This window comes from Benincasa hispida, chromosome 6 (assembly GCF_027475165.1).
Source record: "Benincasa hispida cultivar pf3 chromosome 6, pf3_genome.v1.1, whole genome shotgun sequence".
Lineage (NCBI taxonomy): Eukaryota > Viridiplantae > Streptophyta > Magnoliopsida > Cucurbitales > Cucurbitaceae > Benincasa > Benincasa hispida.
Window position 1 is genome coordinate 57429479 of NC_143483.1, and position 72089 is coordinate 57501567.

The following is a 72089-nucleotide window of genomic DNA, read 5'->3' on the forward strand; positions in this document are numbered from 1 at the left end:
ATTGGAAGTTTTATGGTAACCGTGAGATAAAAGGGAAATTGTTTTCCAAATTTAGTAGTTAATTCATTTGAGAAATTCGAAAAAGGCTATCAAGTAAAAATAATTTTTACTAAGCGATAGCTGTCGAAAGCATACATTCAACATTGAATTTGTGTGAGGAAGAAGATGAATGAAGCAGAAACTCTTTTCAGCTAATTCTCCTCTATCTTCTTCCATTTCAGAGTGTTTTATCACTCTCTAGCATGCAACCAACATCTGAAGCTTCAAAAGCCAGCAACTGCTTGGTAAAATATGGTGGAATTTGTGTGTAATGCATGGGATGCACCTCATGCTAAGGAAAAGTGGGGAAACCCACTTTTCTCATTTTCTCAAATTTTCAATTTGTTTTTCATTTAATTAATTCTATAATTAATCAAGTTTTGATTCAATTAATCAAAAATAAAAATTCAATTTCAAATATTAGATTAATCACACACCAAATTTTCACCGTGAATCTAATTCTTGTAATTGATATTTAAATCAATATTTAAATATTATACACTCTCCAATTTTATTTAATTTCAACAATTAAACTTTAGTAATATCAAATAAAATTATGCAAACCTTAATTTTAATTTGAACTAACTCAAACTCAAAAAACCTAATTTCAAATTGATATCATTCCAAATTCACTCAATTTAATAATTCAAAGTGTTCATGTTTTACGAGCTAATAGAAAGACCTTATTGAAGGATCTCATATCTAAGAGTTCCATGAGCTCGTTCAGATCACTTCGATCTCATCGTAACCGAAATATAACATTATCATTGAACACATACAGTTATGCAAATAAACTCTAATTAACGACATGCCAAGAACAAGATAAACAATAAGGGAGAGAGTTCCATACCAGTTGAAGACGTTCTTCACACTTCGAAACTCCAAGCAGCGGAACCCTCCTCACGATCTACCAACGCCCAGCAGCAACGTCAACAAAAGCAGCACGAACAACTGCACGAACACGACCGCAACGGGGACGACACCACCATTAAAGAGCCCCGGGTATTCTCGGAGTGAAAATCCAAAGGGTTGGCTTTGGTAAATTTGGTAGAGGGAAGAGGAATAAAAAATTGTGTAGGCGATAAGCAAGTGGAAGGGAAAACAACGCTATCGCATAGCAGAAGTACTTATCGTTTAGGAGGAGCTACACGATCGTGTAAGATTTATTGAACGATTGTTTAGGAAAAGGTATACGATTGTTTAGTTAAATTGGCACACTATACGATTGTTTAGAGAAGCTATCTGATCGTGTAGGCGAGAGTGTGCGATCGTTTAGTGCAAGGTGGGCGATCGTTTAGGCGGAGAAGAGCTATTGTATAGTCTCTCGATTTTCTTAAGCGATCGCTTACAATTCTCCAACACGCGCTTCACGAAAACTTTTTAGGCGAATGACGGACGATGCAAAAATGAAAACAATTTTCATTTTAATTCATCGGTTACAATAATCGACGCTGTTCACTAACCCACGTACGAACGTGAAATTTTGGCATAATTACCTTATAATTAACCAACTAATTAATTAATAAATATAATCATATTATATTTATATCCTATAGTTTGATATCACATATCTACTATAGTATTTTCTCCTCTACTTGATATAAATCATATTTATATCTAATTTTCTCCAAAATAATGTATCTCATACATTTAGTCAATTATATCACATATAATTAACTAGTCCAATTATATCACAAATAATCGAACCTCATTTTGTCAATTTTATATTTCAAATTAACCCAAATACTAGTTCTCGACTTTATCCAAGTTACCTAAGGGACCTAATGGACCTGTGGCTCGAAGCTCCAACGGTACGTGAATAGCTGACTAAACTCTTTAGCCACGAGATCCACCATCCGTTAACTGTCAGGCATTCCACTAAAGACCAACAGCTGAACTCTTCTTACCCCAAATATATTTTTGTGTCCATCGGATATAACCAATCATGAGTACAATGACCCTTCACAAATGCTCATAAGTATAGTTGGGCCAAATTATTGTTATGCCCCTATAGTTACATTTCACTCCTTAAGTACCACTAATTCCTTTAATGAACAATACAACATAGTCCTATTATGTGCGAACACCTCTCGAGCAAAAAGAAGGTGTGTGGTGCCACATTGTTCAAGCCTCGGAATCAGCCTTTAAGGGAGCTATCTATCTACTTACACCTGCCTCGGGGAAAGAGTGAACTCCATCTTGTGTAGTTGAGTTCCCAGCTCCCAAATTAGACGAATCCTCAAAATGGTAGGTTTGAATCGGCGACATGGCCACTCGCACCCATACAAATCAAAGAACCGCTCTGAATGGCAGGAGTTCCCAACTCACTCAGGATTGAGGTCATGTTACATATGGTCATCCTAGTGAAGTGAAGACTCTGTCATGAACGGTGTTATATAACGAGATGTTAACACTTCGTGGTCAGGTCTTATAAAAACTCTTTGTATAGGACGCCCCCGCTCGCATGTCCCCAACACGAATGATCAGGATCAAATCATCTGTGAAAAGTCACAACACTTGTGACCATTCCACAAAGTGGGCCGCATCGGTAGCGTTACCAGGATAAGGTTTTCCTTCTATATCCATATACTACAAACCATTTTGGTTATCACTCAAGACATGATCCACTAGTATGTCACCACATACATGCTTGAGTCACATACAGATAACCAGGGATTTTATGTTTATTGGTTTGTGGTAAAACAAATAAAACAAGTAACGGAGCAAAAATACAAGATGTGAAGTAAATATCATATATTAACAACACAAACGTTCGTACAAACTGTTTACAAACTACAGGACACGAGACTTTAGGGCATCAACCCCAACAATCTCCCACTTGTCCTAAAAAGAAGTGGGGTGTACAAAAACTTAGTACAAAACAATAAACTAGGGCATAAAAGCAGTACAAGAAAATCTCCCACTTGCCCTAGTCCAACCGCGGTCGATCCTGTAGACCCATGCTTCGTAGGTGACCCTCAAACACTGTAGCCGTGAGAGCCTTCGTAAACGGATTAGCAACATTGTGCTTCGAAGCAATCTGGTGACGATCAGGTTTCCTTGATGCACTATTTCGCAGATCAGATGATACTTCCACTCTATGTGTTTGCCGCGCCTATGACTCCTTGGCTCCTTGAAGTTCGCCACTAGCCCACTATTATCACAATAAAGGGTAATGGGTTTAGACATATCTGGAACAACTTCCAGGTCTGTCAAGAACATTCTAAGCCAGACGACCTCTTTTGCAACTTCGCAAGCCGCAACGTACTTCGCCTCCATAGTGGAGTCGGCGATGCACCCCTGCTTAGTGCTTCGCCACACTACAGCTCCTCCGTTAAGAGTAAAGACTGACCTTGATGTGGACATGCGAGAGTCCTTATCAGTCTGAAAGTCAGAATCCGTGTATCCTGTAAGGATCAAATCCCTCGAACCATACACGAGCATGTAGTCCCTCATTCTCCAAAGATACTTGAGGATATTCTTCACTGTGGTCTAGTGATCCTGGCCTAGGTTAGACTGATACCTACTGATTATACCCACAGCGTAGCAGATGTCTAGACAAGTATAGAGTATCGCGTACATCAAACTGCCATTGCCAGACGCATATGAGACCCGTCTCATCTCATCAACCTCTTGAGGCGTCTTAGGACACATGTCCTTAAACAAAGTGACTCCATGCCTAAATGACAGTAGGCCCCTCTTTGAGTCCTGCATCAAGTACTTGAGCAACATCTTGTCAATGTACGATTCATGAGACAGTGCTAGCACTTTGTTCTTACGATCCCGAAAGATCTATATACCTAGAACAAACTGAGCCTCTCCCAAATCTTTCATTTGGAATTGGGTCACTAGCCAGTTCTTAATTGCAGTCAGTAGACCTACATCATTCCCAATGAATAGGATATCGTCTACATACAACACTAATTAGACTACTAAATTGTTGATGATCTTATTGTAGACACAAGGTTCATCAACGTTTTGGTCAAAGCCATACGACTTGATCGCAGTATCAAACTGTATGTTCCTATTTCAGTCCATAAATGGACCAATTTGGTTTGCAAACCTTTTGCTCTTGTTAACTTGGGTTACGAATCCCTCGGGCTGCACCGTATAAATGGTCTCCTCAAGATTGCCATTCAGAAAGGTCGTCTTAACATCCATTTTCCAGATCTCATAATTATAATAAGCTGCAATGGACAGAAGGATGCAGATGGACTTTAACATGGCAACAGACGAGAAATTCTCCTGATAGTCGACTCCCTTTACCTGGATAGAACCTTTTGCCACAAGTTGAACCTTGAAGGTCTGTACCTTTCCATCAGCACCCCGTTTGTGTTTGTAGATCCATTTACAACCTATAGGACGAACCCCATTAGGCTGATCTACAAGATATCATACTGAGTTGAAGTACATCGACTCCATCTCCAGATACATGGCCTTGACCCATTCATCCCGGTCAATATCCTCCATTGCCTTCTTATAAGATAACGGATCCTCAACGTCGTCATCTGCTACCATAGCAAGGATTTTCGTGAAATCCAGATAGTGAACGGGTGGTGGGTTTTTTGCATTTGTGTTTGATTGTTAAATTCTTTTGTGTATGGCATTGATGGATATTTACGAGTTTAGTTGCCTCTGTTTAAGCTTTCTTTACATTACAAAGTTTTAATTTGTAAGGGCCCATGTGTTTTTGGGCATAATTAACATGCAATCGAGTCTGTAATTCAAAGAGTTTGAGTTAGTCAAGTCGTTCGTGATGAAGTTTCGAAGCATGGAGATGCGGTTCTCAGCGAAGAAGAAGACAAGAGTTGGTCGTGTCGTGTAGCCTCGGGTAAACGATCGTGTAGATTTTTCCATACAAACGTGTAGTATTTACTAGGGTAAATCGTTTACTCTACGTTGGTTGCCCGATCGCGTCGATGTCGAAGGTTGACGAACGTAGTGGAAGCATTTGATTCTTATCGTTTAGAAAAAGGCGCACGCTAGACGATCGTGTAGTTAGCATGCTTCATCGTATAGTAAAAGGTACACGATCATTGCTAACGGTCATTTAGCTATAGGAGCGTTGGTAAACAATAAAGCAAAGCATTTGTTCTTTCATGTAGACGATCGCAGGGTGTTTGGTGAACGATCAGTTGGAGACATGTTGCTTCGCCCAGATGGTTCAAGACCTGGTTCGTTTGTTTAAACCGGAGACTTCTTGTTTTGTAATAGTTAGCTTGTAGTTTTGAGGATTTGACTCAATTTTACCTGGTTCATCAACTTTTGTTTATTATACATGTGATGTATGGTGTTTATATGGCAAAGTGTTTGACATATAGTTTGAAACCCACCTTAGGTTGTGCAATCATTCATGCATCATGTATTATAAGTGTTATAATATTGCATGAAAAAATTACATGAAAGCATGTGCATGCATCATGAAATATAAGAATTATATTTTACATGCAGTGAGCATTATCATGCATCATCTTTTTATTATAAACATTATGGTATAAGGGTGAATGGAAGCATGTTGTGTTTGTTTCGTTGCTGTTTTGTATAAGCGTTATATAAAAAGGTAGTAATGAATGAACAATGCATTGAGCATGACACTTAGGCTGTTTATAATCGTTATGAATTCCTTGCATGTGTTTAGCTTTGCGTTGTGGTTTTGGTTATTTTTGTTTATAAGCATTTTAAAGGAAATTATAACTAAAATCAATAAGAAAGAGTTGCATGCGGACTTAGGGTGAACTCATATTTTTTTAAAAGGGTTTTAAAATTGCATTGAGATAGACCTAAGTTCACTGGTTCTAATGAGATTAGTAACCTAGATTAATCTTTTAAAATCGGTTTAATAGGATTAAATTGATTGGCATAAAAGATTAAATTTGGTTTAAATCTATCTATAAGGGACATTTTGTCTAAAGCGGGTTCTGTCTAGGATGGGGTTCTTAAGCTAACGGAAACGAAATACCCTTACCTGGGACCTACCTAGAAAAGAGAATTAGATAGAGTTTCTACAAACATGCGACAATTGGTCAAAGACTTCATTAAAGAGTTCAATGGATGATGATTAAAAGTTGTTTAACTATCCAAGTTAAACGTTGTTGGGTTTTATGTCCAAAAACTCGTGGTTTGTAGAATTAGAACTTATTTTGAGAATTCAATAAAGTTGTTGTTGAATATATTGTTTTTTACGAATCCAATAAACCTAAGTCCCTTGCCTATTATATGATCACTTGAACTTTATGTGGAGATATACAAGTGGATCAGGTTCGAGTAAATAGTCAAAATGATCTATAGTATATGAATAAGGTTGGGTACCTTATTCTGGTAACACTATTGGATGCGGCCTACTCTGTAGTTGTTACAAAGTGTTGTAAAGTGCTACATATAAAGTGATCCTAATTCATGCATGTTGAGACATAAGGAGTGGGGGTGTCCTATGCAAATGAGTTTTGTACAAGATCGGACCACAAAACCTGTCACTTTTATTTTATAACACTGTTTACTATTTAAGACTGATTATTTCGAAGCGATGACCTAGGTAACTTAACCTTAATCCTGAGCTAACTATGAACTCCTGTTTGTTCAGAATTATCCTTTGATCTGCAAACGGTGAGAGTAGACCAATTACCTCTACTCAATAAGCTTACCATTTTGGGGATAAAACTAGATGAATAGCTGAGAATATAAGGTGCAAGAGGGAATTCACTCCTACTCGATTAGGGTTAGTAGAGAGGTTGTTTTCTTCAAGTGTTGATTCTGGGTCTTGAACAAGAGGCCTCACTCTCTCAGGCCAATAGGGATTCGATTTGTTGATTGGATCACAAATCAATTGTTAATTAAGGGATCAATGAAACTTAAGGAACAAGAGGTAATTACGAGAGTAAAACAGAGATTCAACCCAGCCGTTATTACGAGTAACCTGTGAAGGGTTAACTTACTAATCATGGTTATATCGAGTGGACATAATATATCTACAGTGAGGGGAGTTCAGCTATGGACTTTAGTGGAATCACTCATTAGTTAACGAATGAGGGTTAGATCGGTCTAATGAGTTGAGTCGATTAATCTTGGATCGTTGGAGCCTATGATCTGTAGGTCCGCGAGGTCCCTCTACTAGCTCGTAAATGGGTAAGCTTGAGGGTAGTTTGAGAAATTAATTTGAAACGTTCAAATTAAACAGAATAAGAGAATAAATATTTAAATATGATTTAAATATATAAAGATTATTGGGTAAAAATTAATTGTTTTTTAAAATTAATTTAAGAAAATCAATTTTAAATTAAAATGATTTAAAGTCATTTTGTGTTTTAAAAAAATGAAAAAACGTTTTGCATGGATTGCACAAAGTGGAAAAGGAGTTTTCTCCATTATCATCATCTTTATGCTCACACACAAAGCATTTTCTTCTCTACTTTTATTCTCCAAGCATGAGTTGCAAGCCATGCACTCCATCTCTTTGCATGTTCATCTAAAGCATTTTCTTCTCTACTTTTATTCTCCAAGCATGTTCACAAAGATTAAAGTTGTTGGAGAAGAAAGAGGAATACAGAATTTTGAGAGAAATTTCGGTGAAGAAGAATCTGTCTTCTTCAATTTGCTGTTGTGATCTTTCCCCGTTTCTTCACATCTTCAAGCTGTTCTTGAGGCCCACAACTCTACCTAAAACTCCAAGAGCATAGTAGGGAAGGCTTTGAGATAGTTCACATTGATATCAAGTGAAAACAGCAGTTGAACAGACATTTTCTTGGAGAGTTCATCAGAGGTATGTTCTGAAATCCTATTTTTATGAACAACATGCTTTAGTTTTTGCCAAAATTAGTGAATTAAAATGCTTATAGATCCTCGATACTTTCAATGCATGTTGTTTAACTCTTACAAACGTTACTCTTGGGCAAACCTAAAAAGTCACTTAGTTAAAATCCTTAGCCGTATTTTTTCTAAGTAAACTAAACCCTACGTTATAAAACACTCAGTGGGAGGAAGAGATGTATCTGATATGTTAATGATTCCACTCACATTCTTCCCTAAATGTTCACATCGTGAGATTCATGTTTGGCCTCGTGGTACTCTGGCAGCATCCTCCTTCTGATAGTGTTTGCATGAGTCAATATCAAGGTGAACGGAGAGAGTGTTTATAGTAAGTGGGTGTAGGATGTGTGTCAACACGTCCTACGGTCTCTGTCATTGGTTCACACCGTGAGATCATTCTGTACTCCCTCGTGGTGCCCTGGGAGCGTCCCCCTTCGGATGGGTTTTGTGCAGTTGGTCAAGATCAAAGTGAACTCCAGAAATGGATAGGGTTGCTTTAGGTTTTGCCCCAATCGGATTTTTCCCTTCGGATTGGCTGCTTGGGGCGGATCTTTAGGACCTAAAATGGTGGGTCGCACTTACAAGAGGTTTTTAAGTAAGTTAGTAATCTCTTGACTAAATCAATAATGGCTAGTCATTATAGGAACAAGAGTTGTTCTAGTATTAATGACTGGTTGAGAACTTCTCAATTCAGAGGAGGGATAATTGACCTCCCTTTGGCAACTTTTGTCCTAAACCTTTGAAGCGTCATTGCAAAACTAGATGTCACACGGAGTTTATATTAGTTTTGCTAAAATCTTATTAGATGTTGTTTGTTTTATAACGGGTATTTGCTTAAAACATAACGTAGGTCAATTTGTTTTTCTTTTCAGCAACTCGTTAGTATTTTTGTTTAGTACCGTTAATAGGACTGATTACATACAGTGAAAAGAATCGTGTAAAATGTATTTTGTGGTAAACAACCTCGAATTTTTCATGGTTGAGGAATGTCCTCAAGTCCCGACCCTTGATGCACCGCGAAATGTTCGCAATGCATATGAGTTGTAGATGAAGGCTAATTCATTGGCTCGACTTCACTTATTGGCTAGCATACCTGATGTTTTAGTCAAAAGGATTGAGAACATGGTCATTGCACGCGAGATCATGGACTCGTTGCAAGATTTGTTTGAACGTTAGTTCTTACTTTTCGAGCACAAAAGGATGGATGACAAAACCAGTAGTGTCAGTTGTTCTGACACTGATCCCACTACTCTCCAAAAGAGGAGGAAAGACAGTAAATATGACTTATTGGACTTAGAGACGTGTTTGGTAGAGAATGATGATTCTACCTAGATCATTTGGGTGCTACCAACCATATCAGTTTATTTTACCAAGGATTCAGTTCCCGGTAAACGTTGCCACAGGGAGAGATGACTCTTAGAGTTAGTATTGGTGAGGTTGTTTCAGCTGTTGCTGTAGGCAGATTGGAGTTATTTGTTAACAAGAAACGTTATCTATTACTGGATAAAGTTTTCATAGTTCCTTATATTAAGAGGAGCTTAATCTCGATTTTTTGTGTCATTGAACAAGGGTATACCATCTCTTTTTCTGAGAATAAAGTGTTTATTTTCAAGAATAGAATGGAGATTGGTTTTGGTTCAATGGAAAGTAACTTATATGTACTAAGATCGTTAGTCATAAAAGCTTATTTTAACACTGAAATGTTCAGTACGACAACAACAGCTAGAAGATCAAAGGTTTCTCCTAAAGAAAACGCCCATCATTGGCATCTAAGGTTAGGTCACATCAACCTCAATAGGATTGAGCAGTTGGTGAAAAGTGGACTTCTAAAGAGTTCAGAAGAAAACTCATTGACAGTGTGTGAATCATGCCTCGAAGGCAAAACGACCAAATGACATTTTACTGGAAAAGGTTATAGAGCGAAGGAAGCCTTGGAGCTTGTACATTCTGACCTCTATGGTCCGATGAATGTTAGGGCTCAGGGTGGGTATGAATATTTCATCTCTTTCATAGATGATTATTCAAGGTACGGGTATCTCTACCTAATGCAACATAAGTTTGAAGCCCTTGACAAGTTCAAGGAGTATAAGGGAGAAGATAAATCCTATCACAAAGTCACAGACACCCAAAACTCCACGAATAGCCTCCACGGAACCTTGGCTGTGTCGAGTTGAGTATGACACCACCAAAAAAGTTACCGCGGTATTTTCGGTGTGAGAATCAAGAGTGTGGGCTCTGTGTGGACTTGTTAGAGGTAGAAACCGGAAGAAGAATAATCGTGTAAAAAATTGAGCAAGTGGGAGAATATAAAGCCTATCATATAGGTCAATACCCAATCGTTTAACAAAAGCTATGCAATCATTTTTCTCATCATCCAGCTGAGTGTCTATTGTGTAGGAACACTCTACGATCGTCTAGTCTTTCCAAGCTGTCGTTTGGTAAATCTGATTTACTTGACAACTATACCGTGAGCAATTTTCGGGAGTGGAAATCTCAAATTAACATTACCTTTAAATCTTACTAAAATTAGGAAGACATTTTTTCTTTTATTTCACGGTTACCATGAAACCACCAATAACCTCCCACTCAATTGGTTATTAGAGGAAAAAAAGATAATTATCCAATAATTAATATTATTATAAATATAAATGATAACCAACTTACTATACTATATTTATAACCTATAGTTTTAATATTTCATCTCATGAAACATACAAACCATAGCTCTTTTTCTATTTCATGGCACTTAATGTAAATCTCATTTACATTAACCCTTCACTTGATGTATCTCATACACCAGATCATATAATATATAATTGAATTACCTCTTGTTAATTTGAACATTTCAAATCAATACTAAGAATTGATCCTCAACTTAAATCTATTGAACTACTAATGGGACCTTATGAACCTATAGTTCGAAGCTCCAATGGTACGTGAATAACTAACTAAACTCTTTAGTTACGAAATCCACCATCCGTTAACTGCCAGGTACTCCACTAAAGACCGAAAGTTGAACTCTTCTTACCACAGATATATTATGTGTTCATTTTAACCAATCAACAATACGACAACCCTTCACAGATTGCTCGTAAGTACAACTCGACCAATAACCGTTATGCCCCTGTAGTTACATCTAACTTCTTAAGTACCACTAATCCCTCTAATGAATATAAGTCATAGTCCTACTATGACTGAGTCCTCTCTTCCAAAGAGAATTTGTGGCCACTATGTTCAAACTCTGAAATCGGCCCTTAAGGGAGCAATCTATCTACTTATCCCTGCTTCGGGGAATGAGTGAATTCTATCTTGTGTAATTGAGTTCCCAGCTCCCAAATCAGACAAGTCTCTAAAAAGGTAGGCATGTTGATTTGACAATCTGGCCACTCTCACCCTTACTAATCAAAGGACCGCCTTCAAAGGCAGGAGTTCCCAAAACACTCAGGATTGAGGTCATGTCACCTATGGTCGTTTAGTTGAGATGTAAGTCTCCAGTATCAACGACGTTATATACAAAGGCGAATCATCTCGTGGTCTGATTTTATACAAGCTCTTTGTATAGGACACCTCCACTCGCATATCTCCACATGAATGGTCAGGATCTACCATCTATAGTAGTTTACAACACTTGCATACCCTATAAAGTGGGTCGTATCCGTAGTGTCACCAGGATCAAGAATCCATCTTTAATCCTTATACTATAGATCTATTTAGGTTATCACTTAAGACATGATCCATTTGTATATCTCATATACATGCTTATGTTTACATAAAATAACCATGGAACTTTGTTTATTGGATATGAGTAAATTTCAGAATGAAATAACAATTATTTTATTCATAAACAATGTGTATAATTACAAACAACGAGACTCCGAGAGAATTATGATACCAATCCCAACATTTTCTCCTATCCCTAAATCTGATAGGCGTGAATTCCGTCTTGCACCCTATGTTCTCAGCTATCTACCCGATTTTACCCTTGAAAATAGAGGCTTATTGAGTCGACAATGTTGAGCCAACCCTCACCTATGCAAATCTAAGGATAGTCCCAAATAAATAGTAGTTCATAGTTAGCTCAGGATTAAGATCGAGTTACCTAGGTCATCTAAGTGAAATAGTTAGTCTTAAACAGTAAACAACGTTAAAAAGTAAGAGTGACTTATTTCTTAGTCCGATCTTATGCAAACTTATTGCATAGGACGCTTTCACTCTTTATGTCAATATATGAACGAATCTGGATCACTTCGTTTGTAGTATCTTTACAACAACTTATATCAGCTATAGAGTAGTCCGCATCCAATAGTGTTACCAGCAACCTTAATCATGTACTATAGACCGTTTTGACTATTTACTTGAACTCGATCCATCTTTATGTCTCTACATAAAGTTCAAGTATTCATGTAATAGCCATAGATCTTAGTTTATTGGATTTAGACTCCATAAATGCAATTAATAAATTCAACACCTTTATTGAAGAAATGTTGAATAACATCTTTTTATTAATAATAGAATATGTTTAACTTTTGCAAACTACGAGTTATAGGACATAAAACCCAACATTGTTGTGTTTTGATATCAATTTTTTATGGAACATTTGCAGCTGGTATATGTGATTTAGTCACTTTCTTTGCATCTATAAATGCATCTGGTAGCCGATTTGCTATATTTTGCAAATGTATTATCTTTCTAAATTCAAGTTCACATTGATCTGTATGGGGATCTAACGAGACAATAACAATACATTCCATGTAATTTCTTTTTCCAACTGTTTAATTCCTCCCTCTAAAGTTGGAAAATTTATCTTATTAAAATGACAATAAAAAAATCGTGTAGTAAATACATCACTTGCTAGGGGTTCAAGATTTTTAATATTGATGGGGAATCATATCCAACATATATTCCTAACCTTCTTTGAGGACCCATCTTAGTACGTTGTGATGAAGTAATTGGAACATCTACTGTACATCCAAAAATTCTCAGATGAGAAATATTTGGCTCATGGCCATAAGCTAATTGTAATGGCGAGTACTTATGATAAGATACTGGCCTAATGCGTACAAGTGACGCTGCATGCAAAATAGTATATCCCCATACAGATGTAGTAAGCTTAGCTCTCATAAGCGATGGTCTAGCAATTAACTACAAACGTGTTATGAATTATTCTACTAAACCATTTTGTGTATGAATATGAGCTACAAAATGTTCAACACTTATCTCAATTAACAACAATAATTATCAAAAACTTGAGATGTAAATTCTCCAGCATTTAGATGAATGGTCTTAATTATATAATTAGGAAATTATGCTCTTAACTTAATTATTTGAACAAGTAATCTTGCAAATACAAGATTTCGACTTGATAATAAGTACACATGTGACCATTTGTTGGATGTGTCTATGAATACCATAGAATATCTAAATGGTCCACTTGGTGGGTTAATAGGTCTACATATATCACCATAAATTTGTTCTACAATATAGAGGATTCAATTCCCACTTTAGCTAGTGATGGTCTAATTATCAATTTTTCTTGAGAGCAAACATCACATAATAATTCATTAGATTAAAGAATCTTCTAGCTCTTCAACGAGTGTCCATTTGAATTCTCAATAATTCTTATCATCATTCTAGATCCTGGATGACCTAATCTGTCATGCCAAATTGTAGATATGTTTGGATTCATGAACTTCAGATTCATTGTTGCATATGTTTCAATTACTCGCATATGAGTATAATATAATCTAAAAGATAAAGCAGACAACTCTTCCGGTATACGTTTTCCATATGAGACAATAGATATGATATAAAGATACTCTATATTATTCTTTCTATCAGTCTCAATATGATAACCATTACAACATATATCTTCAAAACTAAGTAAATTTCTCTTTTATTGACTAGAGAACAATGCATTATCAATTGTAAATTTCGGTCCTATAGGCAAAATAATATTTGTTTTTCCAAAGAACCATAATTCCATGTATCAACATAATATAAGCAAGTGAATCGATCAAGTAGTCCAACTCTAAAGAAAAATTATTATTGATAGTCTAAGACCAAACCTATTGATAGATATAACTACTATTTATTTGATCAATAGACAGATAAACTGAAAAAATAGCCTTCAATCAGGTTTGCAGAACCTGATATCGTATTAACTTTTGCTTCTAGCATTGTTAATTTGGAAAAATATTTTCTATTTGTAAGTATTGTATGTGTAGTTGCACTATCTGCTAAACATAAATCTTCTTTACTCATTTCTTAGTCACCTTACATATAAAAATGATCCAGATTTTTTCATTAAAAGAAAATAATTATAATAATAGAAACCACACTTGAAATATACAAAATTTAATATTAACCAAGAGAACAAAACATGAAAATTAAAAAAAAAAAAAAGGACAACATTAATACTAAATATTCTCAAAATAAAAAGAAACGCTTGTTATGCCATCAATTGTGCCAATTTTTTCTTCAGAAGATTTGAAAAAATATGCCACATTCAAATCTGTTATATTTGATGGGTAAAATATCTCATTATCATGGTATGCAAAATTTGCTTCCACATTTTTTTCTTTTTTCTTCAGGGATGCTTGATAGAGATCAACTAAGTGTTTTGACGTACAACAGGTACGTGACCCAGTCATTCCGCATCAAAAGAATTTATTTTCAACACTTTTTGAATTCTTATCTTATGGAATTTTTCCTTTGTGATCATCATTTTGTGTGGTTCTTTTGAAATGTGGATGATTAAAACCACGACCACGAAAATAATAATTATTTCTTCCTCTGCCATAGTCACGACCTCGACCATGATTATTAACATTCATAGCATTCACTTCAAGGAATGGTATTGTTCTAATTGGTTGAGATTCATGATTTTTCATCAATAACTCGTTATTTGTTTAACCACAAAAAGACCTTAAATTAATTCAGAATGTTGTTTAAAACCTTTCCCTCAAGATTGCTACTGTAGAAGCATATCCGAAATGTAGAAAATGTCTTCTTTAGCATATTGATTTAAAATTTTGGAGCTTCAAGTGCATCAATTTACGACGAGCTTTAGAAAGAAAAATTATTTTTCGATGATCACATTTTTATGGCATTCATGACATTAAACACCAATGACAAATAATTATTACCATTAATATCAAATGTTACAAAGTCTAATTTTGTAATATTCATCATAATAACACTATTACAAAATATTATATTTATAAAGAAATTTAATATATATCAAATATGTAAAACAATATTTATTTATTAATTATAATGAAGGGAGAGAAAAATCAACATACCTTTAGAACCTACCTGGAAAAATGATTGGAGCTCGTGCTTATAACGTGTTGTGAACTTGAGGAGTACAATAGAAACATTGATACCAATAAAACATAATATTAAAATAAATAAATATTAGAATAAAATGAACATAATATATAAATATACGAAATAAATAAATCACAAAAGTAAATAAAATAAAAATGATGGATTTCTCCACTTTCTCGAATCTTTTTAGATTTTACCGAATGTATGTATTCCAAAACCCACCAACTGCCACTATTTATAGGTAATTTGGCAGGTAGGAAGTTGATTACATAGATATTAATAATGTGTAATGTTAAGACACATGAACAATACTTTGAGAAATAAGGACATGACATATGATACATTAAACATGCATATCTAATAAACATCTATCATCATAATATTTATAATACATATAATAATTAAATTGTTACTAATTGAATTTAAGAACCTAGAACTAAACCCACCATTTTTCAATGGCTAAATTTTTTTAAAAATATCTTCAAAATTCATATTTTGTGTAAAAAAATCCATTTATTTATTTTTAAAATCCAATCTTAAGGTGATTGTTTTAAATAGTAAAATTATCGAAAATATTTTCAATTATAGTAAAATGTCATAGTAATAGATTGTGATAGGCATCTATCTCTGATACTGATAGATATCGATAAACGTCTATAGATATCTATCACAATTTATCACTATAATATTTTGCTGTATTTTATTTTTCTTTATTTGAAAACTGTTTGTTATTTTAAAAATATCCTTAAATTTTTATGGCACGAAGTTTCAATTGAATAGCTTCAAGTGAGAGAAACCGAGGGGGATCGTGGATGAAAGGAAACTAATTACCGCTTTCCATTCCCGCGGGCTGAAGCTGAAGTTGTTTTTCCAAAAGCCGCCGCCTACCATCTCATCGACAGCCGCCGGTTTCCACCTCCGCCATGGCCGCCCCCTTCGATCCCAGTTCTCGGTCAGTCTTTGAATTACTCTTCTCTCTTTCTTCATAGATATGCTCGATTCATTTTCATTCCCGTTAATGTCGATTTTCTGAATCTCCCTATGTGAAATTCTCTCTTTCTTTGGTACTAAAAAGGGAGGCTGTTCCGAGGAAGCAATCAGCCCCATTCAAATTCTTGGTTCCTCTCGTTTATGCTCCTGTTCTTCCTCTTAGTAAGTTCAGTTTTCTGGGGTTCTCTTTTTTTTCGGGCCTTTGTGATTATTTTCCATCTGGGTATTGTTCGAACGAGATTCTAAAGTTTTGGGATTGGTCTTTTTTTGTTTGTTTTTTCAGTCAGAATTGCGCTGCGGAAAAACCCTGTTGTGAGGGATCGGCTGTTCACGGCGGTTTTGGCTGGTGCTTTTGCCCATGGCTTTTACCTAGTGTATCCTCTTAACCTTTATATTTGATTTAATCATTGCTCATATCATATTGAATGCACATTCTTGAATCTTGCGATTTCCATGTTCTCTGTTCATTTGTTGATGATCTGCATCCGCTATTCTTTATATTTATCGTATTATCTAAGAACTGTTATGTTTGCCCCACCATTTGTGTTCTCTAGAATGGTATTTTCATTGCTATATATTGCATCATTGTAGAACCGAATTGATAAAAGGAAAAGGGGATGTAGCTACATTTTTGTGGGGTATTTAGATTAATGTGGGATTGGAAATTAAATCGGTCTATGTTCATAAGTTTTCGGAGTTGTTGACTTGATGTTGATTGATCCGAGTCTAACTACAAAAGTATTAGAGAATCGTTGATTTTGATTGATCTGAAAAATGTGCTTTCTTATCGTCCTTAGAGTATGTGAGGATGTAAATTAATACTGGATTAGCATCTAGCCAAGTAGTCATACAAGTGCAAGTCTGCATAAATCAGACATGCTGGGTTTGGAGGTCGGATGAAACCACTGTGAAGGGTCAGAAAGAACCATATAAATAATAAAGGAGTTAGAGTGAATGAGTTCAAGTCACGTTAGCAACCAAATGTAATAGGGTGAAGTAGTTGTTCTATGAGAATAGTCAAAGTATGTGCAAGCTAGGTTGGACTCTCACGGATATCCATATATATATAGAGAGAGAGAGAGAGAGTTTAATTATGGAGAATTTTGTGCTACTTCATGAGTGATATTCATGGGTTTTCTTGCCAATCTGTTGGGTTCCTGAATGTTGTTGAGCAAGTGACCAGGGGATCAAGACCTGGACGTAAGTGATGGTTCTTGAGGTGTGTCTGCTGGTTTTAAAGATAAGCTAGTGATTTCTGTGATAGACTCTTTTCATTTCATGAATGAAAAGCTTTTTTTTCTTTTTTTCTTTCTTTCTTTTTTAAAGCTAGCGATTTCCATGGTCATTGCTTATTGTCAAAGAGTAACATCGTCTGCTAGTCTGCTCAAGTTAGAAGTTCTCTCAATCAAAGAACATTGAGTTATGTTCTTAGCCAAAGCTCGTCCACATCCATATTTCACGACCAGTTCCTGCCTGCGACTTAGAAATCCCTCACACTTGAGCTCCAGAAAAGGATTATTTGGAGCCTTGTGCATTTGGTTCTTACAAAATCATTGGCTGACAAGTTCAGTGGGAATGCTTGTAAATTTTTCAAGCATTCGTCCTGGCTTGCAGTGAAACTTTTCTCAATGACATAAATGTAATATGTACTGTGTGATTGATGTCGTCCTCATTGCTATTGCTTGATTGAATTCCTCTTCCACTCTATTTATGTTTGAGCTTGTAAAAGGTGATTTTAGGAGGAGGATCCCTGTTTTTCCAAACATGGTTGTATTACTTGATCACATAGAATTAATTCCATCTCCACTTTATAACTGCATAGAATTTGCAAAGCCAAACTCATCTGCATTTAGGCTTAATGACCTTTAGATGCATTTCCAATGAACTCAAGTGAAAATAGGAAGAATCTAAATTGATTTAGAGAAAGTTTAAAGTTCAAATCGATACAATTATTTAGGATTTTAATTGATATGACTTAAAAAAAAAGGAAAGTATTAAAATGTTCAGTTACAAATAGTTCATATATATATATATATATGTGAGTTGTGTTCCTTGATGAGTATAATCAGAACTGATATCTACGATGCTGAGAGCAAGTGAAGCTCAATTTCCCACCTTCACCTGATGTTTGCTGAGAGATCATTTTTACCCCCCCTTTTTTTACTTTACCCAATAATTCTTCTTACCATTTTTTTTACTTATTATTACTACTGGAACAATGAATTGTATTTTACATGGGGATTTTTTTACTGCTGGTTAAGACTTTAGAGTTGTGATGGAAATTATGAATAATAAGTAATTTCTAGTCTTCTTGAACCACACTTTAAGTTTTGGAGTCGCGTTGCTAGTTGTTAATTTTGACTACATTTTCTTATTACTTTTGGATCTTATCATATCAAATTCTTGAGCACCTTACACAGATTTGGAAGCGTCAATTTTCAAACTTTACATAATACATGCATACTGTGAATTAATTATAGAATCAATTTGTTATTATTAGAAAAATGATTTTTTTTTTTTTTTTTTGGTTATTTACATTGATTCCTTCACCCCCAAATTGACAGATCTTGACCAAATGATATGAAAAATCCCCTCCCCCTAATTCCACACTTCATTTGCAGATACAGATTCAATCCAAAATTTAATCGATCAAGAAACAAGCTAAATGATTATAAGATGTGTATCGGATAAATAAATCATCACCACCGGAATCTCATTTTCAAAATCGAGGACGTATTCGATTTCATATTTATTGTATATGGACTTGGAAGGCTAATTGTTAATGTTTGAGAAATCAGAAGCGAGGCGAGATGCAATGGCCGAATGGTACATTCCGTTTTGAAATGAATTAGCCTTTGTCGTCATAAGTCGGAGTTGCCTCGCCTTCTCCTCTGTGAAGCAACCGGCAGAGAATCGTGATTCTGCCACCTTCTCTGTTGAAACCAAATCTTGCTCCGTGTAGTCCGGTAGGCTAGGTCTCCATTGAGGCCTCCTGTGGCGGTGGGGTTTAGGTTTTTGGTGACCGGAGCTGGAGTCGGAGGCAGCAGATGGTTGGATTCCGATTGGGCGGAAGATGAGTAGATTGGTGATCATCTTATTTTGGGAAGGGCCGAAGGGGAACAAGGGAAAGAGCGAATTGGAAGAGGAAAAAATAGTTGGTTGGTTCTTTAAATTTCTAATTAAAATTTGTGCCCAGAAAAGAAATCATAATAATAGTCCATTTCCATTGTAGTTTATTGTTAATCAAAATAGATTTTAAATATCATTTTGGTCCACATATTATACGACTTGTTCAAATTCTGTTTATCTATTTTTAAATTTTCAATTTTAGTCCTTAATTTTTTTTTTTTATATAAATCTTAAATTTAACCCTTAACTAATTCTAGGTTATTATTGATTTCCTAAACAAATTTTCCTTGTCCACTATAAATATAAAATTTTTAACTATATTCGTAGTACTCTCTTCCATAAAAATTATTATTATTATTTGACTATTTCAATAAAAGAAAATAATAACTTTGAACAATTAAATTTAAGATTTATTGAAAGTATATGGACTAAATTTAATTTTTTTAAAAAATATCAAGTATTTTAACCAATTTTGTTTAAAAATAATTAGAAAAATTAAATTAAATTGATAGTTTAGTAACTTTAAAAATTGTCTAATATTTCTCTAAATTTTCAATTTGTTGTAAGATAATCTTTTAATTTTTATTCTTTTTTTTTAGATATCTAATAGATTCTTAAACTCTAATAGGTACCTAAATTTTCAATTTTGTGCTTAATAAGTTGTTGATCTATTTAACCTTTTTTTTTATATAAAAAAACTCATAAATCTACTCGATAGGAATGAAAGTTTAGTATTACATTAGACATAAAATTCAATTTTCAAGTATATTAGGGATAAACTTTAGAATTTAGATTAAAAAATCAAAGATTTATTAAACATTTTTTAAAAATTTAAAAACTATATAAACACAAACTTAAAAGTTCAAAACCAAACTAGTAATTTAGCCTTAAAAAAATCTCATTGATCAATCTAATTCAAACACAAAGAATTGCAACTTAAAATTAAATGGAGACCGAAGTTTTTTTTTTTTTGGAATACCAAAGACAATATTTAAACGATAATTTTGTTTAGCTCAACAAAACATAAGGTGGGAATTTAACCTCCAATCTTTCAGTTGAGGATATTGAGCTATACATCCTACACTAAACAATAACAATTAGAAATCTACTATTCTTGAAAATTAATTCTAACCTAATGGATTGTTTTTATTTAGATTTCTAAATTTTGAGTAAATTAGGTCTAATTTTATCATGCCTATTCTAAATCGAACCAAATATAGCAAGAAAAAAATAAAGCAGAACGATAGAAATTAAATCGTTTCGATTTGATTTACACTCTACTTAACACTTTAGACTATATTGCATAAGATCAATGCCCAAAAAAGAATGATATTATTATTGTTGTGGGGGTTGACTATATAAATATTTACTGTTTCAATTTAAAATACAAGAATTATTTGCAATAATTTCACTCACAATTAAGTCAAGGAAAACCCATTTCTTCAAACCTGTACACATCATACCCTGCAATACCAACATTCTCATTATTAGGGAGAGTATGTATCAAAAGTGTAATAATAATAATAAGTAATTTAAGCACTTAGAAGTTGTTTATTTAGGGTTTAAGAATTTTACCATCCAATCAGAAAACTTATTTGATATTAATTTTGTATTTAAAGATTGGCAATCTAATTATTTCGTACGGTTTTTAATTAAATAAATATGTGAAAATAGGGTTTTAAGATAAATAAAAAGAGTTTTCAACTTTGGAAAATTATTTCAAATGATAATTTAATTGAAAATATTTACAAGATATAGCAAAAATTTCGAATTATCAATGATAGGCGCTCATAGACACTGATAGTCGATAGTTCTAAAATTTTGCCATATTTTATAAATATTTTGATTTATTTTTCTATATTTAAAAACAACCCTTCAACTTTTACTTTTATCTTTAAAATGAATAGAAAATTGTTATAATCCTAAAAAATATATATGTTAAAATATTAAAAGGTTTTAAATGAAAAAATTGTAAAAAAATATTTTCAAATATAATAAAATGTTATTGTTTATCAAATAATAAACAGTGATAGACTGCTATCATCTATCACATCACTATAGTAGTAATCGATGATAGATGATATATAGTAATAGTCTATTACTATCTATTACTGATAGTTTTATTATGCTTGTAACTAAGTTAATTTATTTTTCTATATTTGAAAATAATACAAAACTTCTATAATTTTTTTTTTCCTAAAAAAAAAGTTGGACTAAAAGCTTGTTGGAAAAAAAAAGATAATAAACTGTTTGGGAAATATTTGTCTATTTTTATTTTTCAAAAATATTTTTGGAAATCATAATTACCAGTCCACCTCTTTTTTTTCTTTCTTTCCTTAAAAAGAAATAAATAAATAAACGAGCCTTCAATCCAACAACTAAAAAGCAAGTTTAGAATTAAATATTCTGACATTGAATTCAAAAAAAAAAAGTGGACATGAATTGAGAAGAAAATCAACAGAGAGAAAAATAAATAAATACATAAATAAAGTAGTATAAAATATCTTCCCTTAAAATGTTACCACTAAACTTTAATGTTTACAAAAGTTTAAAAACTACATTTAAAATAGTATTTTTATAAAAATTAGAACTTAAAATGATGTGGTGATAATTTAAAATAGAAATTCAAATAACCACAACGTTTTTATTTTATTCCTAAATATTAAAAGATTTTTACAAAATGTCGAAGGTAATATCATTGTAAAGAAATAGAGATAATTTTATAATAAAGGACAAAGTAAGAAAAGTAACTTTTTTATAAGGTTAAATGATAAAGAAAAGAAATTCTTATGTCAATTATACCTCAATTTCGAAAAGTTTGATTTTAACTTTTAAAGTTTTTTTTTTTCCCTTCTAAAACAACCTTTGAATATTTTTTAGTTGTTAAATGAAGTTAAAATTTTTTACAAAAGTTTACTATAGATATTTTTATTAAAGTTCAAGGATATAATTAAAATGACCGTAACTAAGAGTATTTTTTAAACAATTCTTTTTAAAAAAATAAATTATAAAAATCGCCTAAAATATGGTAGAAGTAGATACAATTATAATCTCAAACTTTCAATTTGTTAAAATTATATCATCAAACTAACATAATTGTAGAAGTTGTAAGAATGGTATGAGTTTGAAGGTTCAATTTTTATCATTAAGGAGTCCAATTTTTACAATTATAAAAAATTTAAGAGTCCAATTTTAATATTTAAATAAGTTTGAAGCCTCAATTTTTACCATGGAAAGTTTGAGAGTATAATTCCAACTATTATACTTCAAGTGTAATTTTTATCATTTATCCAAAGTAAAAAAAAAAAAAGTGAAAAAAAGAAGAATTACTGAAAAACTTCAATTGTTATCTAAATTTTGAAAAGTTTCATTTAAACTTTTGAAGTCGGAATATTTTTTCAATCTTTTGATTTTTTTTTATTCCGTTATATGCATGCTATTTATTTTTTATTTTTTATTTTTTATTTTTTTTTTTTTTTGAGAAAAGATTATCAGAGTCGTTTCGTAACAAATTTCAAATTTGAAAAGTTTGGGATATAATTCAAACCATATTTTTAAAAAGATAATTTAACAAGAAAAAGAAAAAAGAGAAAAAAGAAGGTGGGAGAAGAGAGAGAAAGTTACTGGAGAAATTCAACGGTGACGAAACGAACAGTAGTGGAGGTATTAACAATAGCATTATACGCCGCCGTGGACAGAGCCATCGTCGTTCCTATAGCCGTCGGCGTCGAAACAATCTCTTCAAGATAATCCACAATCGTAATCTGCACCGTCTGCTCCGCCACACACGCCTCCGCCTCCGACGCACTAAAACACCTTACAAAATACTGTCTCCCACACGCCGCTCCGTTCTCCCAAATCCCATCCGCCGCCGCCGCAAACATGCTATTCGTCGGAAATTGACTCAAATCCCCACCAAAACACGCCGTCGCTGCATCAACCAAATTCAAATTATTAAAAAGCCCCAACTAATTAATTAGGTATTCTTGAAAACTCTTACGGGAATATGGCGGAGGGTATTTGGCTGCAGTGCCAACGTCACCATGGGAGGAATGGAGAAGGTGAGAGATGAAGAAGAGGAAGAAACAGAGCTGCCGCCATTGAAAAAGAGGATTTCTTATCAACATTTCTTCTGAAGGAAATTAGGGATTTGAAAGTCAAAGAATGGTGAGATTTGATTTGAGAAGGTTTTTCAGATCTGGATTGGGTTGCTCTGTTCTTGAGATTTGAATAATCTTATTATTCTATTTGCATTTTTTTTAAACCAATTGGGGACTTTGTTTCTTTTCCTTATTAAAATGTTTTTTTTTTTAAAGAAATTAAAACGTTCTTTCCTTCTTTAATTTCATCATATGGGTTATTGACAATAATATCACATGTTTGAGAATAGTATTTGGGATGTTGGAATTGAAGACTTCAAAGTTGATAGTATGAGTTTTATGTCGAGTAAGATATTTTATTTCGACAACTATAGTTTTCACTCATCGATATTTGAGATATTTAGAAGTGTGTTTTTTTTTTTTTTGTTTCATATATTTCATCATTAGCAACCCCCTCTTTATTGGTTGTCAAAAACATATGTCTAACCTAATCTTGGAGCTCAAGTCGAGTCTTCTCATATCTCACATTAGAAACAATTGGTTGCTTATCTTTTAAATTATTCCCTTACTCATGTACGCCAAACTCGAGTTCTTACACAATTTCATTTCAGTGATTAAAACTGAAGTTTTCTAGAACATGAATCTTGCTTTAACCAATGTTTTAAATGTCGATGTCATCTAACCTCAATAGACTTACATTGTTGAATTTTAAAAAGAATATATAAACAACGGTTTTATAGGAAAATCGATACAATATCAATATTGATGAATTTTTCTAGACAAATTATGAATATTAAAAAAATCATTAAAAACATTTAATTATCAAATAAACATTTTTACTATTTTTAGGTAGGTCTAAGCTCTTTTTTTATTTGGTAAATAAGTCTACGTTTCTTATACTAATAAGTGATTTTTTTAAAACATATTTTTGTTAAATTTTGTTGAACTTTTTATGATACAGTGAAAATGTCGATTTTATTCACTCTCATGTTTAATATTGAATTTAATGACAAAATACAAATGTCGATGAATATAAAAGCATTAAAAAGAGGAAATACCTCAAGCCGATTAAACAAAGACCTAATACAATTACAACAATAATTTTGTTTGTATGTTCATTCATTTGTTCATTTTTTATTTTTGAGTAAAATTGAATAGTTTGATATTGAAATGTGTGATAATAAAATATTTAGGGAACCGAAAAGTCAAATGGATATAAATTCAATCATTTTCATAAAGTCAGATGGGGATGGGATACAACGTGAAGGAATTCCCTTTCATTATTTATTATTCTTTTAACTTTTTAACCAATCATTTACCTATAAAACAACCAATGATAAAGAGGAAATCCCATTAAAAAAAAGAAAAAAACAGTAACCACTTTAAATCCATTTTATTTCCCCCTCACCCTACTTAGAGTTGCCAACTTCCAAAAGTATATATATATTAAAATTTAATCAATTTTGATATTGATATTAAGATTTCCATTTTACAAATGTGCGCGCCAATATTTCTATAAATAAAAAAGTTTATACAAAATTAATTAGATCAATTGTTAGGTTTACTTTCTTATATAGATATTATTATTAGTGATGATTGATGACTTGTAAATTCACAGTACTCATAGGATGAGATTGATTTCCTTCTCTTTGTTTCATTGATTCATTGATGATGAATCAATGAAAGCAAACGGACAATCAACTACCCAAAAGACCCCATTTATGATTGAAAACCAAGTTCATTCTTTGATATATTTTACTCCGCTACACTAGAAGATCGGGCTAAACACATAACATTTCTTTTTTATGTTCTACATGCATGTATGAAAGATATCACTCTTTAGTATTGATATTGTTGAACCCTTTATTAACAATATATTGAATTCATATGAATTATTATTATTTATCCTTTTCGTATCTGGTTTATACCCATTTATTATAGAGGAAATTCCCAAAAAGTAGGTGTAAGAATTCATTTTACTCATCTTTTATCATATTGATTCTAATTTAAAATAAATATTTAATTGAAGAAAAAAAAGTGTCAATTTTCATTACATTAATACTAGTAGTATGGGAAACATAAACTGTTGTGGTTTTCCTTCTGATTTTTAAATACACATTTTGGTCATTCATTATAATAAAAAATAAATCAATCATTTTTTATAATATTAACATTACTAGTTTTTGGGAACCATGAACACTTTGTTGTCGTCATTGTTTCTTATTTCTCAATTTCAAGTATATTTCCAAAATTTTGTACAAATTTTTAAGTTCCTTGTTCTCATTTCATATTTTTACTTATGAAATGTGTGACTAATATTAGAAGATAACTATAATGATTAAAAGAAATCAAACAACTACTTTCAAATATAACAAAATGAAACCAATTATTTACAGATATAGCAAAATGATATTATGATGGACACAATGATAGACATTAATAAATATATATCATTATCTATCATTGATAGACAATAATAGATGATAGAAGTTTATCATTGACATATAGTGACATTTTGCTATATTTTAAAACAATTACCCTATTCTATTTAGAATTTTTCAAAGATGTAGTTTGAATTTTTTTTATTTTCATTTTTTTCAATTTGTAACAAATAGTCAAACATATTCCTATACTATTTTTTCTTTATTAATGAAATGAAAAAACAAATAAACAAAAGCAAAATATAAATCAAACAAATTTAAACCGTTTATTCTATTATACGATTTGTTAAAAAGAAAACCACTCAATAAAAAACTACCATGACATTTTCTCCTGAAAAATCCGAAATAAAATTTAAACATCTTCATTTTTTGTTAGCAAATATATATTGCCAATTTTTCTATATTTTGTACTATATAATATAAAAATGTTTTATTATATTTTATCCTTAAAAAGACAATAGACACTACAAGTTGCTAAACAATGACAAAATCCGTGCTCAAGAAAAAAAAAAAAAAAAGATAAGATAAGATCCATGTTTAAACCCTTTTTTTCTCAAACGCTCCAGCAATTTCCATATAATAATAATAACATATTCACAAAAATACTTCCCCCTCCTGAGTGCATAATTTGACTACGTCAAAGAAAAGCCATTCTCCCACCCTATAACATTAGCAAAACAATTTTGACCGACTAATATTTTTGAAAAAGGGGGAAAATCGTGAAAGAAAAAAAAGGGTTATTCACGGGGAAATGTAAAAATAGCAGTCCTAAACAGAAGAAGTTTGTGTTTATTTTGACCTTAAACTTTTACATTTTTCATAGATCAACTTGACATAAAATTCAAAATTATATCTAATTAATTAATTAATTTTTAAAATTTTGAATTTAACCAAGACTATTAGACACAAAATTAATAGTTCAGTGACCTATTAGACACAAACCTTCAAGACTGAACAAGTTAGTCCGCTTTGTTTTTCATAGACTTGTAAGGATATTCCTCACCCAAGAAAAAAAAAAGATGTTACCTTTTTTCACCCGAAGACCTAGAAAATAAAGTAAAATATCGACAAGAAAGCAAGAATGCCCTACAGAACAAACTGTCCCACAAATAGACGTACAAGACAACTCATGAGGGTCCTCCAGAGTATTTACTTTTCAAAGTGGGAATTAGGCGGACGCGTTTTGAAGTGTAACGTCATAGAGAAGCTTACATTGGAGTGAGGAGTTTTGAATTGGTCTCACGGCCAACAGCGTCATTTAATTCCCAAAAGTGATGGGTTGTGGAAAACTGTGTCGTCAGTAAACTACTTCAATCTACTTCCAAAGCTTTCTCAGCGACATGTTCTTATCCGTATCTTTCTTCATTACCTTTGCAACTGCCATCTCGAAATCTTCCTGTGTCACATGAACCCTCCTTTCCCTTAGAGCGAACATTCCAGCTTCTGTGCAAACGGCCTGAAAAGATAAACGAGAGATCAACATTGAATTTCACCTGAAGCACAAAAAAGGAGTCTTGTGTAGAAATCTGACTGACTTACTGACCTTAAGTTCAGCACCAGAGGCACCATTCATCTTCTCAGCAATCTTTTTTAAATCGATCCCCCGCATTAAATTCATTTTTCTTGAATGTATTTTCAATATATCAAAACGAGACTGCATTGTAGAAAAAATACCACAAGGTCATCATACTAAAAGAAACTTGATATTAAAGTGCTTATGACACACAAAATCGAAAGTTCAACGACTTTGACCTATCAAATACAAAATTAGAAGTAAAAGACCTAATAAACATACTTTAAAGTTTGGAGACCTATTTGAAACAAAGTTTAAATATTACACTTGTAATAATTTAACTTTTCTTCATAGGAACAACCTATATTTCAATTTTGTTCCAGAAGTTTTGAGTTCTAAGCATTTAACTAAAATATATCTTTGAAGGATCTAAAGAAATATATACTATAATTTTAAGTATATGGTTCGCAGGTATATATATAAGATCCATGGACTTTCAGCCGCAGTCACACCATATTTGTAAGGGCAGGCTAACATTCTTTTGCAAGTTTGTGAGTAGGTTCGCGTTTATCTCACTCAGGCTGTCTTTGTCCATTTTGACAGCTATTGAACTACTCATGTTTAGATGTGTATGAACAACATGAAACTGTCCCTGGAAACTCCCTGATGGGCCGAAGGATCTAACAGGAAGCACCCTCAGCTATTAAAGATTTAGACAGAACTACACTTAAGTTCCATTCTTTTTACCCTTAAAATTGTTAATGAACTAACACATTGCATGTTGCTAATAAAATTCCCAAAAAACTGATTATATCACTGACATGAAACACAATGAACACATTCAGAAAGCAAAAAGAAACTGTTGACCCAAGATGGTTAACAATGTCATGTACCTCCTCATTAGGATTTGGGAACTCGATTTTTCTATCAATTCGTCCGGGTCTCAGAAGAGCCTGATCAAGAATATCAATCCGATTTGTGGCCATCAGAACCTGTCAATATGCTGGTAGTTAGCACATCGAGTCAACAAGCATAACATATTTCTGATTATTCCTATAAAATATTGTAAAAAACCCAGCTACACAAACCTTGATCTTGTTTGATGCTTCAAATCCATCCAGTTGGTTAAGAAGTTCCAGCATAGTTCTCTGCACCTCACTATCACTATTTCCAGTCCCAGATTCCATACGAGCCGAGCCAATACTGTCAATTTCATCCATGAATATGATAGATGGAGCATGTTCCCTGCAGAAAGGTATTAAAGATGTGTTTCATTCATAAGTTAACAGTACAAAAATACATATGATTCTGAGAAAGCATGAAGTAGCAAAATCATATTAGTCAAGAAATTACATTTTTCCATTCAATTATTTTTAATGAATACAAAAGCATTCACCATTGACAGCATGGATAACAATCAGATTATACCCTTCTTTATTTATTTACTTATTATTTAGGTGGTTGAGGGATATCTCATCAAGCAATCTAAGCATAGAGCATAAAGGAAACCAATATTAGAGGAAAACCAGAAACTATATCCAACATTCAATTATTGAAAACAAAAACTAAAAGAAATTTGAAATAGACCTGGCCATCACAAAAAGTTCTCTAACCATTCTAGAACCTTCTCCAATATATTTCTGCACCAACTCAGAACCAGAAACCCTAATGAAAGTACAATCAGTGTGATGTGCTACTGCCCGAGCCAATAGTGTTTTCCCAGTACCAGGAGGTCCATATAGCAAGACACCCTACACATGATTTAAGAAAGAAAAATAAGAGTGATCTTAGAGGGAAAATATATCAACAATTAGAAGCAGTTCACCGCACACTAGTATTACCTTTGGTTGAGCTATTCCAAGACTTTCAAATAATTCTGGATGCTTGATTGGAAGTTCAATGACCTAAAGAAGAATCCAATAGCAAAATGTGAAATAACGATTTCAAGTTTCAAATATAAATTCACAATAGAATTGACCAACATCCTACAAGCAATGAAGGTAAATCAGGGAATGACAACTGATGAAAGATACCTCTTTTATCTCCTTAATTTGCTGATCAAGACCACCAATCATGTCATAAGTAGAATCGGGGACCTTCTCAACTTTCATAAGATTTACTAATGGATCTACTTTGCTTGGCAGAACTAAATGAAGAACATAACTGTCGTTTCGAAGAGCAACCCTAGTTGATGGAGTGATTTTTGTGATATCAATGCTTTTATCTATATCTACAACATATTTCCCTTCTGGATGCACCTGTAAAGAAAATGGGAGAAGTTGAAAAATGCAATCTGCACCTGTGACATGTTGCTTCACATTATGCATCCTAGTTCAAAACCAATATATGCTTTGAGCCATAAATTCTAGACACTAGAAAACATTATGCAAGCTTAATTTGAAGCACAATCCTCGGCACAGGGAAAAATGGTATACTGTGGTTATTGAAAAAATTAGAAGCCAAATGTGAAACTAAATTGCTCCTTCCTAATGGATGCAATGAATTTGGAGGATTAAAACTAAAAGTATGTTCAAGACAATGATGTATCTTTTGTGTAAAACAGACATGGTTTTAAAAATTTGAGAACATTTCGTACAAAGTAAATATAAAAACTATACGTTACTACCCACTAAAGGTTGAAATGGAAGTTGCCACATATCCTCTTTACAAAAAATATTATTAATTATTCCAGTCACTTTTGTGGAAAGGGAAAACCCTTCCGAATGATACTTCTTACAATAAAAATCTCCACCTGTATATCCATTTTGTAACTAATATAGATAGCTTGGCACAGATAACATACACGGGAATGTGGATGTAACGGGGGTTACGTCTTCAGGAAAAACATACATTACTTTCCCACGATCACTCACCTTCACTAAAACCTTATTCTTTCCCATGACTTTGACCACCTCGCCAACATAAGATCCAGGTTCCTGAAGCAGCTGAAGTTCTTCACGAAGCAACCTCACTACAAAATTTCAACCAGCACAACTAGTTCTATCAAATGTGAGTCATGTGCTAAAGCATCAATAAAATGCAATCCTAAAACATTCACGACCTAACAACGAACGGAAAAATGATTTGCCAAAACGTACTACTATCTAACACAAAACTCATGTTGCCTAGAAGATTCAGCAACCGATTCTACATTTCAAAGTCGCATAAAAAGGAAAAGAATTATCCATATCCTGCTTTAAAAGAATCAAGAACCCTAGTTTTGAATTGGAGTTAGTTTCTTAATTTAGAGGCCCGAAGATTCCCCGAAACATTGAAAGCGAGCTTAGAAAAACGTTCCAGTCTGCAAGGAAACAAAATTTCACCACACGAAAATTCAAATCATCGTTGATCTAACAAGGCTAAGCTGATCAAGACAGCTCTCCGTCAAAAATCTATAAAACTACCAGGTATTACAATTCCAAGCCCTAGAATTGGAGAAACGGAGATACGGTTAAGTAATCAGTTTACCTCTAGAGTTGAGCTCGTTTCTCTGAGCTTCGAGACGATTGAGATTGTGAGTTTTCAGGCGGAGTTGAAGCTGGAGGTCCTGAATGTGTTGAAGGTAATAGTGCCTAAGACCTTCGCCGTGCTTCGTCGCCGGCTTGGCGGAACACGTCTCTTCAATTGTGGTCTCCGGTAGCTTGGTGTCCAGCTCCATCGTCGCCATCGAAAATTAGAGGTGCTTATTCCTGAAATGTTCTGTTTCTCTTTCGGTGATTCGAATCGGAGGAATTCGTGGGAGCCGGAGATTTATTTATAGATGGGCCACGACTGGACTACATAACGGGCCTCTTTCGGCCCATATGCACACGGCCGTGGCCCATGTAATACATAGGCCGTTCAATTTAAATTTTAGGGATTGGAATAACAACACACAATGTCATCCTATATTTTATTTTTTCCAACTTTTCTGTTATTTAAAAAAAATATTCAAATGGCTTCTAACTTACACAAATATTATGATCCAATTACCTTTTTGCCCTCAACCTATAATTACACGTATTTTAAAAAAGGAAGTTTAAAGGTTTCCTTGATTCACGCATAAAATTAATTTAAACCTTCTCTTTCTTTCACTTAGCAATCTCTCCACTTAGATACTACCAGCTACTGGAAGTTACTCATCGTCATTGTCCAAACTGTCACCCAATTGTTGCGTCGCCTTCGTCCGCTTGGGTTGCCAACGCTATATTTCATATTGTTTACAACATTTTCAAACATCTAATACATTGTTCTAAGGTATATTTAGAAATAAACAAGGAAAACCACTAAGTTCCCGTGAAACCAGTTGTATTTAAGTACATATCAAATATATTTACCAATATATTTCATATATTAGTTAGAATCTTTGCAAGCATTTAATACAATGTTTTAGAATCTTTGCAAACATATAATACAATGTTCTATATTTAAAAATAATCATGATTTTTTGGTGAGTAAAACTAGTTGTTTGATACGTAAAATATGTTAAATAAAAAATAAAATCAGATTAAATGTACTTTCTCTCTCCAATTGAAAATGGGAAAGAAATCTGAATGCATTTCCTCTCTTTAACTAAACAAATGAATAAAATCTTAACAAATAAATGTATTTTTACTTTTCCATTAAACAAAAGAAATAACATCTCAATAAATAAATGCATTTCTCTCTTGGACATTAAGAGTGTTTCATAAATATGAAAAATGGTTTTCCAAATGCCACATTCTCTATCCAGCCGTCCACCACACGCAAGGAGTATTTTAGTTCGAAAAAACCATTAAATCTTATACGTGAAAATATATAAAAAAAAAAAAAATTGAACATTTATGAAAATAAATTTTGAAAAGGGTTGAAATCTTTGAATATCCCTTGAGGATTTCTAGACTTGTTACTCAATTACACAATAGCCTAAATTTTCCTAAATTTTCCTAGTTTTTACACGAATAGCTTAATAAGTTGTTATTATTTTATATAAAAATCTGGCCAAACTTATTTTTTTTTTGCCCTCCTTACTATTCAATTTATTTCTTAAAAAGTATAGACAATAATTATTAATATTAAAATATGCATGTAAGGGAAGTTTATAAGCGAAAACAATAACTAACAAGAATTTTCAAAGGACAAAACAATATATATTTGATACATACAACACAATATATTCAATATGTATTTAGTAAGGAAATTCGAACCACGGACCTCATGGTTTCTCACATATTCGGATGCCAATTGAGATATGCTCGATTTGACATAAACCAATGAATATTTGATTAGTGTATGAACAAAGATAATTTGTACAATATATCGTCTTTTCTATCTAACATTATATGTAAAATATATTAATATTTTTTAGTATATTTGTAAACACACTAAAATATTAAATTATGGTGTATGCGATGTATATTTATATTTTCAATATATTACAAATATATTCAACATACACTTCAGACTTTAATTAAAAGGTGATCACTTTTCAATTAGGAATATGAAAGAAAATAAATGTTATCTCCTAAAATGAAAAAACATTAATTTGGAATATATTGTATTAAATGAACATCAACCGAAATTAACAAATAACAAAAAGAAAATTAAAATTTGAAAATTATGTTTATAAGGAAAGAGTTAAATATTTCAAAAATTTTGAAATAATGATTAAAAAGATCAAAATTGATCCAAAATTAAAACTAAAAGCTGTTAACAAAATAATTAAAAAATCTAGGACATTTAAGAAATATATGGTTCAAAGGATTCTTCGAATACTTCTAAATTTTGTACTTTATTTCAAAAATATCCTTGAACTTTTAAATATATCAATAATATCCTTAAACGATTTTTTTTTTTTTTGAAAATATCCTTGCTTGGATGAAAATTGATAGTATTTTTTTTTTAAAAAAAAAAATCTTTCAAAATTTTCATTAACAACCTTAAACTTTTAGGGATATTTTCCTAAACAAAATACAAAGTTCAAGGGTATTTTATACAATTTAGTCTTTTTTGTAATGTCAATCTTTTTAATTTTTTTAAAAAAATTAATTTACAAAGAGAAGTACAAAGAACCATGATTAATCTCTCGAGGTTGAAAGTATAATTTTATGTCAGTTGAGCTACACTTATTTTACTTACAAAAGAGAGCATTTTCCCACCATTTCATTAAAGTCTTCTGAAGGAGGAATTCGTTCGATATTCAAATTTGATTGAAACCTTTTTAAATACTCCAAGAATTTTCTTTTTATTAGTAGTAATTGAACTAATAAAATCAACGGGTGAAAATTGACTTTTTGGTCTCTAAATTTCTTTTTTCTTTTTTAGTGTTGTTATGGATGAATTTGGAATTCACAAGATAGGCTAATATCAAGAAAAGATATATACTCGATAAAGTGAATTTATCTAATCATATATAATATTAACTTATTAAGATTAGGAAAGATCCATCTTATCCTTATTATAAGAGAAAAATGTAAACTCTATCTCATTCCTCCTTATAAATACCTGGAGATTAGAACTTGATTTGAAATTTAGATCTTAATCTAGAATTTAAACTTCTGACTTCTTCTCTATTTTAGAATTCTCTTATTGACTTAGACATTATTATTTTTTTTTTTTTGCAGGTTCTCTCTTCTCCAAATTACAAATTCAACCATTGATGTCACATGAGGGTCAGATGTCTTTTCACTGTCCCAAAATTTGAATGAACAGGTGCAGATAACAAAAAACATTAAGAGGTGATCAGTCCCTGCAAACAACTTTTATGCACCTAGCGTGAGTGTTCTTCAATTTAAAGTTTTAAACAACTTAAAAGTTCTGGCATGATGAGCAAGTTTGTATGCATCTGAGTTTTGCTTCCTGTTTATGCAAAGGAAATCAATAATCATACCGAAAACTCTGTTTTGCACACATAACATCTCTAAAACGTTGACTCCTTAAAGAAATTATCTTTTTTCATTAATAAGTTCCAAAGAATAAAAAAGAAGGGAAAGGAAAAGAGGATCTTGGTGGAGCGGGCAGAAGAGACTTTAAATAATAATAATAATAATGAGATCGCATTAGTTAGGTTTTTTTTTTTTCAATGCATGATTCTATTCTCTTAAGAGATTGACAAAGTTTAAAGTTTGTGTATGTTGGGATTGGTGTCCTAAATCTTTTATATTCACTTAGTTTGTAAACTTTTGTAAACAAATTGTTATAAGTTAAATAATTTTCATTTTATATGTGCATTAACTCAATCCAATAAACTAAGATTTTAGGTTATTTTATGTAACTTAAATATGTATGTGGAGACATACAGGTGGATCATGTTTAAATAATAACCTGAACGGTCTGTAGTAGATGGATAAGGTTGGGTATCTCATTTTGGTGGCACTATGAATATGACCCACTTTGTAATTGTTACAATTATTGTAAAGTATTACATACATGTGAGGGGAGTATCCTATACAAAGAGTTTGTATAAGATTGGACCACGATTAGTCTCTCTTTATAATGTCTAAGAGACTTACATTTTATTAGGATGACCACAGGTGATTCGACCTTAATTCTGAGTAAGTTGCGAACTTCTGCCTATGAAGGAGGTCCTTTTATTTGCATGGTGAGAGTGGCTAGATTCGTCGACTTAATATGCCTACCATTTTGGGGATTTGTTTGAGTAGGGAGCTGGAAACTTAACTGCACAAGATGGAATTCACTCATTCCCTTTGTTAGAAAAATAAATAAATTTTTCTCTTAAGGGTTAATTCCTGAACTTGAACAATGAGGACCCTCACCCTCTCACTGGCCAGGGGTCTAGTTATAATGGGACCATGACTAATTATTCATTAGAGGGATTAATAGTACTTAAGAAGTTAGATGTAACTACAAAATGGTAAGTTTGACCCAACTGTACTTACGAGCAATTTGTGAAGAGTTAATGCACCTGTTGATTGGTGCAATTGTCAGTCTTTAGTGGAGTGATCGACATTAATGAATGTTGATTAATTTGATTATAAATTAATCTTATATCACTGGAGCTTGAATCAGTAGGTCCATAAAGTCCCCTTATTAGCTCAATAAGGATCAATGAGAATCAAACTAATTTTGATTTAATTTGAATTGTGCAAATTAATTAAATGAGAATTAATTGTATGAGATATAATTAATATAATGTATGTGATACATTATAATATAAAGTTTTATTGAGAGGAGAATCAAATATTTGAATATGATTCAAATATTGATTATATGAATATGATTCATATAAATACTATAGGTTAAAATTAATTTGAATATGATTTACATTAAAAGTATATAGTTGGATGAGAGAGGTTGTTATTTGAATATAATTCAAATATTAAACTATATGAGTACGATTCATATAGAAACTATAGGTTGAAATTAATATGGATATGATTCATAATAATACTATAGATTATATAAGAGAAAATAAACTATAGATTATATTACATTCGATATAAAAAACTATAGGTTGCATGTTATATGAGATATAACATATAGTTTGGATTTAATTATATTAAATTGGTTTATATAGTTTAATTTTGAATTTTGAATTCAAAAGTAATAACTCCCTTCTCTCACATATTAATAACCAACATAGTTGATTATTTGAATAAAATTTATTTTTTGAAAACATAGAAGTTGCATCTTTATGATCATCTTCTTCCTCTCATCTTTTTCCATTGTTCTCTAAAAAGAACAAAAAGTTTCCAACACCAAAATTAACAAGGAATGCCACTTATCTCCTTTGGTTCTCTCTTTGAGAACAAAGAAGACTCATTGTGGTGGCGTTCAAGAGATCAAGGTATTCGTGTATCTGTGTTCATGGTATTTAGGCTCAACAAGGAGAAGTGTTGATCATGATCTCACGAAAAGAGAAAGCGAGAAGATTAGATCTTCAAGGATTAGTCCAATTTCTTCCTTTTTCCTTTATGTATTTGTAGAAGTAGGCTAAAGGTGAATTTTTATTCAATAGTTTTTGTTTCCTATGTTTCTTAAGTTTTGTAAAATCGGTTTCAGAGACACATGTGATCGTTCGGTTCTGTTGTGCGAAAATTCCAAATCCCTTGAGTGTGGAGCAAGAGAAAATAGAATGCAAAACTCTTATTTGTTTGGATGTGGCGACAAGATGGAGTTCTACTTATTTTATGCTTGAGCATTCACTCAAATTTGATAAAGCTTTTCAAATATTAGAGGAAGAAGAGTTGGATTATTAAGACTATTTTGTTGAAGATGATCATGAAAAGAAGAGGGTAAGTCCATAAAGTAATTATGATTTGAAAAATGTTAAAGTATTTGTCATGTTTTTGAAGGTGTTCTATGATACCACTACGAAGATAAGTGGTTCTTTATATGTGACTACTAGTTCTTACTTTCATGAGATGTGGAGTCTTATTGAGCTTTTAACTCATTGGAGCAATGAACATAACTCTATTATACATACTATGGTTGTAAATATGAAGGCAAAGTATGACAAGTATTGGGATTCATTTGATAAAATTAATAAGCTTGTATTTCTAGCTGTGGTGCTTGACTACAAATTGGATTATGTGGGCTTTTGTTTCGAAAGTGTTTATGATGATGCTATGGCTAAAGTTCTTGCTGATGGAATTGAAGCTATTTGATGCGTTTGTATAATCTTATAGATCACAAGTTGATGGCTCTGGTGATGATTTGAGTGTCCAAAGTTGTGTTTCACTATTGAGTTTGGGAATTACTGTTGAAACTGACCAAAGGGTCTTGTATTTTCACGATACAAGAGAAGAAGAGAAGAAGAACATACTTTAGAATTGAGGAATGATGTGGTTGATATTTATCTGACCTTTGTGAAGAGCTAAGTGATCATTTTGATGTTCTGAGTTGATGAAAACTAAATAGCCATAAATATCAAATTTTATAAAAAATCGCTCAAGATGTTTTTGCCATTCTAGTGTCTACTGTGGCTTCTAAATCAACATTTAGTACATGAGGAAGGATTCTTGATTCTCTTAAAAGTTCATTGTCACCTAAAACAATGGAAGGTTTGATTTGTACACAAAATTTGATCCATGGAAAAACATCCTTATTAGATCTTCCTCCACAGCTTAAAGAAATGGAGTTTTGTGAAAAAATTTAGAGTGGTAAATGGTGCCTACAACTTAATTATTATTCATTTGTCGCAATTTACTATGTATTTTTATATGACATTATATACCTTTATCTTGTTTTTCTAGATAATGTCAAGTCCTCCATTGCAACACATAAATGAAACTCGATGGGTTGACAATTTTCATAGAAAGTCGAATACTTAATATATCTTTTTAATTTTTATTGTTGTTTATTTTATTTAAACTACTTAATTGGAATGTTTTTAAATTTTCAGGATTAAGCTGAATCATTGGGATGCCAATAATTATGGTTTTAAAAGTTTGTTTTGTAGCTTAGTCGTTGACCGTTATGTAATTCTATAGGATTAAGAACTATGTTGTTAACATATTGTATTCTACTATCGTTGTACTTTATGTTTGTGACTAACTACGGATTCATGGATATGTGGTTTCACGGATATGGGTATGTTGTACTTTATGTTTTAGAAGTTTGAATCATGGATATGTTTGGGACTATGGATTCATGGATATGCCAATTAATGTTTAAGAAACTATTTTATGTTTGTATTTATCCCAGATCAATATTTTTATAATGATTGAGTTGTTGTAATGTTTCTAAATCTACCAAAAATAGGGAGAGAAAAAACACACACACACAACTCGACAACCCAACCCGACCCAACCCAATTTAGGTCGAATTTTAAGGGTTGGGTTGGATACCCTATTCGAGGAACTCAGATAGCCATTGGGTTGGTCCAAAAAATATCTCCAATCCAACCCGTGTACACCCCTAGATATTAGATTAAATGCGTAGGGTGGAGGAATCGAATTTTTGATATCGAGGTTGATAGTATAAATATTATGTCAATTAAGTTATGCTCATTTTTACTAAATGATAAGATTTTATTCTTTGTTAACACACTTCATTAATGAATTATTTTCTAAAACTTTGAGAAGAAAATATATGTTCTGATTTGTCAAGATCAAACAAAACTTTACAAAAAAATTTAGGTCCCTTTTGATAAACATTTTATTTTTTATTTTTTAGTTTTGAAAATTAAGCATATTTAATCAACATATTTGACAAAAGTTTACATATTTATTAAGTTGAATTCTTAGCTAAATTCTAAAAACAAAAACAAGATTTTAAAAACTATTTTTTTTAGTTTTCAAAAGTTAACCTTGTTTTTTAAATCATGGGTACAAAAGTAGATAACAAAGAAATACATTTAGAAGTTAAAGTATTGTTTATAGACTTAATTTTTAAAAACAAAAATAAAAAATCAAATAGTTACATAACCGAGACTTAATTTTATGTAAATTCAGTTAAGTTTTTTTTTTTTTTTTTTTTTTTTTTAAATATATTACTTTTTTCACCTTTTAAAGCATTATATTTTAAAATTTATAAACTGTATTATAAAATGAAGAAATAAACCGAAAACAATTGTAAAAAAAAAAAAAACGCACACACACAAAACACAACAAAACTAAAAATTAAAAATGAAATTGTTATTAAAAAATAGTTGGACATAATTTTCCATTTGAGCTGATAGAAAATTTCCATTGCACCCACATGCACTTTTGTTTAAAATAAAAATACCCTAAACTACAATCTCAATAAAAAGAAGCATGACTCAAATTCATTGATTTCCTTTTCAAAATAAAAAGCATTAATCCATGACCTTAAACTGATCCACATTTATTGGCTTATTATTTAAGGTAGCATATACCATACAAAATTCTCATATTGACTTCTAAAAATTAAATTAAACGTTGACTTCTAAAATTTTCTTTTTTTTTTTTCAAAATAAAATTATGAATTTAAAATAATTGGTTGTTGAAAAATATAAAAAGTCAACGGCCATCCTCCTCCCTCTCTTTTCAAGGTATAAATACTTCATACGATTCCTCAAATCTTTCCATCTCTCTCAAGTCTCAAAACAATCATTATTTTGTCTCTCAAAATTTCTAAAAGAATGTCTACCATTTTGAAGATTGTTGGTTGTTGGAATATAAAACACTCATACGAAGAAGACGTTGATGATGGTGATTTTAGCATTGCTGATGCTACTTCGATGAACATTGAAGGAGATCACGATAGTATGGATACATATAATTATCTAATGCCATGCTTTGAAGGTGATGACGATGATGAAGACCCAATTTATGATTATGCTCCAGCTGCATGATTTGATGCACACATATGAGTATTATGTGAGAGTTGAGTCATATAACATTATTTGACATTTAAATTATTTTCTGAAATAAAGGAAAGAAAAACGAATGTATGATCTATTTGTTTTTAGTTGTAATTTCCATTAATATATATATATATATAAGTCTAGTCTTTTAATAAATTATTTCAGTAATCTAGGTAAGAAAAAAATTATTATATCACACGTGAAATAATCTTTTAAAAGTGAGGGAACTCTGATTTATTTTAGTAAATGAAATTTATCATGTTCTCAATCATTATTCTTCCATTATCTTTTTCACAAATTTCTTAGGTCAATCGTCACATATAAATTACTTAAACCAAAATTATTTAAAGAAATATGGAAACAAAAATTTGGATTATTATGTAATCTAAGTTTAGTTTTGTGTAAGCCGTAGGAATGTTCATGGGTTAGGTTGGATTGGGGTCAGTTGAAAGGATTTTTAGACCCATCTCAATTGTTTTGGTTGTAAAAATGAACTCAACAATGAAATATTTGAGTTGGGTTGGTTCGGGTTAATTTGGTCATTTATTTAAAATTTTGTTATAAAAGGAAGCAAAATGTAAATAGGTAAAAATCTAATTTAATTATTTTCATATATTGAATTAAGATTGACAACTAAATTTCAATTTATATAATGAAAATTTTCTTTCTAAAGTGCAAATAAACTAGTTTTAAGAGTTGTTGAAAAATAAATTATTAAAAAAATATTAAAATTAAATTAAATTAATATATATATATATATATATATATATAAGTAATTGTGTTATAAGTAATAAAAAAAATTTTAAGTTAATAATAAATTTGGGTTGGTCCGAGTTATATTGGGTGAACCTATGAACCAACCCAATCCATAAAATTTTTATTTATTTGAATCCAACCACCAAAATGAGTTGATAACCCAATCCAAACCACATGAATTAGGTTGGGTTGATCGGTTTTTTGCATTGGATTTTTTGAACACCCCTAAGTCGTGTGATTTGTGATTTGTAATGGTGTGTGATAAATTAGTATTTCAAAATTTTGGATTGATATAGCTCATAAAGTTAAAAAAAAAATAAATTAACTCCTCATTTGGACTTTTTAAGAAAAATAAAGGAAAAAAAATAATCATACCCTAAAAGTCAAAAGATTTCAGATTAAAGCTTCAACTAATCTTTATTTTCATTTTCTAACTTTTTAATTAAAAGTCAAAGAACATAATATTCAATCCCCTTCGAAAAAAAAAAGTCATAATTTTCAATAATTGAAACAGTTTGAGGTATATGGTAAAGATTTGGGATTTTCATTATAAAGAAGCAAAATAGGAACATAATTAATTACATAAATATATTTTTTTGATAAGAATTACATAAAGATTTTAATATTGAAATATTTCAAACAAATTCACATCCTTGATAAGCAAGAGTAGGACAAGGTTAATTTTCATGTGGGTCACTAATTATACTTAAAGTTATAATTAGTGGGTGGTAAATCAGTAGAAATGGAATGTGTAAAAATTACCACATTTTTCTGAGTTTAGAATCTAATTTAATGAAAGTAAAAATTAATTTATAAAACCCCATTTTTTTTCAATACATTGTATAATTAAATTTGGAATATGTTGACTTGTTATAATAGAAATTATAAGGGGAACAACACAACCACCTCGTACGTATGATCATTAAATAATGTTGACTTTAAATTCATTAAAAAAAATTCATTGGCTTTCAGCCTTAATTATCAATTAAGTAAATAAATGGGCTTCTTGCACATTTGACAAATTAAGTTTTAAAAATTAGGTCGATAACCAAGACTTTGTTACTTTTGCAAAAATACTAAAAAAACAAGTCTAGTCCACAAAATATAAAAAAAATACGGATACATTTGATATACACTTGATACCCTTGATGCTTTTGATATACTTGAACTACTAGCATACACCTGATACATTGCTAATACGCATTTAATAAATATTTGATATACTTGATATACTATTGATGCGTGATTGAAAATGATGAGTTATTTTAAATGTTTTAACTTGGAGGACATTTATGTAAATAAAGATTTTGTGACAATTTTGTAATTAAATAGATCTTCTTTAATTAGGATCTTTTATGTTGGAAAGGGGAGGGACTGACGCACAGAGAAGTGAAGAGAGGAGAGAGGGAGAGAAAATCTTAAAGAAATTACCGGCAACGACACCTGATACACTAGAACGTGAGAGTTGGAGACAGGGCTAAGAAGGGAGGGAGTCCGCATGTGAAGGGTGTGGAGGATGATTATGCTATTTCTGAAAAAAAAAAAAAAGTTCAAACTATATTTGCAATTCTCTTAATTAGATCTGCCACCTCCTGCAATTTCTCTAAATAATTATACGGAAAAAAACACTTAATTCTTTAATTGTCGACTCGTTAATCATTTTGTTCTATAATGTTAGAATGTTTGTTTCTGGTCGTTGAGAATTTTCTAATAAATCAGCCTTATTATTATTATTATTATTAGGAAAATAAGTCAGCCCTAACATACATATTAAATTTCTTTTTAAAAATCAAATGCAAGATAAAATTATTTACTTATAAATTCTATCATGGTCCATGTTATATAGTGATCCTAAAATTTTCTGAATATTCTATTTTAATTAGTTAATGACACACCTCATCTATCTTTTCTAATGTTAGATATTTATAATGTAGTAACAAAAAATGAAATGTTCTTGAATACTGAAACATAAGAAATGGATTTAATCATATAGATTAAACTCATGGTTAGAAGTTTCGAATTGGATTAAAACCATCAAATTAAATTAAATGATGTTTTATGTACAAATTTAACATATATGAAAGTTAAATCTGTAGTTTCTTTCATGTGAATGAGCTGTATTTAATTTTGGTCAAGTTACAATTTGATTGAGTTAAATTTGACAAATGTTTTAATTTTTGTTATTTAATTGATTTTATTTTTTATTTGAAGAGTTACTAAGTTGTTAATATGTAAATACCAACTCCTATATCTTCATTTGGAGTTAACCATTCCAATTTGAATAGTTCTTCTCTATCTCTCTCTTATTATTATTCGGATTCGGCCCCTAATGGCCTCGGCATTCTCCTACGTCCCCTGCGACCTAGCTATGTCATCCTCTCTTCTTTCTCTTTTCCTCCCTTGTCTTGAATGCTTTAGAAGTGAAAGTTGCATGCTTAATTTTGGAGTTCTTATGATCGAGCCACCGAAAAGGAAGGTGCACCTTGTTGGTATAGGTAGTAACTTTCAATTCTTTTAAGCCTTTCTTAACCATACTTTCATGTCCTCAGGATTCCTCTCGTTCGGATATGATACCAGTTCATTCATGTACCCCTCCTGAACTCGGATCGTTACATTATTGTTATATACAATGTGTGATCTATAATTATATATATCCAATTGATGTGTAATTAGTTTGCTTTAAGTGTTATTCCATTTTTATAAACGGGTTCCTAATACTAAACGTTTTATAGACACATTATCTCATCATGTAAACATGTCTACATTGAGAAGCTCTAATAAATAAATTATAAAAGAAATTAATAATAAATTACGATTCAAAGGATCGTGAGAATTGTACTTAAGAATAAGATCATGCAAAATTATTAATTTATCTACCATATCATATTGTTAAACTTTCAATATCCTTGCCAACTAACCAATAACGCTTTAAATATTTTCAATTCTCCAACTTGTTTAATACAGTAATTAAACACTTTAATTTCTTAAAATCAAATTTCAAGATTTCAAATTCTCTCAATATACTGTTCTAAGTTTTAGTTTGTTAAGAGCTAACAGAGGAACTAATGGACCTACAGGTCATGAGTTCCAGCGATCTGAGATTAACCGGCTAATCTCATTAACTCAATTGACCAACATTCGTTAACTATCGGGACATTTCACTAAAGCCCAGTAGTTGCACTCTCCTCACTGTAGATATATTTATGCCCTCTTGATTTAACCATGATTAGTAAGTCGATCCTTCATATGTTGTTCGTAATCATAGCTAGATTAAAATTATCGTTTCACCCCTGTAATTACATCTTACTCCTTAAGTCCCATTGATCCTCTAACGAACAAGTTTGTAGTCCAACCAAGAAACTGAGTCCCTCTCAAGCCTTAGAAAGGACGGGGACCCTTGTTCAAAACTTAGATTCAACACTTAAGAGAACAACCTATCTACTGACCTAGAAGCAGGTAGGAGTAGATTTCGTCTTGCAGGTCTATGTCCCCAACTGTCTACTTAGTCTTACCCCTAAAATGGGAGGCTTATTGAGTCAACAATGTTGAGTCACTCTCACCCATGTAGATTAGAGGATAATCCCGAATAAACAGGAGTTTATAGTTAGCTTAGGATTAAGATCGAATTACCTAGGTCATCAAATTAAAATAGTTAGTCTTATTAGTAAAAAGGTGTTATAAAATAAAAGTGACTATTTTGTGATCCGATCTTGTGCAAACTCATTGCATAGGATGCCTCGACTCACATGTCTCCACATGAACGATTTAGGATCACATTGTTTGTAACACTATACAACTATTGTAACAATTACAAAGTAGATCACATCCATAGTATTCCCAAGATAAGGTGCCCAACCTTATCCAAGTATTCATACTATAGTCAGGGTTTCTTAGTTTATCTAATTTAGGTTTAAAAAGGTGCAAATCACATATTCAATAACAACTTTATTGAATAAACCTCAATAACATTTTTATTGTAAAATAAAATATGTTTAATGTTTATAAACCACAAGTTTCAGGATATACAACCCAACATGCTCAAGTATATATGCATCCAGATATTGCATTCATAGTTGAAGTATTAGGTAGATATTTGAGCAACCCGGGGATGGATCATTGGAAAGCAGCCAAAAGGGTTATGAGGTATTTGCAAAGAATAAAAGATTATATGCTCACTTATCAAAGATCAGAAGTTTTGGAGATCATTGGGTATTCTAAATCTGATTATGCTGGGTGCCAAGACACCTTACGATCTACTTCAAGTTATATCTTCATGTTGGCTGGAGGTGTTGCATCCTCGAAAAGAGTTAAACAAACACTTATGGCTTCTTCTACCATACTTGCGGAGTTTATAACATGTTATGAGGCATCTAATTGTGTAATATGGTTGCAAAATTTTGTCACTAGACTGCAGATAGTGGTTGGCATAGGAAGACCACTAAAACTACTTTGTGACAACAAGTCGGTAGTGATGTATTCCAACAACAACAAAATCAATACGAAGTCAAAGCATGTGGATGTGAAGTTTCTAGTTGTTAAAGAAATAGTTTAGAATGGTCAAATTTTAATAGAATACATAGGAACAAACTCTATGGTAGAGGATCCATTGACTAAAGGTTTATCATTTAAAGTTTTTTATGAGCATGTTGCTTACATGGGTGTTGTCACTTTTTTTTATTCTATGGTTTAGTAGAAGTATGTTATTTATTTTCTATATAGAATAAAGTTAATAGTTTATATTTTATTATTTGAACTTGTTTATCATGCATGTAATTTTGCAAGCAATTTAATTAACATAAAATTTTTAAGAATGATCTCACTAAGGAATTTGGACCGGTTGGAAATAAGCATGATCTAGATTACTTTGCATATAGTTTCCATGTTATCCATCCATACTTGATCTATGCCATTGAATGTATTGGAAGTGGTGATTAAGGAAGGTTTAGTTGCAAGGATAGTGACGAAAGCCGCCTTAATTCTATGCTAATACAGGAGATGAACTAGATTGAACTAAAGAAGAATTCTATTATTAAAATAACCTGTTTATGCGTGCTTACAGTTTATGTGATTTAATTACATCAGGTACATAAACATAGCCTAAGTGTGAGATTGTTAGACGTATTTAAATAATAATATGTATAACTAAAGTATGGGCTATATATGTGGATTAATATTTTATCACATTGGTTATTTTATTAGCTTAAGTCCTATTACGTGATTTAATTAATTAAGGCCATAGATTTCTAATTAAGTATGGACTTAATGTGTGGAAGCCAATTCTTAGTTAATTAGGGTTTAATGGGAACCCTAATTGAACTAGTATATAAAGAGACTTTAGGGTTGTGGTCCTCAATATACTAAAACAATAAGCATTTAGTCTTTCTTGAATCCCATCTAGAAAGAGATCCCATTAAGAGCATTTAGAGTTTGGTTGAGGCAGACGTACAATAGCTACTTTAGAGTCATCATCAATCTTTCAATGGAATATGGTATGTATATATTCTTAACAATTTGGCATGAATGATCATAGGGTTTATCTATTCAATATAGATTTAAAATAATTATGCTAACACCATATTCTTGACGTTTTTGACATGTCAAGAACACCCATATTCTTAATATTTTTAACATATCAAATAACATATATCTTGACATTTTTTTTCTTGTCAAGAATGCTCATATTCTTGACATTTCTAACATGTCAGGTGTCACTATTCTTGACTTTTTTTTCCTAATCGAGAACATCCTCATTCTTGATAATGAATTTCTTGACATTTTTCAAAACATTAAGAAAAGCGACACTTGACATTGAAAAAATGTGAAGAAACACTGTTATTGTAGTAATGAAATTCATAATCTCACATTTTAATTTATTCTACTAAAACAATTTTTACATACTCAATTGACTATGAGATCTCAGCTATGAGAGTTATAAATACAGGACCAAAAAAGTGAAGAAAAACAAAGTGAGAATAGAAAAATGTGCGTCATATGATCACCACTACTTTGATAATACAATACAAAAGAAGAAAAACAAAACCCTAAATAGACATAGATATATATTCTCTTATCTTTATATATGGTCCTCACTCTCAAAGATTCTTTCATTTGGAATTTGTTTGGTTGAAAAAATTAAACTTGTCTTCCACGTGTTTGATGACATGTCAACCTAAATCCAACGTGGCTATAGCTACATTGAAAGCCATTCGTGGTTGGATAGGCACTCAAGTGCACCCATCACGAGCCCCTCACTTTGGCTCGTGCCCGCCTTGCTCCACAAACGAGCCCACTCATAAACCAAACCTTTTCTCTCCTAATCTTCCCTATATATATGAAGTACCAAGAAACCACACCAAATTATAACCAAAGTCTCATCAACAATCATTTTCCTCTCCTTCTAGACATCAAAATATCAACAATGGCTCCCTTTTCAAAATTACCATTTGCTTTGTGGTTGAAGAGCCTTGGTGGTGATGGTGGACATGGTTACTGTGGGGGATGTGATTGTGATTATATTGCTCTCGCTTTGATGGTAGAAGGGGATGGTGACGACGATGACGATGGAGGATACGACTTCGCTCCGGCTGCTTGAGTTTTGATGCGAGACTTAAAGTCTCGACCGCGGTGGTCAGTAGGAAGTTGGAAGAAGGAAGTTGTTGGTTTGTCATTATTGTTGAAAGATGTGTGTGGGAACTTGAGGAGAGAATAGAGAGTAATATATGATTGGGTGGTGGGGAAGGATTGACAAAAGAAAATTATGATTAGGGTTACTTATTTACTACTACCCCATCCCCTTCAATTGTAATACCTTTGAAGGAAAATATTTTGTTAAAAGAGTTTTGATTGTTAATTAAGTTTCATTATGGTCGTTTTTTAATTTCTATATTTATTTTATTTCGTCCTATTCACATAGACACACATTAAAAGTTGCATAAGTTGTTGACGTACTGTTCAGTTGGAACAGATATTTTTATGATAAAATAATTATAAAAGAGTGTGAAAAATAAAGTAGTTAGTTTTTGGGACCGTTTGTTTTTATGTCTGAAATTATATATATTAAGAATTATAAAGGTATGATATCTTTAGATTTACCATGTTTGCTCAGTAGGAATATTTTTTGCAGATATCTATTAATACTTTGATAACGATGTTTGTTTAGTAGGATTTCTATTTGGGGAATGTCTTAAATTTACGTAAAGTTCCAAGAATGCTCTTGCAACTATTTATTATTTTACAATTGATTTGATATAATTTGAACAAAAATATATGATATACATGGTTGACAGTATTTATTTTAATTATATAATGCAAATGAAGATTAATATATATATGTAAAATAAAATAAAAATGAAGGACAAAAAAGTAAAATGAGATGCTCTCAACTTGAGAATCTGGAAAACTCATGTTTCAAGAAGACATCCAAAACTCTCCAGATGCTCTTCATCCGGGTATCCTAGGATGTCCGAGAATATTCAGATGTCAGGACATCTCACAAATACGCAAAACAAACACGGTAATCCAAATGTCTATTATATGGAAATTTAAGATACTCGTGAAACAAACGGCCCCTTAAAGGTTAAAAATAATATTTTGGTCTATATATTTTTGGACTTTTATAGTTTTATGTCAAATAATCTTGTGCCTCAATATTTAAAAAAAAAAAAAAAAACTATTAGACACTTTTTTTATTTTAAGTTGTATTAAAATTTTAGACATCTTTTAGAAATTTATTAAATGAAAATTCAATGACTAATATCACATGACCATGAAAATTTTAGAATTCAATTTGCATTTAACAAACCTTCAATAAAATATCAAGAAGCTAGTACAATACTTTCGTAGAATGAGAAGTTGAACTTTCAACTAAAAATTACATGTCAAAAATTTTCGTTGAGCTAAGTTCACACTTTAAAAACATATATATTTTAAGTATCTTGTATTTTAACTTTTTTAAAAAATTATAAGTTAAGTTGTTAGTATTTTCTAATTTTTTGTAGTCTCATTTAATAACCATTTAATCTAAAAAAAAAAAAAACTTGTTTTTCTTTTAATTTTTTGTAGTGGGTAAATTTTTTCTTTTGAAGCCACATTCTTTCCTTCTTCAAACACATTTTTATTGGTATCGCCTCTTTTTGTAAACCATAACTAAGTTTAAAATTTTAATTTGACACAAGACCCATATAGTGCTTGGATCAAAATATAAAAAGTAAAATGAAAATAAAATTTAAATTCAAGCCCAAAATATAATTTGGAATCCTAATTTAAAAAATTGTATGATACATCATGGAAATTAGTTTACTTAAGCATATGCACAATATGAAGAAAGAAGTGCACTCACAATAAATATTAGTGTGTACCATTTATAAAAATAAACATATGCAAATAGGAAAAAATGATAAAAAAAAAAAAGGAAAATATATGTTTAAATACTAATTCGAGTGGTATACTTTTAGGTTTGGTTTATAATGGTTCATATACTTTTAAAATATAATGTCTATTTTGTAATTTACATCTGTACTATTAAAAATGACCATTTTGATTCCTTAAAAAAAGAATGAAAGGAGACTACAATAGACATTTTTTAAAGTACAAAGATTGAATTTAAATCGAAGTAGAAGATTAAAATAGACCAAACTTGAAAGTATTAGAAGTAAACTTTTGTATCATAATTTGGTTCAAATGTATTCCAAGTTGATTTTTCCTTCCAAGAAAAGTACAAAATTGAGATGCCTATATATGGTGTCAGAATGTCACCCTTGTGTAGATTATATTCTCAACAAACAGAGAGAGAGAGAGAGAGAAAAAAGACTCATGGGGTTGAGGAATCATTGCCAAAGCCCAACCAGAGCCACATATTAATTTTTCAGAACAACTATCAATTTGTAAGTATATTTGATTTTGGACATGTTTGCATTAACCAGATAATTTTTTTAAAGAAAAAACTATTTTATTTAAACTTTTTTTTAGACAAAACAGTTAAAAATACGTATTGAAATTATTTCAAAAGCTATTTTGAGTGGTTTGTCAAGTATTTCAATTCTTTTCAAAATGACTTATTTTCAAATTTAAATACATGAAAAGCTAAACCAAACACACTCTTCATTTTTCCATTTCAACTTTGTATTCCATATATGTGCATATATAATGTTGTACTAACTTAATGATTACCAAAATCTTATAATATATAGAGATGTAGATAGATATATGTTCCTGGCCTTTTATAAAAGAATAATTGAAAAAAGAGCCATATTATTTATATATTTGTGTACTGCTTTCAAACAACATGCACAATTGACTAATGTAAAGCTTAAGATAGAAACTGTTTTGATCACACAATTTGGCAAAGAAAGGCATCCATTCAACTTGTTTTGATGAATATTAAACATACCCTTTATATATACTTTTTTTGTTATTTGTAGGTCCCTTAAAAAAATGTGCTACCAACCCCTTTCACTTTCTCTATTTCTCTTTATGAGGCCACTTGTTGAACAAATGTTGGCAATGTATGCTAAACACACAACTTTTGATGACTTGTCTATTTGAAAAGTGACACATTCACATGGGAGTTGGGGTTGGACACTCTTTGTTGCTCATTATCCACATTCTTTCTTGTGTTTTCCTTGTGCCCTAAAAGCTTACCATTTCATTCTTTCCCTCTATTTAAATTCCGTCTTTTTATGCGTTTCCTACTCATTACTCAATCCAAATCTCCTTCTCTCAAACGCATGGTTCTTATCTCAAAGTTCTTTGATTCAACAATGAGGATTAATCATGTGCATGACAATGTTGTGCGAAGAAAATATGATTTTGTTTCTCTAACCGTGTTTGTCGTAGGACGAAAAGGAGGTAGGGGTGTTTATGAGTTGGGTTGGGTCGGGTTGGGTCGAAAGAATTTTTAGACTCAACCCAATTGTTCGGACTATAAATTTTTTCAACACAAATAACCCTTATTAAAAAATGAACCCAATCCAATCCAACCCAACCATGAAATATTTGGGTTGGGTTGGTTCGGGTTAATCGGATCATTTATTTACAATTTTATTTTAAAAGAAGCCAAACATAAATATGTAAAAATATAATTTAATTATTTTAATATATTAAATTAAGATTAACAACTCAATTTCAATTTATATAGTGGAAATTTTCCTTCTAAAGTGCAAAGAAACTCATTTTGAGAATTGTTGAAGTATACATTATTAAAAAAATATTGGAATTAAATAAAATTAAAATCAATATATGTCTAAATAATTGTGGTATAAGTAATAAAAATATATATTTTAAAGTTAATAATAAATTTGGGTTGGTTTGGGTTATATTAGGTGAACCCATGAACCAACCCAACCCATGAAAATTTTATTTATTTGAACCCAACCCAACCCAAACCGCACAGGTTGGGTTGGGTTGATCGATTTTTTTGGATCATCGGATTTTTTGGGCACCCCTAGAAGGAGGCGACGATGATGATGATAGAGATTATGATTATGCTCCAGCCGCATGAAACATAACTATATTGAGTTTATATCACTAACAGAATGATTACTAGGTAGATATTAAGGCTTTACGTAGTTTCTTTGTTTCCTTTTAAAAAAAAATATGAGATACATCGAGAGAAGGAGTTTAAGTTTGAAGGTAACTAAAAAGTGTGTACCCGATATACATATACATTTGGTTTGTACACGTACATGGTACATGTGTACTTTTCCTCTTCGTGTTCCCAAGAGTCACTAGTCCTTGTCAAATGTTTTTTTTTTAATATTAGCAAATTTCATAGGTACTAGCATCTATAATATCTTTCTTTTTATTATGTCCTTGTCAATGCATGAATATTCATACGTCTTTGGGATATATGGAATTTTTTAGGGAATTTGTATTGGTTTATATCTAAAAAATGACATTTCTTACAAAATAATTTTTATTTTCTAAAACATAAATAATAATAAAAATAAAATATTCATGCATATTCATTCTATTTATCTAAAATTTCTTTTCTTGGAATAATGAGAGAAGTTTTGGGAAAAGTATATTTCCATTTAACTTTTATATACACACACATATATATATATTTGGTTTACTTTGAAAATAGAAAAGTTGGATGACCAATTATATACCAAGAAAGATGTTTCAAAAGTGATTTTTAAATGGTGAAAAACACATTTGGATGTTCAAAATCACTTCTAAAGCACACCTTTAAATCATTCAAACCAATTTAATATTGGACTTTCTATATTTTTAAACATAATTTTATACCATCAAAATTTATTTTCAATAATTGATTAAAATATATATTTCGGAATGATTTTGAATATGATAAAGTTGATGTTAGTCGCCATTTTAAGACTACTTTCAAGCATAATGCACTCCCAACTTACAATCAAAGATATTTATCTTAGTTTCTTTTATACATCTATCTTTACACACATAACACTTCCATCTAACTAGTAATATTTGTTTTTCAATTCATAACATTACAAGATTATTTCAATGTCTATATGTCAGATGCTCTCAAGTGAGAAAATTTGAAATGACAATGTTTATTGAGAAATCTATAAGTTTAACGTTATTTGAAGATCCAAAGCATCTTCACTCATATACTTCCAACGAAAATTTTCAAGAGAATATTCAACCTAGAATTACTCTAAGTTAAGAACTCTTTACACTTTAAAGTTTCTATGATTGAGTCACCAAAGTGTACCTTGTTGGTATAGATAATAACTTTTAATTCTTTTCAATTTTTCTTAACCATACATACTTTTATATGCTTAGGATTCCTCTTATTCAGATCCTGAATAATGGATTTTAAGATAGGAGGATTTAGTAATTTTTTTTAGAAGTCATCAAAAGAGACTAGTGTTCATTAATGTCACTGCATGTTAATTGAAACTAGATTAAAAAAAAAATAAATTAGTTTCTTAATATAAAAAGAGAGTTAAATGGCACAAGTTATTGGTCTATAGAATTTTATAGTTCACAGTTAGTTTCGATTAATTATTTAGGTCATGTTTGATAATTATTTTTTTTTTGTTTTTAGTTTTTAAAAATTAAACATATTTATTCTCCTTTTCTTACAATGATTTGCATTTTTCTTGAATCCAGTTTTTGAACCTAACTTAGATGGCCAAACAGAACACAAACAATTAGCAGAAATAAATTGAAAGCAGTAAAGAACACCAAGATATATAATGGTTCGACCAGTTTGGTCTACATCCCCTTTGAGAACCAGCTTGAATTAATTTATTAATGAGCAATAAAGAAATTTTACAAATTACAGATAATCAACGAAATCACCAATATGTAATTTTAGTATCCACTGAAACAGAGAGATCCGCACACAACGTCGCCTCTGATAATTGAAAACAACCCGCTGCAAAACAGCCCAAAACAGTGTGCTACCCGCCTTTGACCGGCGAACCACGCACAGACCCTCCGTATCTCTCGCTAACAACCGCTGCTTAGACCGAACCTCCCCAGACCGGACCGCACTCCTATGCGGACACCCCCTGCCGATCTCGCCAAATGGAAATCAAACCACTCTACCTCACGCTGCCGCACGACTTCACAGACGGCTTCGGCCTATAAGCTTCCAGGCGGCTGATCTTCACCCAAATCTACTTCAGCGGCTGTCCGTTCTTACTTCAGGCGGCTTTGGAAATTTCTGTTTTCTTTTTTGGCTAAACAAACCCATGATTTGCTGCCCTAAATAGAGAAGAAAAGAGTAATTACAAGTTTGTCACTGCTCATTATTTACAACAATGCCATTGAACCTTTAATTTTTTTCAAAAACCCAATAAAACCCACTTAAAATACCTTGTTATTTTCTACAAATCATAACAAGAATATTTAAGTGCCAAGCTGATTCTCCAATTTTTCTATCATCCAGATTTAATATTCAGCCCATCTAATAGATATTTGAACCTATGGGCTGGAAGAACCTTGGTTAACATATCTGATAAATTCTCAATTGTATGAACCTTGACCAGTTCAACATCTTTCTGGGCTACAACTTCTCTGATAAAATGAAATTTGACATTGATATGCTTAGACCGTTCGTGATGAGATAGATTCTTCGCAAGATGAATAGCACTCTGGCTATCACAACGGACAATAGGAATGAACTCCTGCGACAACAACTCACCAACTATTCTTTTCAACCACACTGCCTCTTTCACAGCTTCACCCACTGAAATATACAGTAGACAAGGCAACAGACTGTAGAGCAACCTTCCAATGACCACATTACCAAACAAACAAAAAATTTGACTTGATAAAGACCTTCTTTGTCAAGGTCTGCAGCATAATCTGGTGAAGCCTTCCAACAGTGCTGATTTATCACAATCCCTGCTAAAACACAATGATACACTGGCACTACCTTTCAAATATCGAAGCACCCATTTAATTGGGTTCCAATGCTCCTTCCCAGGATTTGACATAAACCTACTTATCATACTCATAGCATATCCCAAGTCAGGCCTAGTACAAATCATCAAATACATAATACTTCCAACAACATTACAATAGGGAATATTAGCCATCTCTACCCTTTCTTGTTCTAAAATGAGATGCTAAGGGTGTCGAAACTGCCTTACAACCAGATATATTATACTTCTCAAGAAGTTTATGCACATAACTGTCCTGTGAAATGGTTAACAAACCTTTCTCCCTATCTCTTTTCACATCCATGCCTAGGATCCTTTTTAGTTCACCTAAATCTTTCATTTCAAATTCACTACTCAATCGTTTCTTGAGATCACAGATTTCAGAATAATCCTTAGATACTAGAATCATATCATCTACATACAGAAGTAGATAAGTATATGTACCTTTCTGAGATAATTTCCAGTACACGCAGGCATCATATGAGCTCCTGTGAAACGCCTGCTTTAGAATAAAGGTGTCAAACCTGATATATCATTATCTCGGCGATTGCTTCAGTCCATAAATGGACCTGTGAAGACGACAAACCATGTCTTCCTTTCCTTTCACCTCATAGCTCATAGGTTGAGCCATGTAGATCACTTCCTCCAATTCACCATGAAGGAAAGTTGTGGTGACGTCCACTGTTCAACAAACATATCCAAGTGAACAACAATAGATAAAATTAATCGAATGGACGAATGCCTCACCACTAGAGAGAAAATCTCATGAAAGTCAACTCCCTCCTTTTGTGTATAGCCCTTGGCTACCAGTCTAGCCTTATACCTAGGCTTGCTGTCACCTCCTGTACCTGGCTTGATTTTATAAATCCACTTTAACTGAATGAGTTTCTGATTTGGAGGCCTTGAAACCAATGATCATGTCTGATTCTTCTGCAATGAAAACAATTCCGCTTCCATAGCATCCTTCCACTGTTCCTTCGAATCAGATACAATAGCTTTCTCAAAAGTAAGAGGCTCTACTTCAATACTATCAGCTGCACAAGTAAAAGCATAAGCAACTAAATCAGCATAACCATACCTCGTAGAAGCTTGCCTCACCCGCTGAGGTCTGTTACGTGTAAGCTGATAGTTCTGTAGGTCACTGCTACTTGAGCTTTCTTCACCAAAAGCTCCCTCATCAATCAAAGTCCTCTACAGTTGAGGTTGTCTACCATCAAAACTGGATGACTGATCACTGGAATCACCTGAACTAATTGATGGTTGTGCTTTAGAATCAATTCTAACCTCTGCCTCAACCTGATCAATTGTCTGCTGTTTCTGCTACTCTTTGACATGAAATGACATCTCTGTTTCATTAAAGTTCACATCTCTACTGATAATACATTTAATTTTGCCCTCTTCCAAGCACCAAAGTTTATATCCTTTAACACCCTGAGGATAGCCAATAAACATACATTTCAGTGCCCTTTTATTCAGCTTCCCTTCCTTAACATGAGCATAAGCTGAACATCCAAACACTCTGAGATGATCCAAGCTTGGAGCTTTTCTTGTCCATATCTCTTAAGGAGTCTTTAGGCCTAAAGTGGAAGACGGACTTCTATTAATAAGATAACAGGCTGTTTGGGCAGCTTCCCCAAAACTTCAAAGGTAATGAAGCATTTGTCAAGAGACATCTTGTACAATCCATAATTGTTCTGTTGAACCTCTCAGCTAAACCATTTTGTTGTGGAGTGTACGTAACAGTGAAATTCCTCATAATTCCCCCAAATTTGCAAAATTTATCAAATTTGTGATTTACAAATTTCAAACTATTGTCTGTCCTTAGATACTTTATCTTTCTACCTGTCTGGTTCTCAACCTGCTTTTGCCATTCAAGAAATTTTCCAAAAGCTTCATCCTTTTGTTTCAGTGGATACATCCACACCTTTCTTGAAAAGTCATCAATGATTGACATAAAGTATCTCGCACCTCGCATAGAAGGTACCCTGTGTAGGACCCCACAAATCTGAATGAATATAATCCAAAATTCCTTTGGTAGAATGTTTCCCTTTCCCAAACTTCACTTTGGTAGACTTTCCCATTATGCAATGTTCACAAAATGGGAGTTCAATGTTTAACTCCTTCAAGCAAACCTTGTTCTGAAAAAGCTTGAAGACCTCTTTCACTGACATGCCCTAGTCTGTTATGCCATAACATAGATTTATCTGTTTCTTTACCAGATGCAACAACAACACTACCTGAAACTGCACTACCCTCTAACATATAAAGACCATTCCTCAAGGTCCCCTTAACCAAAGAGCCCTTGATAATTTTCAGAACTTCATTCTCAGATTTATAAGAATAATTTGCTCTATCTAATTCGCCCAAAGAAATTAGATTTCGTTTGAGTTCTGGAACATACCTTACATTTGTAAGAATTCTGATCATACCATCATGTGTTGCAATTCGAACTGACCCAATTCCTTTTAAATCATAAGCACCATTATCACCAAGCAAAACTGATCCCCATCATTTTCCTGAATGTCAATCGAGAAATCCCGATTAGGAGTCATGTGAAATGTGCACCCTAAATTCATGATCCAAGCATTCTGAATGTCCCTACTGGACACCATCAAAACCTCTGTTGAATCATACCCATCAGTAATATTTGCTGCACTAGAATCCCCTGTATGTTTGCTACTTGATGCTTCTTTGCTGGAAATTTTTTTCTAAAGTGTCCTTCTTTATGACATAGGAAACACTTTTTGTTTTTCCCCTTTGATTTCGACCTTTCTTTTTCTCATTTCTGCCTCTGGCCATGAGTAACTCTCCATCCTTACGTTCCTTTTTAATGATTTATCGTTCTCAAGGCATCCAACATTATATCCATGGACAATGAATCCCGTCCATATTTAATAGCTGCCTTAACTTCTCGATACGATCCTGGAAAAGAATTCAGAAGAATAACGGCTTAATTTTCATTCGACATCTTCTCACCGATGTTATTAAGATCAACTATAATCTTCTAGAATTCATCTAGGTCCTCTTCTAAGCCATTACTTGAGTCCATCTTATATCTAAAGAATTTCTCCTTTAGATATAATTTATTTGGCAAGGACTTAGTCAAATAAAGACTTTCCAGTTTCTTCTACAACTCCGCTATATTAGTGGCATCATCTAGTAGCCTAACAGATACAGAATTATCGTCGAATAGGCCATCTCATCCATATCCCTTTTCTAATTGTTGGTGGAAGATTATCTTCGTCTAAGATTTTGGTTTTGTTGTACCAGAATAACCCTAATCTTTTTCCTCCATAACCCCAAATTTAACAACTTCGAACCGTGTAGACATTGAAGCCATCTGTCAAATTAATTCCAAACATAACGCAAACAATCAGCAGAAATAAATCGAAAGCAGTAAGGAACACCAAGATATATAATGGTTCGACCAATTTGGTCTATATCTACTTTAAGAACCAGCTTGAATTAATTTATTAATGAGCAATAAAGGAATTTTACAAATTACAAATAATCAACGAAATCACCAATCTGTAATTTTAGTATCCACTGAAATCGAGAGATATGCACACAACGTCGCCTCTGACAACTCAGAACAACCCGCTGCAAAACCGCCCAAAACAGTGTGTTACCCGCCTCTGACCAGCGAACCACGCGCAGACTTGCGCGTATCTCTTGCTAACAACCGTTGTCGGACAAACCGCTGCTCAGACCAAACCTCCCCATACCGGACCGCACTCCTACGCGGATACCTCTGCCGATCTCGTCAGACGAAAATCAAACTGCTTTACCTCACGCTGCCGCACGGCTTCACAGACGGCTTCGGCCTATAAGCTTCCAGGCGGCTGATCTTCATCCAAACCTGCTTCAGCGACTTTGGAAAGTTCTGTTTTCTTTTTTGGCTAAACAAACCCACGATTTGCTGCCCTAAGTGGAAAAGAAAAGAGTAATTACAAATTTTCCACTGCTCATTATTTATAACAATGCAATTGGGCCTTTAATTTTTTCAAAAATCCAATAAAACCCACTTAAAATACCTTGTTATTTTCTACAAGTACAATAATTGAATTCTTAGTCAAATTTAAAATACAAAAATAAGTTTTTAAAAGCTACTTTTTATGGTTTTCAAATTTTGGCTTGGTTTTTTAAATCATGGTAAAAAGCCGATGACAAAGAAAGAAATTTGGAGGTGGAAGTAATATCTATAAGCTTAATGTTAAAAAACAAAAAACTAAAAACTAAGGCCCCATTTGGTAACTATTTGGTTTTTTGTTTTTGTTTTTTAAAATTAAACCTATTTTATCCACATTTCTTACAATGATGTGCATCTTTCTTAACTTCAATGGTTGAATTCTTACTCAAATTCTAAAAACAAAACAACTTTTTTAAAGTTAATTTTTTAGTTATCAAAATTTGGCTTGATTTGTTAAATCATTGGTGAAAAGTAGATAACAAAATGATTTGGAAGTTGAAGTAATATCTCGCTAGATAACAAAATGATTTGGAAGTTGAAGTAATATCTCGCTTAATTTTAAAAAATAAAAACAAAAAATAAAATAGTTATGAAACGGAGTCTAAATAATTACCAAATAAGACAGTAGTTATTGTTTCATAAATTTAGTCGATGTAATATCAATTCCCTAAAGCCATTAATTTTCTCCACAAATTTTCTCATTATTTGCTTTTTTTTTTTTTTTAATTTCAATTTCTAAATAAAGTTAAAAGATATTGTATGTGTTAGTTGGGTGAACTGAAAAGCTCAATCCAAAGTAAATCAACGACACTCGTATTCATTTATCATTATATTAAAATTTAATCTCGTAAACCTTTTTTAAATAATTTTTTCCTTCCAAAGATACAAAGGAAAGTAAGCAATAAAACAAGAAAAACACCACCCTAAAGACATAATGGAGCACTTCAATAAAGAAAATTAGCATTAAGGACCATGAGAATTAAGATTTATTCTTAAATGTATGACATAATTAATGACCCAAAGAACTAAATGTCTTACATCTCTCAATCCACGTCGTTTCTGACGAGAGATAGTTATCTGAAGTAAAACCTTGTTACCATCTCTATGAAAGTAAAATCAGTTTACATCCACTTAAAAAGTTGAAGAAAATATCAACCCTAAATAGTGATGCCCACGAGTGGGATCGGAGATGCCATTCTCTATCACCATTGCCGTTCTCCATTTCATTCTCTTGTAAAATTTTTCACGGGAATTGGGTTCCTGCAGGAAATTTTTTCCTGTTATTTTTTTTTTAAAAAAAACTAATTAATTAAATCACTAATTGAATTTAAACTAAATAATTAATTTCATCACTAAATTGTTTAGTATGGTTAGTTTTACATGACAATTTGAATTTAAACTAAATTACTCAAATTTTGGCCTAAAAAAGTTAATTAATTTTTTAGTAAAAATAAATAAATATTAATCAAATTATTCACATTATATAATCTAAATTTAAATATTCAGTTTAAATATATTCATTATCTTTTTCAATAAATAATCAAATTTGAAATTTTAATATAACATTTATATAATAATAATAATAATAACAGCATAACAATAACATTAGATAACTATATTAAATAAATATGTAAAACCTAATCAGGGCGGGGGTGGGAAATGCATTCCCTGTCCCCGTCCACATTTAGCTTAATTTTCTCCATTGCCCGCTCCGCGGCTCCACTAGACCGCATCCTCATGGGAAAATTGGATATATGTAACTATAAATAGATATATCACGTAACATGTGATCGAGAGACTTATCTTGTAATTACTGTGAAAGGAGAATAAAATTCTACTCCTCCCTGCACAGTGGACGTAAGCTCTTTAGAGTTGAACCATTTTGAAATCCTTGGTGTATTCTGCTTCCGCCACCTTCGATTATTACTTGATACTTCATCTTTTCTTCATAGCTGAAGATTAGAGTTCACCATTTTCTTCTTTCTTTGTTCTTCGAATGAAAGTGAAACCTGCAAATTACATGTAAATTGAGTTAGTGCCTAAAAACGTGTCTTATAAAGCTGTCCATCAAGGGACTTCTACATGTGTAAACTCAACAATTGGTATAGAGCCTGAAATTCATTCAAAAAATTAGTCAAGATTGATGTTTTTGATCTTGTTCATCCAAGAAAATGGTTGTAGCAAGATATGATATGGACAAGTTTGATGGTAAAGGAAATTCCGTTCTCTGGAAGGAAAAAATCAAAGCAATACTCGGACAACAAAAGGCCTTGGAGGCTTTAACGGATCCCATTAAACTCCCTATAACCATGCCGATCTACTGAAGAAAAGGAGACTATTGAAATTGCAGTGTATGGAGCAATAGTCCTAAACCTGTTAGATAATATTCTAAGGGAAATGATTGATAAAAAATATGCATTTGGAATGTAGAAAAAGCGGGATGAACTTTATCAATCAAGGGATCTTCCAAACCGAGCCTATTTGAGAGAAAGGTACTTCATCTATAAAATGGACAGCAATAAATCCCTATCAGATAACCTGAGTGAATTTAAGAAACTCTCCTCTAGACTTAGGTGACAAGATAGGTGAAGAAAACGAGTCTTTAATTCTCCTAAACTATTTACCAGAGGCCTAGGAGGAAGTGAAGATTGCTATCAAATATGAAAGATAAAAGAATACCACCGATGCTGTCATTTCAGCACTTAAGACCAAAGAACTGGAAATTCATTCTCAAAAGAAGGACCAAAATAATGGTGAGAGTGTATTCTCCAAAGGAAAATTAAAGAATAGAAACAAAGATGAAAAGAATCACAAGAATAAACCCAAAATGAAATGCACCTTTTGTCACAAGGAAGGGCATCTCAGACAAGACTATTTCTTCTTAAAAAATAAGTAAAATCAAAAGAACGAGAAGGAAAAGCAACCAAAACAAAGTTCGGGGCCTCTGTGTTGTCCAACCTCTCTTCATCTATTCTGATACCTTAGCCATCATAGAACACAAAAGAAGAGGAGATGAGTGAAGAAACCGAATTCCTCACAAAGCGTGTGAACGCCATAAATTTGGAGTTAAAATTTGAAAACATGAAATACAGAGAAATTAAACAGAACAAACATTAAGCATGTTTTACCTATATGTTCAAATTATATAAAATAATATTTGATCTTAGTTTATTGGATTGAGTTAATGCATACAATAAAATAACTTTTATTTTATTAATAATAATTTGTTTATACAAGTTTACGAGTATAAAGAGATTTGGGATACCAATCCCAACACTTGGAACATAACTACATAATATGGAATTCTCTCCTTCCCAATTCTAAAGTAAGTAGATGAATTGCCCCCATAAAGGCTGATTTCAGGTCTTAAACAATGAGGGCCTCATCTTCTCACTGGCCCAGAGATGACTAGTTTATAGTTGGACTATAATTAATTATTCATTAGAGGGATCAGTAGTATTTAAGGAGTTAGATGTAACTACGGGAGTAAAACGATAATTTGACCCAGCTATAGTAATGAGCAATTCATGAAGAGTCGACTTACTGTCAGTTAGTTACATCCATAGACACAGAATTATATCTATAGTGCGAAGAGTGTAACTATCGTTCTTAGTGGAGTGACCGACAGTTAATGAATATTGATTAATCTAATTAAAGAATTTAATTAATTAATTCCGTATCATTGAACCTTCTAATTCGCAGGTCCATTAGGTCCCCTTATTAGCTCACAAAGGATAAAACAAGGAATAAATAGTTTTGGAATAATTTTAATTGTTCAAATAATTTAAGAGAATCTTTTATATTAATGTGATTGATATAAAGTATAATGTATATGATACATTATAATACATAGTTACTTGTGAATATGATTCATAATTAATATTATGTATAAGAGATTTAACATAATGTCTATTCATACATTACAATTATGAATATGATTTATAATCAATAAGATGTTAGGATCTACTAGCATACAACAGAAGCAAATAGAATCAATAAGCACTCTAATTACATTTAATTTGAGTTCTAAAAGCATGCTTAAACATAAATTTCAGAAGAGGGTTTCTTAACAACATACCTTTGATGAATTCTCCCAATTCCAAGTTGCTCTTCACGTGATTCCATTTCCAATTCAATAGTGAACTACCAAGAGATCTTCTATACTATTCTCAACTTTGAATTTGAGTGGTTGTACTCAGATTGGAGTGAATTTTGGAAAAGAATTTGGTGAGTTTTCTGTAGAAGATGAACAACAGTCCAAAACTTATTTTTTTAGCTATTCTTTTCTCTCCTTCAAAATCCGAGAGTATTTATTCATTACCCACATGCAGGTACTCAAGTTCAGCAACCTTGACACTTCAATTTCCTGAAGAAAGTGTAAAATACGTGTGATTCGTGGAGGAACTATCCTTCAATCAAGAAGTAGGAAATTCCCACTTTCATATAGTTTCTATTTTATTTTATTTATTTTAATTTCAATTAATTCAAAATTAATTAAAATCAAAATCAAAATTTCAAATTTTGAAATTTGAAAATAAAGGGAGAAATTAATTTAATTTTAATTAATTTAAACATATTTAATTAATTAAACAATAATTTAATATCAAATATTAAACTAATCACACACCTAATTTAAAACATGAATCCTATTCATGTAATTAATATTTAAATCAATATTTAAATATTAGAAACTCTCCAATTCCGTTTAATTTCAATAAATTAAATGTTAATTAATTATATCAAATATAATTATACAAACCCTAATTTGAATTTTGAACTATTCAAATTCAAACCCTAATTTCAATTTGAACACTTCAAATTGATAGCATTCCAGATTCACTTATTTTATCAATGCAAGATGTTCATGTTTTACGAGCTAGTAGAGCGACCTACAGATCATAAGCTCCCACGATTTAAGATTAATTAGCTAAAACTCTTTAGACCAAACTAATCAGTATTTGTTAACTATCAAGTCATACCACTATAGCTCGATAGTTGCACTCTCCTTAATATAGATATATTTGTGTCCACTTGATTTAACCATAATCAGTAGTCAACCCTTCACAGGTTGTTCATATTAACGGCTAGGTCCATATGTTGTTTTACCCCCGATATTACATCTTGCTCCTTAAATTCCACTGATCCTCTAATGAAAAATTGGTTTGTGATCTAATCACTAAATTGAACTCCTCTTAGACAAATGAGAGGGTGGGGCCCCTTGTTCAAGACCTAGATTCAGTACTTAAGAGAATAACCTTTCTCTTATCCTCAAATTGGGTAGGCGTGAATTTCTTATTGCATCCTATGTCCTCAGCTATCTACCCGGGCTTACCCCTGAAATGGGAGGCTTATTGAGTCGGCGTTATTGAGTCAACCCTCAACTATGCAAATCTAAGGAAAATCTCCAATAAACAGGAGTTCATAGTTAGCTCAAGATTAAGATCAAGTTACCTAGGTCATCTAAGCAAAATAGTCAGTTTTAAATAGTAAACAACGTTATAAAGTAAGAATGACTTATTTCTCAATCCGATCTTACGCAAACTCATTGCATAGAACGCCTCCGCTCCTTATGTCATTATATGAACGAATCAGGATCACTTCGTTTGTAGTACCTCACAACAAATTGTAACAACTACAAAGTGGGTCGCAACCGATAGTGTTACCGTAATAAGACACTCATTCTTATTCATATACTATAGATCATTTTGACTATTTACTCTTACCTGATCAACTTTTATATCTCCATATAAAGTTCAAGTATTCTATAATAGCCATGGATCTTAGTTTATTGGATTTTGACTTTATAAGTGCAATTTATAAATTCAATAACAACTTTATTGAAGTAAAGTCAAATAACATTTTTATTGATAATAAAATATGTTTAACTTTACAAACTGCGAGTTTTAGGACATATAACCCAACAAAACTCCCACTTGGACTAAAATTCCAGTGGATAAATATATACAAATATATATAATGTTGAGTACAATGAGAGAATAAAAAAGTATAAATACAATAAACTAGGGCATCAGATACCCATAAATTCTCCCACTTTCCCTAGTTATAAGTATCTCGTAGACCTAGTCCTACTAGGTGACTCTCGAACACTTTAGATGAGAGGGCCTTTGTAAATAGATCAGCTAAATTGTCATGTAAGGTTATTTGGGTGATGATCACGTCTTCTTTGTGTACAATCTCTCTGATGAGATGGTACTTCCACTCAATGTGCTTTCCACGTTTATGGCTTCAAGGTTCCTTTGAGTTTGAAACTGCTCCACTGTTATCACAATACAAGATGACTGTAAGGTGCATATTTGGAACGACTTCTAAATCAGTTAGGAACTTTTTTAGCCATACTACTTCTTTTGTTGCTTCACTTGCAGCTACATACTCAGATTCTATTGTGGAGTCAGCAATACAACTTTGCTTGATACTTCTTCACACTACTGCTCCTCCATTCAAAGTGAGTACTGACATCGAAGTTGATTTCCTTGAATCAATATCGATCTGAAAGTCAGAATCATTGTATTCATTAAGGATTAGATCCTTAGCACCATACACGAACATATAATTCCTCGTTCTTCGAAGATACTTGAGAATATTCTTAATGGAAGTCCAATGATCATATCCTGGATTGGACTGAAATCTGTTGACTATTCCAACTGCATAACATATGTTGGGACGAGTACACAACATGACATACATTAAGCTATCTATGGCTGATGCATATGGAATTCGATTCATAACCTTAACATCTTAAGGTGTCTTAAGACTTTGTTCCTTTGACAGATGAATTCCATGTCTTAAAGGCAACATTCATTTCTTGGAATTTTGCATTTGATATCTAGACAACAACTTGTCTATATAAGATGCCTAAGATAATGCTAAAGTTCTGTTCTTTCGGTTTTGAACTATTTGGATCCCAAGAATATACTGCGCTTTGTAACAGTGAAAATTAATTTTTAAGCATATGGACAATGTGAATATGAATCATATAAGTTCATGTCCCCGACAACGACGCCATAAACTTGTAAGGATACGAATGGAATGTTTATGCTATGTTATGTTTTGTATCGCTTATACACACTACTGATGGATGAATGTAATACAAGCTCATGTTGCCATAAACTTGTTGACTGTAAAAATGGAATGTTATCTTTATCTATTGCGCTGATGAATGAATGAATGATACTCTATATACGCTCACGATAAAGACATTTTATGCGATACTACGTTCTAAGTGTATGCGTTGATAGTGATATGCTCGTAGTATGCGATGAAGTAGTGTGTGTCACAAGTTTCCTTGCGCTTAAATCAAGTATAATTCCAACGCAAGTTTCTCAAAGTAATCCGAGGTCGAACACGGGGATTGTTTTCATTAAATACGATACTTATGTGATACATGCGATCGGTTACAATAATAAATAAAGAATTTTGGTTTGTACAGAAATATAAATTGCGCTAAAAGTAAAAATGCGTTGATAAGTAAAATGCATTATAAATAAAATGCGTTGATAAAATAAATTCCTAAACTACTATGATACATGATACAGGAATCGAGGACTGGCTGTGAAGTTGTACAAAAGAATCGATGAATGCGATGGCAAGTCTTATGAATGAAGCAGAAAGAGAAAGAGTAAAGAGTAAAAACATCGCAAGTTCGTCAATCGTGTTAAGGACGCAACTAAGGTTCCGCTTTCCCTTGGCGTACACCTTTCAGTGATCGGCCGTGTTCCCATACGTCTATGGTGAAACAGAGATGAACGTGATGAATGCAAGGTTGTTTCGATCTCTGGAAATACTCGCTTTAGTTAACGCATTCTTCCAACCTTCTCTCAATAGGCGGAATAACGTCTTCACTTCTGCTCTCACAGGTGAAGATGCCGCCGAGCATGTTTTAGCTAAACTTAATTGATGCCTTGACACAGATTAACTCACTCGCTTAATTCTCGCTTTTTACCCCGAGGATTAAGAACACATCATGGAGAAAATGGACGATAAATGTATGGAAAGAGATGGAGAGATGATAACGATGAAGATGATAATGTTTAATTCTAAAATTAAGCATTTGGTACATGTTTGTGAATGAGGGATTAAAGAAGATGAACACAGAAGATGAATTAAAGAATAGAAACAAATACGAAAAGAGTGTCAACGTCTTGACACAGATCTCGATCAGAGACTTGTGCTTGCCGGTGTATGGATATGGTGGAGAGGAAAGCTTCCCTCTCAGACTTGCTTTCCTGGTAGAATTGACCTGTTGCACAAAGCTTCAGCTTCGAGAATCGAAAGAATTCTTTGCTTGGAGACTCACCTTTCAGCCTTGTCTCGTAGTTCTTCCGGATTTACTCTATAAAGTCTCTTCAGACCAACCTCTCTCTCCCCGTTTCAGTATATTTTTCAGCGAATTTGATGAAGCTATTTATAGGCAAGACCTTAGCTCTTTGAATTTGTGGTCCCCACTATCTAATTATGGTAAATCCTACAATGGCGTAATGGAAAATTCCTGTCTGTTTCACGATCAATTCATCAGAATTGCACAACAAAAAGCTGTACACTTGTCAGAATCGTCCGTGAATGCGTTGCTCTTCACATCTTCAATCTATCGCTGCATGTGGTGTTGTTTTTTTTTATTACCGCATGCGGTTGAAATTCATTGATCACTAAAGCTCTTGATCGATTGTCGCATACGCCGTCATTGCGTTGATCATCTCTTCATTCTTGATTGATGAGCATATGCAATGTAGATGCATTGTACATTTTGTCTTCAAGCCATTAACGCATGCGGTGACCTATTTCCTGCAAAACAGAGACTGAAACATTCTATTTCGCCATCGCAATGGTGTTAGTGGGTGTGTTTATGAAATTTCATAATTTTCGTATTTCTTAGCCAATTCTTATACTATCGATGCAACTTTCCTCTCTTTTTGCCACAATATCTAAATAAAACAATATAAATAACTTGTATTTCTACAAGTTATCACACCCCCAAATTTAGATATATGGTTGTCCTCAAGCATATCTTCAACTAAGGCAATTTCACTCAATTCCTATCCTAACTTTGCGTCGATTGGCTGCTCCGAATGCTCCACCTCTACAACATTACTTAACAACGCAATTTCCTTCTATCCTTTAACAATTCATCAACATGCTCTACTTTATTCTTTTATATAACAAACATCTACTAAAAAATTTCCTTCTTGTTTTGAGAAGAATGTTTACCTCTTCTTGCAAAAACAACTAGGTGCGTCTTTATGTGGTGGTCTGGTTTGCGTCATTTTATTAGAGACTGTTGATCATGGTTACACCCTTCGTTTTAGTGCTCCCACGGGTGTCATGCGAGCATCCAACTACGGTTGTGTTCCAATCTCAACTTCAACTCTTGATTTTCAGCTAAGTTTTACTTTTGCTGATCAGAGGAGTTGTCTCTTATATTCTTATTTTCTCTTTTTTTTTTTTTCCTTTTCATATTGCGTCGATCTTGGAAACCTACCTTCATTCTGACTTGCTCCCATGGGTGACATGTGAACATCCAACTACAAGCAGGTTTCTTTCATAACTTAACTCTTATCAGGTTGGGATTTTCCCTTGCGCTGACATTGGAGTTTTTATGATTTTTTTTTTTTGATAATGAACGCATTTTCCTAATGATGACTGCATCCGCTTGATCGCATCTGCTCAGACCTTCCTCATCCCCAAATTTAGAGATGCGTAAGGTTCTCATTGCGTTGTTTTGGACAGAAAAGACAAAACACTTAGTCAAAATTTTGAAAAGAAGGTTTGAGCAGAGTCTTGAAATAGAAAAGGTAAAGCAGTGCTATTGTTATGAATTATCTAAGTGTTAGTCAGAAAGTGCAAAGTGTAAGAAATGCTGCTAAGGGTATGCATACTACTCATCATGGCAGCGCAATTAATAAAGCAAAATAAAAGACAAGGAATATCGCAATAATTGACAAAGGATGATAAGTAAAGAGGCTAACGCATATGGAAAGAATAGTTACTCAGTTGTATTAAAATTAACTAAGTATACAAAGAATTACAATTATCGCAACACAAAATTTAAGCATGTACAAAAAAATCAAGGTATAACTGTTGGGTTTAATGTCCTATAAACTCGTAGTTTGTAAATCATTAAACATATTCTATTTCCAATAAAGATGTTATTGAGGTTATTCAGTAAAAGATGTTATTGAATATGTAAGTTGCGAATATCTAACCTAAATCCAATAAACAAAGATCCTTGACTATAACATGAATACTCGAACTATATGTAGAGATATATCATAAGATCAAGTTCAAGTATATAGCCAGAACTGTCTATAGTATAAGGATAAGGTTGGGTACCTTATCCTGGGGACACTATGGATGCGGCCCACTTTGTATTGAATACAAACGATGAGATCCTAAATCGTTCGTATAAAGACATGTGAGTGGGGGCGTCCTATGCAATGAGTTTGCATAAGACAGGACCGCGAAATTAGTCACTTTCTCTTTATAACGCCGTTTACTGAAGAAACTGACTATTTCACAAGATGACCTAGGTAACTCGATCTTAATCCTGAGCTAACTATGAACTCCTGTTTATACGAGATTATCCTTTGATCTGCATGGGTGAGAGTGGCCAGACATCACCGACTCAACAAGCCTACCATTTTGTAGTTGTTACAATTTGTTGGGGACATAGTCTCGCAAGACGGAATTCACTCCTACCCATTTCAGGGATAGTAGAGAGGTTGTTCCCTTAAGTACTAACTCCAGGACTTGAATAAGGGGCCCTACCCTCTCATTGGCTCGAGAGGGACCTAGATTTGATGGTTGGACCACAAACCGATTGTTTATTAGAGGATTAGTGGAACTTAAGGAACAAGAAGTACTATAGGGGTAAAACGGACATTTGACCCGGCTATAGCTACGAACAACCTGTGAAGGATCGACTTAGTGAACATGGTTATATCAAGTGGACGGAAATATATCTTCGGTGAGGGGAGTACAGCTACTAGGCTATAGTGGAGTGTCCCGGTAGTTAACAAATGTTGGTTAGCTTGGTTAATGAGATTAGTCGGTTAACCTCGAATCGTTGGAGCTCATGATCTGTAGGTCCATTAGGTTCCCCTACTAGCTCATATCGGAATAAAGCCTAGAACAATTAGATAGAAAACTTTGAATCGTTCAAAATCGGGAAAGGGTATTATCGTCAATTGTGTTTGACACAATAATTTAATTATGAATTAAATTATTAAATGAGAGATAAAGTATTTAAAAGTATTTTAAATACTATATACATGAATAAGGATTCATATATAATGGATTGCACAAGGTTAGAATGATTAATTGGATTAATCATATGAAATTAATTGGAAAAGTTTCAAATTAATTACCAAAACTTAATTTCAATTTAGAATTGAAAATAAAATTAAAATGCAAGCTAAAATCAGATTTTGGATCAAGGATAGTGGATTTTGTTGAAATCCCACTTATGCATGGTGATTCAAAGTGGAAAAACAACTCATCCATGCACTCTTGCAAGTAATGTTGCATGAACACCTAGAATCCACTATTGCTTGCATCTCTACCACGTGTCTTGCATCTTGAGGCTTCTTGATGCATGAATTCACCCTACAAATGGAGGTAGAATCAGATTGAGAGCTGAAGACAACCATTTTTCCATACTGTTATGCTGCTGGAATTTGGTCTCAAACTCACCTACCTTCATATATCTCTCTAGAGCTTGAACCTTCAAGCATTCCCTTCCCATTCCCTATCTCTATAGACTCCCATAAGTCGTTCTTGGCCCAGAGAATAGTAGGGAAGACATTAGAGGTGGTCCACACACCGTTCGTGAGCAAAGGAATCAAAGGGAGTTGCTAAATCGGTCTCCAAAAAGGTTGGTACAAATTCTGCTCTCTATTTACGGTATTTGGACAACATGCTTTCATTTTCTAAAATTGATGTAGTTAAGTGCCTCCGATCCTAAAATTGCTTCCGCATGTGTTTTATGAACACCTTCAATAACTTCTCTACATAAAAAAAAAAATAATTAATGAAATAAAAGAATGGCCGCAACGAAAAATTGCAGATTTATTGAGAAGGTGGCACACCCCCAAATTTAGAGTTGCGGAGGGGGCTCTGGTGGAGGATTTTGCGGAGGAACTCGAGGAGCTTCTTCAAAATGCAAAGATTGCTATAAAGGCGGAGGCACCATGGGACCATGTAAATATGCTGTCAAAAAGTTAAAGTACTCATGGTTACGCTTCGCCATTTGTCTTTGGTTCAGGTGGATCGTGAAAATATTACGTTGAATGTTGATAAGCACCTGTCATGTCATCACAATACTACGTTGCACCTCTGCGTGGCTCTCTTGTAACTCCGTTATTCTTTGGCAGAAAAATTATTGTTGATGAGAGAGAAGAGAACGCATCTCTGCTAGGTCAGCAGCAAGGTTGCGGTGAGGGATGCGCCTACGATATTTCACCAGTAGCGATTTAGGGTTGAGTAGAAGTACCTTCACCCAAACCGTGTGGGTCGTCAACATGCGGCGGTGGAGGAGAAAAATGCGGCGGAGATGGAGGGGAGGAAGATGCTATTGGGAGTGCGTTGGGTGAGTCGAGAGCAAGGATGAGATTTGTAAAGTATTCAGGGAGTGGGGAAAGGTGTTCTGTAGGTGGGCTTGAAGGGCGAATAACTAAAGGTAAGGGGTCCAAGGGTATTTGGTCTTACGTTGATTGCTCTTGGACTTTTCCCTTGCCTTTGTCATCTTTGCGTTGCTTCTTTGGCTTTGGCTGCTACGACGCATTCAAATAGATAAGGGGCCGTTTAAGTGGAAGCTCGGGGCAATGAGGAGAGTCCTTGAGAAGCATTCTCAAGATCTTTGTGTTGATGAAACCATGGACTTCTGGCATTGGCTCTTCTTCAATACCTACACCCACAGAGAGGCATAAGCTTGAAACCGTCCAAGGAAAAAAGTACTGGCCTCTCACACGCCCCACAAAACCTCGAATTTGCTTTGTGATTAGTTGGCCTACATTGATCGGAATACCGCGCGTTACGCAATATGCGACCATTACTCGATCCCTTGAAACTGTTTTGTCATACGATGTAGGGATGAGTCACCTTTTTACCAAGTAAACCCAAAGACGCGCTTCCGGAAGCAGTTTGTTGGACGCAAGGGTTTTAATGCCTTTCAAAGATACTAACCACTGAGTGCCCGGTTGCGTTGATATTCTCAACGCATCCTCCATTTTCTATTCTTGGGATCATCAATAATTTTGTTACCCAGCGCATCCGAGATGTCCTTCATCTTATATAACTCGTTAATGTCCCTTGCGCTGAATGTCACTGTACACCCTTTCATGATCACCACATCTTTGGTGCCATGAAGTCGTCTGTTGTAAAAAGCTCTCACTACCGTTGGAATTATGATGGATGGGCACTGGCAGAATGTCTCCCACCCATGCTTTAGTATAACATTTGTAAATAAATCCAATAGTGGCGTTGACGCAGAAAAGAACCCCATTTCCATCATCATGTCATCATTTTCCTTCTTCTTTGATGGGCGCCCTTTGGTCAACGCAGGCTCACTGCTTTCAACTTTCGCCTTGCCCTTATCTTTTTTCAACACAAGGCAGGACCTTTGTCTTTGTTTCCATTCCCGTTCCTTACGCTAATCTTCTTCTTCCCTTCTTCACTCCGCAACTTCTTTTCTTTTATTCTCTCTAATGTGCTGCACATTTGCTTTGCGTCGTTTCTTCTTCTCTTCCTTCTTCTTTTCTTCCTCTTCTTCTTCTCTCATTTCTTTTTCAAATTGCTCCGAGGCCAGCAATATGCATTGTTCATCCTCGAGCCTATTTCTCTCTTCTTCTGCTGAAATTGCGTTGTTACGATGCACTTCCTCATTTTGGAGTTTTCTTTTCAAATTTCCTGCTACGATGATTTGTTGCGCTCGTAACTTCTTTTCTTGTTTTTCCTCTTCTCTTTTTCTTCTTTCCTTCTCTTCTTGCCAAAATTGTGGGTCGCTTATTGACCCTTGCGGCGCATTCTCCTTGCAGCACCACATTAGAGGGGTAATGTCTGGATCCTCTCGGTCTTCAGACAACCGTCCTGATATGCGTTGATGCCTATTGAGGTTGCGCTGATTCTTTTTCTTGCGTTGACACCCCCTCTTCCACCCTTGCGGTGGTGGATTCTCCGTCGACATCTGGGCTTTCAGCCCTCTTCTTTTTTTTTTCCTTCTTCAGACATTTCTCTTCTTGCCTGCGCTCCCTCTTCTCACTCAACTTCTTTTCTTTCTTTTCCTTCTTTGGTCGGGCCTCTTCATCTTCTCCTGCTCACTTTTCCTTGCTCTTTCTTTTCTTCTTCCCTTTAGCCGTTTCCAGCAGCTTCTTCGCTTCCACCTCCTCCAA

General features: G+C 32.8%; 4 protein-coding genes across 7 annotated transcripts; 1 reads left to right on the forward strand and 3 right to left on the reverse strand.

The window, feature by feature from the left end:
* The first annotated feature begins 15883 nt into the window (after nt 1-15883).
* On the forward strand, nt 15884-19458 carry LOC120080491 (SH3/FCH domain protein). 4 transcript variants are annotated; one of them, XM_090314598.1, is made up of 5 exons: nt 15884-16123; nt 16247-16323; nt 16445-16535; nt 17338-17380; nt 17488-17980. In XM_090314598.1, exons 1-4 carry the CDS (start codon nt 16095-16097, stop codon nt 17363-17365), a joined length of 225 nt encoding a protein of 74 aa, XP_090170724.1. In that variant the 5' UTR covers nt 15884-16094; the 3' UTR covers nt 17366-17380; nt 17488-17980. The 4 variants fall into 4 exon arrangements, with proteins under 4 accessions (XP_090170724.1, XP_038891090.1, XP_038891091.1 ...); XM_039035162.2 differs by lacking the exons at nt 17338-17380; nt 17488-17980 and adding an exon at nt 18783-19458; XM_039035163.2 differs by lacking the exons at nt 17338-17380; nt 17488-17980 and adding an exon at nt 18231-18480.
* On the reverse strand, nt 18934-19254 carry LOC150035793 (uncharacterized). Its single transcript, XM_090314429.1, has one exon. It carries the CDS (start codon nt 19252-19254, stop codon nt 18934-18936), a length of 321 nt encoding a protein of 106 aa, XP_090170555.1.
* A 1145-nt stretch (nt 19459-20603) lies between the features above and the next one.
* Nucleotides 20604-23863, reverse strand: LOC120080159 (putative EG45-like domain containing protein 1). Its single transcript, XM_039034729.2, has 3 exons — nt 23291-23863; nt 22915-23221; nt 20604-20754 (listed from the first exon to the last, which is right to left on the reverse strand). Exons 1-3 carry the CDS (start codon nt 23415-23417, stop codon nt 20748-20750), a joined length of 441 nt encoding a protein of 146 aa, XP_038890657.1. The 5' UTR covers nt 23418-23863; the 3' UTR covers nt 20604-20747.
* Nucleotides 23864-26730: 2867 nt separating this feature from the next.
* On the reverse strand, nt 26731-31201 carry LOC120080592 (26S proteasome regulatory subunit 8 homolog A-like). The gene is made up of 9 exons (XM_039035310.2): nt 30813-31201; nt 30218-30315; nt 29378-29602; nt 29186-29248; nt 28932-29095; nt 28433-28589; nt 28238-28336; nt 27375-27485; nt 26731-27287 (listed from the first exon to the last, which is right to left on the reverse strand). The coding sequence occupies exons 1-9, from the start codon at nt 31009-31011 to the stop codon at nt 27147-27149; spliced, it is 1257 nt and encodes a 418-aa protein (XP_038891238.1). The 5' UTR covers nt 31012-31201; the 3' UTR covers nt 26731-27146.
* Between the last annotated feature and the right edge of the window lie 40888 nt (nt 31202-72089).

Bases quoted from the DNA above. Each gene is read 5' to 3' on its own strand.
- LOC120080159 (XM_039034729.2), bottom strand. From the start codon at position 23,417: ATGTTGATAAGAAATCCTCTTTTTCAATGGCGGCAGCTCTGTTTCTTC. The intron at 23,222-23,290 runs GTAAGAGTTTTC...TGGTTGATGCAG, and splicing joins ATACCCTCCGCCATATTCCC to CGACGGCGTGTTTTGGTGGG.
- LOC120080592 (XM_039035310.2), bottom strand. From the start codon at position 31,011: ATGGCGACGATGGAGCTGGACACCAAGCTACCGGAGACCACAATTGAA. The intron at 28,590-28,931 runs GTCTATTTCAAA...ACCTTTCTGCAG, and splicing joins GAACTTTTTGTGATGGCCAG to GGAACATGCTCCATCTATCA. The intron at 27,288-27,374 runs GTCAGTAAGTCA...TTATCTTTTCAG, and splicing joins CCTCTGGTGCTGAACTTAAG to GCCGTTTGCACAGAAGCTGG.
- LOC150035793 (XM_090314429.1), bottom strand. From the start codon at position 19,254: ATGATCACCAATCTACTCATCTTCCGCCCAATCGGAATCCAACCATCT.
- LOC120080491 (XM_039035162.2), top strand. From the start codon at position 16,095: ATGGCCGCCCCCTTCGATCCCAGTTCTCG. The intron at 16,124-16,246 runs GTCAGTCTTTGA...GGTACTAAAAAG, and splicing joins CCCTTCGATCCCAGTTCTCG to GGAGGCTGTTCCGAGGAAGC. The intron at 16,536-18,782 runs GTATCCTCTTAA...CTTCATTTGCAG, and splicing joins GCCCATGGCTTTTACCTAGT to ATACAGATTCAATCCAAAAT.